The following is a 72089-nucleotide window of genomic DNA, read 5'->3' on the forward strand; positions in this document are numbered from 1 at the left end:
TCCTCTGATTCTAATAATCTTTCTGCCCCTCTTCCATGATGATCCCTGAGCCTTACATGCTGGAAACCCTTAAGATTTTTAAACATCAAATTATCCCATATATGTAAACAACTTTGTAATATCCTACATTATATTTCCCTTGGTATCCCTAAAACTATAGTCACCAATTTAATATTCTAAAAAATGTTCATTTAAATTTTATGTATTTTTATGTGTGAATGTTTGTGTGTGTATATATATATATATATATATATATATATATATATATATATATATATATATATATATGGGTCACATGTGTATGTGGTGCCTGATACTCTATAATAGGTACTTTAGACAGTATGAGCCACTATTTAAGTACTGGAAACCAAACCTAGATTCTCGACAAGAGTAGCAAGTGCTATGAACCACTGAACCATCTTTTCAGCCCCTAATAATTATTTTTGAAATCAGCTTGTAGTATTTTCTAACACCCATCTCTGTCATATGAAATTGTTTTATGCTAACATATCCAATTGTCAGTCTGGAGATTCAGCTTAATGATTAAGGACACTTACTGCTGTTGCAAAGAACCTGAGTTTAATTCCCAGCATCTACATGGTGGCTCACAATAATTGACACTCCAATTCTAGAGGATCTGATTCCCTCTGCTGTCTTCCATGTGCACAAAGTGTGCACATGATATACATAAACACAGGCAAAACACTCAGACTCATAAAACAAATAACATTTAAAATATTCCATCACTGTCTATATCTCAATTCATTTCCCATAATGCTTTTTAGAGTTATTTGTTTTTATATTTTTCTGTCAAGTACTTGTTGAATACAGCATAGTACTAGCTCATGTTTTCCTTACATGTATAAGAGTACCAGCAGAATTTGTAGTCTAGTGCTGAAACTATTTATTCATGAGCAATGTGAAGCCCAACAAGAAAATGAGGTTTCAGCAGAGCATCCTCTCAACACTAAAGTGTAGTGGCCTTTGCTCACACACATTCTTGAAGACAGTTGTGGGTCTCAAGATTTATAACTGATTTCTAGTGGTAACACTATATTGTTAAACCCAGATCTGTCTTAAGCATTGGAATCTGGCTTGACCAACACCTACTCTAACTTTTATCTTTACCACATGCCCCTAAATTGTGTTTTATGACTAATTGGGAAAAAAAACCTACAGCTTTGAGATAAAGGGCAGTGTGAGTTTCATTAAGTGCTCACTCTTTACATTTGCATTCCTAGTTCCTGCATTATAAACATGTGCCTGTACTATACTCTATTTCTACATATTCCTATTCATACTTTCTTCAAAATTATGAAGTCAATTAGAGCCAACAATTGAATATAACTAAAATAACTCAAAAGTAAAATTCTTCATATTCTCCAAACAAACTAAAGTTTCCCATATATTTTAGTAATTCCTAGTTGCAGTAGTGAGGAGTCTAACTTATTTCTAATTAACCCATTTTAAAGAGGAACACATGGTTTGTCATACTTACAGTTCAACAGTGAGAGGAGGAGCAGAAGAGAAATCCAAGTTGCCTCTTTTCTATTCCTCTTAATTGATCATTCAGTGGTACAGCACAGAATAATCTATTTTTATAGGCTACTGATACATTTATTCATTTAAAATATTGCATGGAGGAAAGCCAATATATTTCTTATCCCATATTTGAGAACACACTTATCATCAGTGAAATTTCATGTCATCATTGGTTTTAAATTTCCTGTGTAAAGTTTGTACATGTATATAGATACTAATTGAGATGAAATACAATGATAGGAATCAGCATCATTCTCTGACCAGGAAGTTGTTCCAGGAGTGTTTTGTATAGATGTAGAAATGTATGTGAATGTGCTGATTTTGTTCTCCATCATAAGAAAAATAAGTGACAGCTTGTTCAGGTACAAAATGAAAAGCACTGAGTGTATTGCTTTGGTGTGGTTCAGTCTTTTCATCAATGGTGAATAGAGATACGATTATCCTTGGTTTGGAACATTTTATCCTTTATAAGTGAAAATGTATTTTTGAGCAATGCAGCCATTGAATGAGCAAATAAGATCCGAGGACTTCTTACTAGTCTAAACTTATTTTCTAAATTATCTGCATATCCTTCAGATAGGGCCAGATTTCCAGAAAACTTCTTTGGAAACAAATCATAATTCTCAGCTGTTTTTCTTTTCTAATATAGTTTTTTTCTTCTTTACCAGGACTGCCCTGAAATCATCTCACTAATTTAAACTCTATTCACCTCCTTCTGACATTCTAAGCATGGCTCAAGTTGCTCTCTTCTTAGGTGCTTGTAACTAACTTCCTGTGTCCACTCATTACTTAATCTATTAAAATTTAATTTTTATTTTACCCTACATTTTCAGAACTAAGAGAATGTCTACCCTTAGTTGATGTTGATTTTTTTTAAGTATTGTTTCTTATATGAAGAACTATAAGGAACCTGAGTTAATTCACCTCATAGATCAACTAAATAGGGTGGCTTAATTTTCACACATACAAATGAGTTTATTCTCTCAGATGATCAGCATATCATCTCTCAAATTGCTTATTAATCCCTGTGTTATTTTATATTCATAAAATACAAGGTGCATGCACAATATTTTTTATTTATTTTTAGGATGATAGTTACATTATTTCTCCTTCCCCTTTTATTCCTAGAAGTCTTACACATACATTTCCTTGTTCTTTTTTAGATTCGCAGACTTCAATTTCACTAATTGGTACTGCATGCATATAGTACATATGTATATATATCATATATATATGATACATATATACATATTCATTCCTAAATTAAATCTGATTAGTCTGTGTAATGTTACTTGTATGCTTATTTTCAAGGCTGATCATTTGGTACAGAATAACTACTTGTGCTCTTCACCATGAAAGATTGTTTTCCCACTCTCAGCATTCTTTAGCAGCCTATAATTCTTTATGTAGGGTTGAGCCACGTGGTCTTTCCTCCATCTACTTTGGTATGTATATTGTTGTCCTTGTTCACTTCATCATATAGTAAAAAAGCTCAAAGTCAAGGAATACTTCTTTTACTTTCACTAAGTTGTTAAAATGATGTGTTATATAATGAAGTAGTTCTGAATATCTCATTGGTCACATGAATGGAGCAATGACTGACTTAAGATAGTAAAAAGCCACTGCATAGAAATTCCAAATTAGACAATATTAACAATTAACTTTTGGAATATTATTTAGCACAAATACAATTTTAGAATGTTATGACTTGTGTCCATATTCTATCATGTTTCACTTTAATATGCTATCTTATTTTACCTTAGTCTATTTTTATTTTATAATATTTTCTGTCAAACTACTAAAGTCTCTGCAGTAGAATATAGAAGTCTTACGGTCTCCAAAATGATGAATTTAGATTATAAATTCTGAATGTTATTGTCAGTCTAACTCTGAAACACTTCTGATTTTAGAACAGTTACTCATGTGTATATCTGATAAAAATGCATTAGGAAGAAAGCACTCCAAGTAATCATATTCATTTTTGCAACATAATATAGTAAGAACTGATCTCATTTCTCAAGTAAACACCAGATGTTGTACTTATATTAAAAAGATATAATCCCGATCCATCTTTCTATATAATGTATTAGTATATACATTCAGTGAACTATAATTCAGCAGAAGAATAAAAGTCTCTTGGTTGTAAAATAACTGCTATCTTTCTTGGTGGTTTGATTCAACACAGTGCCTACCAATGTTTCCCCTACTTAGCTCATTCAGTGATTAATATAAAGCATATCTGATTGTTCAAATGTCTTTTTTTCAGCCGCTCTTTCATAATAAATTAAGTCCAGGATATTCATTAGTGAGAAGTAGATATACCTTTAGAGTAGTTTTTCTTAATATTTTATTTCACAATATTTCATGAATAGAGCATGATGGTGGGAAATACCAAGATAGGAATATGATAAGAACATATCTAATATAAAGATAATGTCAGAGGAAAATATTTATAGGTAGAAGGACTTGCTATTCCTGATGGAAGGACAAACTTCTAGGGAAATGATTTGGGGTATTTTAGCCATTTATCCCAAAGGCAAAAAAATATGTGATGCCATAAATCACAAAATGAATGAAAGGATGGTTAGGTGAGCTCTTAAGGGAAGTTATTTTTTACATGAAATGGGAACATTTCTGTGTGTCTTTTTCTTTAAGTAACCTAAGTGTGTTCCTTTCTTTAGAATCTATATTTGATGATGCTTCCAAATGAAGTATCTCTGACATCAGATCTCCTAGGATCACTTTCTCATTTTCTTCATATCTCTGTGAAAATCATCTACCCCAAGCAAAAGGCACAGCAGTGACATTGTATTCCTCATAATTTGTTTTATCGTGACTGAGCATGGCACAGGTTTATTGGTAAAGATCTCTCTCTTCCTCTTTTCCTCTCTCTCTCTCTCTCTCTCTCTCTCTCTCTCTCTCTCTCTCTCTCTCGTGTGTGTGTGTGTGTGTGTGTGTGTGTGTGTGTGTGTACTTACTTGTGTGTGGTGGTGATGGTGTACACCATTTTTGCACATGTGTTTTGAGGCCAGATGTTGATACCAGGTTACTTTCTCAGTGGCTATGAAACTTACTTCTTTGACACAGAGACTCTTACTGAAGCTATGACTCACTAATTTGGCTAGACTGTCTAATCAATGAGTTCCAGAGATCCTCCTCCTCTGCCTTCTAGTCCCAATGTCATGGGCAGAGGCCACTATACTTCAGTTTAGTGTGGGTGCTGGAGATCTGAAATCATAAGTTGTAGCTAGAGTTTTCCTGCCTGGCCCACAATCAGGACAAATCTCTGTCACCTGCCAGTCCACAGCCACTCAGACCCAACTAAGTAAACACAGAGACTTATATTACTTATAGACTGTATGGCCATGGCAGGCTTCTTGCTAACTGTTCTTATAGCTTAAATTAATCCATTTCTATAAATCTATGCCTTGCCATGTGGCTTGTGGCTTACCGGCATCTTCACATGCTGCTTGTTAGTGTTTCCCTCCGCCTTCCTGTTTTCTCTGTTTTCTTCTCTGTTAGTCCTGCCTATACTTCCTGCCTGGCCACTGGCCAATCAGTGTTTTATTTATTGACCAATCAAAGCAATTTGACATAAAGACCATCCCACAGCAATAACTTATCAATTTTACCAACTGAGCAGCTACCCAGTCACAGAACAGTAATCTTTTTATATGGTGAGACAATGTTATGTTATAGTTACATTGAGTACCTAGAACCACTGGTATATTGCCAGCAGATACTCAATAAATATTTATACAAGATCATATAGTGTGTGTATGTCTGCAGCAATATTCACCTGTCAAATATGGGAAGCAAGCATATCAGATTCTTCAGAATAGCAGAAAGAGTTTGAATGGAAAAATTCTGAGACAATCCAAAAACAGTATGGTCAGATTTATCAGTTCTCAAAAAGACTTGGACTCACCAGAAATATATTAATGTTGTGGGAATATCAACTTAATATTTCATAATCCACTGACTTCTTTATATGGTCATTATTGTTTGATCTGATTATAAGAAATCCAGAAATAGAATATATTATGTAAATTACAAATATTGGATATGTTATATTTCAAATAAAAGAAAAAAGTTATGTCATTGATTACTATGATGTGTAGTGTTCATAAATTCTACGGTGCTAAATAAAATCATAAATTTTAGATCAAAGAGAGAAACATTGATATTCCAGAACTAAAAATCAAATGTAAAGAAATTACCTTTCAATCAACAATTTGCCATAATAAGAATTTTATTTTCTTTAAATTGTTGGTATCAGGAAGACACAGGTGCTAATATCTTACATGCTACATAACTGCAGAATCCATAGCTTTCCACTTAGCTTTAGCACATAAACACTTTCGTACACTGGGTAGATCGTAAAATAAGTTAAAGCCTTTTAACAAAGTCAAGATAATTATATATACTACAAAATTATTTCAAATTATGAAAATAATTATAATGCATAAAATATGAATATTTGTATTATTGTAAAACTTTATATGCCTAAGTAATTGAAATTTTCATATAGAATCTTTCACATAAACAAAACAAAACTCTCAAAGGACACCTACTAGCCCACCTAGGGTCACCTGTTCTTGCAGTAGGAGAAACCATGGGCCTACCCAGTGGCTCAGCACTGAGCAGTCTACTACCATCATGGAGGAAATATATGATAGGGTGTGGGAGAGAGAGGGGCAGAATGTTTCATGTCTTGTGGAGAGAGGCAGATCTGAAGAAACAAAGGCTGATTTGGGATGCTTATCACCGGGGGCCATGGTATTATCTGGGCTTGGTTTGCTGCCAGGGGCCATGTCTGGGTCTATGGCCCTGCTGCAACTGTGGTCTGTGTTGATGTCTGTGGGTCCTGTTGCCACCAAGGGCCTTGAGGATGCTTGGGGTCTAGGCCAAAACATGTGCCCATGTTGGAGCCTGAGGACCACTCTGCAGTTGGGACAATGCTGATCTGAGTGTCCTGTGCTGTACATGGTGACATCCAGGCCTAAGCCGTTTCTGATGGCCATGTGTGGGTCAGGAGTCTGTGTTGATGTCTGTTGCCTGTGTTACCACAGGGGCCCATGAGAACCATATGTTGGAGTATGAGGACCGTGCTGAGCTGACACCACTCCTTATGAAATTTTTAAAAACAATCATAATTTTGGTCACACTTCAATACCTTTTAGTACTAACATAATATAAATAAAATTACTGCAAAACTCAGTAATGATAGATGAAGTTTCCATTTGTCCCCAGTGAGAAAAAGTAAAATATGTTCAGGTTTGAAGGAGGGAACTTATAAAAGAAAGGCTGGAGAATGAACACTTAACATAGTAACAGATATATCATACTTGATTTCCTGAATTTTTATGAATAACTGAGCAATGAACATAAAAATAAGGAACTGGAGTTTGAGTTACTAACATTAAGCCTATTACATGAAAAACACATGTAATTGTCCTTCCCCTTCCATGTCTTCATTTGGTAGAGAGAAAACAGAACTGACAGCTTCTGGAATCACCTCTGCTGTGTGTGTGACCCTTCTATGTTAGTACTAAGAATATTGCAAATGTGTGGTCCAGAGTCCATTAACCTTTTAGCTTTCACTTTCTTTCAGCTATTCTAAGACTTGACTGCATGCATCAAGAAATGAACTGAATTGACAAAATACTGATTATGAGTGATATCTCCCAAAGAATAATTTCATTTGAGGAACAGTTTCCCAAAAGGAGTTCAAATCAAATTTTCTAATGTCTTGGAGAATAAATACTTTCTTGCACACAAAAGTTTAAAGGCATATACATTCATTATCATAAATTGTTTTTAAAATTAATGTGAAGGCATTGTTTATATGATGGCTATGTAATCTGATTTTTGTCCTCAAGCCCACATTATATATCAGAATCTCCATTTCCCATAAAATATTATATCTCACATTGTAAGTTCTGTGCCAACCTATAATGAGTCCACTTCTGGATGATTATTTTAATCATATATATAAACAAGTTTGCTTAATTATAATCACAAATCATTCCATTTCCATATAAATGGTACATGATTCAGGTGTCTAAGTTTGAAAAATATTTGCCCAGTACTGAATGTTGTAACATGAATCTTAAAGAGTCTTTATTAATAAAACAAACCTGGAGCCAGGTATTGGGGTGAACACTGGATGATCAGAGAAACAGAATAAGCACCTGGCCAACTTCTCAGCTGATTCTGTTTCCTCAGACTGGAAGCCTCTGTTCCTCATATCCGAATGGCTCTCAGCTGAACTGTGCTGCTCAAAACATAAAAGCTTAACTAGCCAAAATCTTAACCAGCCAAATGCTTCTAGTTCCTGGTCCTCACGCCTTATATATCTTTCTGCCTTCTACCATCACTCCCTGGGATTAAAGGCTCGCTTTCTAGGATTAAAGGCATGAGTTATCATGCTTGGCTGTATCCTTGAACACATGGATTTCTGCCTAACTCTGCCTCCCAAGTGCTGGGATTAAAGGCGTGTGCTACCATTGCCTATCCTCTGTGTTTAATGTTGTGGCTGTTCTGTCTCTGACCCCAGATAAGTTTATTAGGGTGCACAATATTTCAGGGAACACAATACCACCACAGAATGTATTTTTAGTAACTATATTTAAATACAGTTCACCAGTTCATTTTACTTTTAGAACCCATGAGTTTGGCTAAACAAGAACTCCCCAGTCAGGAAAATCTCAACAACTTGACAATCAAAATGTAGTTTCAACACACTTAAAATAACCAGAAATATCTGGTCTGATTATGAATATTGATTGTCAACTTTACAAGTTGTAGAAATCATCTAAATGAAAAGCCTCTGAGCATATCTATGAAGGATTTTTCTAGATTCTATTATTTAAAATACAAAGACCAACCATAATTGTGGACCAAACTATCCCTTGGTCTAAAGGAGATAGATCATTGAGTACAGGCACCCATTAATCTCTGAATGTAGGTGCAATAAGCTCAGCTGGCTCATGCTCCTGATCCATGATTGACTATAACATCAAACTTAGGAGTTGGGAAACTGCATTCTCAAATGTTCTGTTTGATATATTTCTCCAGAAGTTGAATATTTTATAATTATATTCACAGCATATGCACAAATGTGTTTGTATGTAGTAAGTATTTAAAATTTATTCATGTATGTTCCAAGTGTTTGATGTAGATGAATACATGTCCTGGGTGACAGTTAAAGAACACTTTCTATAGGCATTCTTCAGCATGTGAATAAATATATATATATATATATGTATATATATATATATATGAGAATATTTGTATACATAAATGTAGAAAAGGATTCAAACACACATAACACTTATATCAGGATGATTGGTGGTTTTGTCTATATGGTTTACTTGCATTCAAATATATTGCAATTTTATTTTACTAAAATTTAAAGATATAAAAATATCTATGGAGAAATTACACAATTCTGGCCAGCTAAGTTACTTATAAATAATTAAGAGTACACAGAAAATAAATTATATTGAAAAAGAACAAAATAAAAATGATGCATGAGGTGCTTGAGAAGTAAAATAAAGAAATAATAAAGTGACCATTTAGAAAAACCTGTATTTACAAATGCCTTCTCCCCATAGTGGTCACATCTAAGGTCAACTGTTTTTAAAACCTTTACACCACATAACAAAAACTAGTATCAGCAGAAAGTGATCATATTACAATGTAAAAATTAAAAAGAACAATTTTGCATAACCTTACATAGGAGCAGTGTGTATATTTACTCTTCTAGGAATAAATGAAGACAAATTACTTTCCCAATGCTGTATGAGACAGTTTTTTCAACAATGTTCATGACAAACACCTTAAGGTAACATTGCAACATCATGCTTCAGTAACCAATACTATTAAAACACTTCCACCTATTATCTATTGGAAATCAACAAACTATAAAACACCTTACCAAACAGCAAAAGAAAACCAGGGCAAAAGAAAATTAACATTCACAGATGTCTTTGATAATTTTGAAATTAAAATTACAATTAATAAAATAATTTCACATATTGAAGGGAGGGGTGAAGAAATATAAACTTGTTTTTAAAGTTTTGATTTGCTCATGAAAAGAAAATTATATGCTTTGCATTTTGCCCTTTGTTAAGTTAACCAGTTTTAAATTAAGATGAATTATAAGACATACATCCAGTGCCAGTGGTTGCTCAGTAATTGCTGTGTACGTTTTTAAATAAAAATAGAAGTAATTTCTTTACATCTCCCCATAGTATATTAAAGAAAAAGGTGATTATAATGAATCATATATTCATTCAATCCCTATAAACAAGTGAATGTTCCTGGCCGGGGAGGAGGTATGCTAGATTGAGCCTCACTCTCCCTCTTTTTCTGTTATGTGTGTCTCAGAAGGTGGTCATATTGATAGGTGGGTGGGTGGTGGTGAGAACTACAAATTCTTTAACATATGTTTCACTACATTTAATTACTTATAGTAATAATAATCCTTATAATCCTAAAAAGAGTGCCACAATAGCCATTTATAAAAGAATGAGTCTTTTCTTTTTCATTAAGACTTACATTATGCTTGCTCTCCAATAGAACAGATAGTATTCAATTACAAAGAACACTTAATAATATTATAGTGCTATCAGAAAGTCATAACTCATGAAGTATAAAGGCTCTTACAGTTGATAAACTAGTGAATTCGTAAGTATTTTGGATTTGTAGATAATTGAGATATCTTTAACACAAATTGAAATATAACTCTTACTTTCTAATGCTATGTCCACACATCCATTCTGTTCCTATGCAGTTCACTCCACTGTGGCTATGTATTTATTATTTTACAAAGTAGTACATGAGCTATTTGAGTGTGGGCTCAAGTTTAGTGGAGGTATTTGTTTGTTTGACAAGAATCAGGACAGTTGACAATCATTATCCTTGTCTTCAGGAGCTCATGGATCAGAAAAGGGGGACAGGGAGAAGGTACAAATAACATCTTAATAGTAAAATGACACACCAAATACCAGAAAAACAAAATTTTACATCTGTGACTCATGTCACTGAACATAAAATACTATCAAGTTTATTTCATTGGATTTTGAGAAAAAAATAAACAATTCCTTGGTATTCTAAATTGACAATAACATTGAATTTTAATGATAATCCTATATAAAACTCTGAGAAGCTGGCTCTCAGTAAGGTTTCCCCCTTCAATCTAAACATATTTGTGCTAAGTGTCTTCCAAAGCCCATCCTTTGGAGACTGATTGGTTGGTTCCCTTAACTGTAAGAGGGAAGGAAGAGAACAGAAAAACAGCCTGAGTAAAAATACTGTGTCCTTAAGAATGGCTGGGAAGATCTTATGGCATGAAAAAGCCTTAGTGGGGAAGAGAAGTTAGAAGTTCTGCCATGAAAAGTCTCATTTAGGAGAAGGTGCTCTTCCTTGGAACACTGTGGTCAGTCAGAGGCTCCAGCTAGCTTCTTTGGATCAAGGCACTATTGACTGTTTTCTGCTGGATGGTGGGTCTGATCTGATGCTCTACATTTCTGCTGCCACTGTTTTATTATTTTACTCATACTTGCTGTATACTTAATAAACTCAGGCATTTAAACCAAAGCCTAGCTAGCAATCATGGATAGTTCTCCATGTGTGATTTGTTAACACTAACAGAACTTCTTAATATCAAACTGGCATCTGCTAGTTTCCAAGCACTGTCACTAACACTAAAAAGAAACCTTGTTGTATTGTACATCAGTGCAAGAAATACAATACAGTTCAGGTGAAAGCTGCATCTAACAGACGTGTTTTATCTAACACATATATTTAAAACTATTATTTCATACAATGACTATTATACAAAAACATTTGAAATAATGAATTTAGACTTATTTTTATCATATATTCAAAAGCATGTACTCAAACTTTGAGGCCAGATTTTCAGTAAATAACACAAACTCTAAATCAATAGATAAAGCAGGATGTTATCACTCAGTAGTCAAATGAATCTTAACTAGTACCCAAAAATAAGAATCCTTTGAATTTCTGGGTTCCTTGCCTCTTTCTTCTTACTACAATAGTTATAATCAGATTACCTTATTTTCCTTATCTCTAATACCTATTTTAAAAGTTAGATGTGAGGCTGGAAAGATACCCCAGTAGTTAAAAGCACTTGCTGTTCTTGCAGAGGCCCTGGTTTTGGCTCCAAGCACCACAGGGAAGCTCAGAATCTGTAACTCCATCACCATCTCTATCTCCAGTTCCAGGTAATTTGATGACCCCTTCTAGCCTCTAAGGGCATCTGTGTGCATGTGATAAACACACACACACACACACACACACACACACACACACACACACACACACACACACACATCAATAAATCTTGAAAAAAAAAGTTAGTGCTTCTTTACTCCTTTAGAGGTAGGAGAGACATCTCAGTGGATAAGAGCAAGAATTGCTCTTGTTAAGGACAAGGATTTCACCCCAGCACTTATCTTGGGCAGTTAACAACTACCTGTGAGCTCAGTTCCAAGGTATTTCCAAACATCTTCTGAACTCTGTAAGCACCTGTGCTCTCATGTGCACATAACTACACACAACCATTCTCATAAATAAAAAGAAATACTAAACATTTAAAGACAAATTGTCATATGCTCCCTAAGGTTAGGCTATTTTACAAAGACTATTTTTGATGTATGGCGGCGGGGCGGGGGAGGGTTGGAGAAGGAGCTAGAGATGAAGACGACTATGTTGAGTGCTGAGGTTTCATACATAGACAAATGCTTCCTCATTCCATTAAAATTTCAAAATAATTTGATTATATATTACATTATTATAAAGCTCTCTGGTAAAAAAAATAGCTCACTTTCTTAATAAGTTCTCTCTAATCTATTTCAATCACTAATACTTTGAGCTGAGGCTCAGTCTTAGAAATAACACTGTTCAGCACAAAAATGAACTGTTTTCTGAAAAAGCAACTTCATTGAATACTGTACTTTTTTTAAAAATACATAGATTATAAAAATTGCCCTAAAACTGCATTCTATACCAATATTGATTCTAGAATTTTAAATTTTTTTTAAAAATGACTAGATGGTCAGTATTACAAAGTTCATTGCCCTAAAACTGCATTCTATACATTGATTCTAGAATTTTACATTTTTTAAAAAGTGACTATTTAGATGGTCACTATTACAAAGTTCAGGGTTCTCCCAGTGTAAATTACTGGTTTACTCATAAAACTAAATTTTAGATACTCAAATGAAATAATGCTTTATTCTCTCATTTTCAAAAACAAAGAAAAAATTTAACATAATTGTAAATGTGATCACTCTTAATGAGGATTCATTAGCTTGTATTTTACAAGATTCATACTTAAATTTTCCAGAAACAAAATTTATACATAATCAAATACTTAGGAAGCATTTCATGTAATGGACCATGAAATAACACTGACTTCATAACATGATTTTCCCTATTTGCAATGGGAGTCACTGATGTACAGAACTAATCTGTGTCTATAAATGGAGTGATCTGTGGGATATTGTTGGTGCTTCTAAAATTAGAATGAAAGAGAAAACAGATCCATATGTTTTCTGCTTTATTTGCTATATTTTAGAAATCAAAATTATTCACAATAAGCATTTCTAAGCTATTAATTCTTCATCTTGATTTAAAAAATATTTTTGTGTGTATTCGTGTGTGTGTGTGTGTGTGTGTGTGTGTGTGTGTGTGTGTGTATTAAGTGTGTATGGGTGCCTATGAGACCAGAAAATTGTACCAGATTTCTGGTGCTGGAGTTATCAGTTAATTGAAGTAAAGAACATTGGTTTATTTTTGCGTGCTAAAAACTGAAGTTGTACCATATGCAAGATCAGGAAGTGATCTTAACCACACAGATATCTCTCCAGTCCCCCCAGACATTCTTGATAATAATTGTTTAATAAGTATCTGTTGAATGAAGCTTAAAGTCTAAAAGAAATTTAAATCTAGGCACAAAAAATTCACAATCATATGGTAAAATGTTTATTACACTATTTACTAAAAGATAGCAAAGAAAAGTCATTGTTCTAGTTCTATTTATTACTACCTGGCTTCTAATTACTGAATAGCTCATACATTTCATATTAGTGTACAAAATTATTTCCTCCTAATTCAGATGTAAATTTTTCTTAAGTTTATACCCAGTTCAGAACTAAATCTGTTTTCACAGTTGAAAACATTGAGTGTCCTTAGCAACCTGCAATGGAAGTATTAATTTAAAGGTGTCTTATTTCAGTTTTCTAATAGCTTTTAGGCTAATGAGCTAGAAGGCTATTGCTAGGACTTGGAGGAGTTGTGGACATGTCACCCCTGGTTTCCCAAGTTGAGGGTATAGTCCCAAACCTAATGGCATAAGAGGTGGTGTATCTCTTTAAAAGGTGGAGCTTGACGGGAGGTGGTTAGATCTTGAGCACTAGCTTTATAAGGGTGTGGAGTGGCTGCCCACCAACCCCACAGTTCCCCAGAGTTTTCTTGAGTAAAAGCAGCAGGAAATATTAGATAGAAGGATTTAGAGTGTGGAGATAAACAGATAGAAAATACAAGATAGCCATGAGAGAGCCTGGAACCTATTCCAACAAGCCCTGACTGTCTTTGCCCTAAAGTGTTTATAGAAACACCAAAGGGTGGAGCAAAAGAACTCCGCCCCCCCCCCAGCAGGGCCAAGTGCAGACCATCTCAGACACCTGCACTCAAGCCCGTGGTCCTAGTCATCCTCTAGCCACTAGGAATCTGAAAATGGGCTCCCACATAAGGGCTTCAAATACTTTTCACAAGACCAGATGCATTTTCGCAAAATCAACCTGTCATAGTGTGGAAATGTCCTGTGAATACCATCTCTCATCTCTGGATTTTCCCTTGTGCTTCTCCACCACTTTCATGCTGTCAGATCCCTTGAAAAACTAGTTATCAAAATCACCAGCCAAATAAATCATATTTTATTATAAAATATTTAGCCTTGGATATCTTTATAAAGATATAAAATAATAGATATAATTTTAAAGGAAAATATGCAAAGCATTTAGCTGAAGATGTTATCATTGAAAATCTTAGTTTATATGTACGTATATGGGTACATGTGTGTTCATCTGTGTTTGGTTATCCATTTATGTGTACGTAAGTGCAGAAGATAGGAAAATCTAAGGTGTTATCATTCCCTTACTGACCACTTTTTGCCTTAAAAATAAAGAGGGTCCCTGACTATCCTGAAACTAACCAGGTAGGCTTGACTGGCCAGGTGGTCCCTAGGAAAACTCCCATCTCCACATTACCAGTACTGAGGTATGAGGGAATTCCATTCTGTGCTTCATTCCTCATATAGGTTAAGTGGTCAAATGCAGGTTCTCATGATTTCTAGATAACACTATTGAACTCTCTCAGCCACCCTAAAGTATTTTTTAAAATGTATCTTTACTTTTTTAAGATTTTATTTATTTTTATTTTATACATGCTTTGCCTGCATGTATGTATCAGTACCAAGCAGATGCCTGGGTGTGCAAAGAGTGACTAAGAGGATTTCAGATCCCCTGGAACTATAGTTACCAATGACTGTGAGCATTACAAGGATGCCAGGAACCAAATATGGGTTCTCTACAGAGGCAGAAATTGCTTTTAACTTCCAAACCATCTTTCTGGTCCCATTATTCATTTATTTCCTTGATTAGTTTTTGTTGTTTTGAAAGAGTGTCTTGCTATGTAGTATGGGATGTTTTCAAACTCATAACCCTCCTGCATCAAGAATCCATGTATATGCTTACCTGTGTGTGCCAACATCACCAGCTTTTTGTTGTGCTTTTTCTTAAAATGAGAAAGCCTATTGGTTTTCAAAAGAAATGAAGACATTTCAATTTTAAGCTATTTCCTGAATTACAAAGGAATAAGGCAGTTCCCACTGGAGTTTACTAACAAATCTCTAAATATTATTTAATACTTACTACTTAACAAGTCACTAAATTACTTCCTACTACACAAAAAATTGAATCCTTAGATATTTGTCTTTAAATTGAAATGCCTGTAGAATTCAGGGGTCTAGTAAGGACCATGGGGGCAGAATTTCAAGAGAGCAGAGAAAGAATGCAGGTGGTATGAGGGGAAAGGGAAATTTGGGCCAGGAAGCCTAAAATGAGGTGATAGTGGGAGGGCAGTGAAAAGCGTAAAAATGTAGATAACATTAATACAAAAGGAAAATGTGATATGGAGACCTACTACTGCAGAAGCTTGCTAAAGCATGCATATACACATATGTATATACACCCATACAAAAAAGGAGATCAAATAAAATTACCCTTAAACTTTGGTTGGAACAGTGTGTCCCCCAGACATTAAATGCTATCTAATAAAAAGCCAAGATCCACAAATGATGTGCTTCTTTCCAAGCTGTTGATCAGTGGATACCTAACCATAAATACCCAAATATTATAGGCTATTATTATTGCTCTTGGTTGCCCTTCAAAACTTGATGCTAATAATCTGTTGTTGCAGACATCATATTCTTGAGTCAAGGGCATGAATAAATCAAGCTGGTACCAAACTAGATGTTTAATCATTACTGGTTGGCTTTCATAGACCCGGAAAGTTCTGTGAATACTACCAAGGGAGAAAAAAATCAATAGTCTTATTCACCTATGAACCTTACTATCTATAGTAAAGATTGGCCTTGCAAAATATACCCGCTAGTACCATCATGTCATCAGTGTTATAGAAGTAACTAACCACTTTCTGATTTTATTTAAATCCTGCACAATAAGGGCAGAATTAATGTCTGGTACCATTTTTTTAGGTATTATAGCTACAATAGCTATTTATTTAGAATATATGTTGTTTATTTCTATGTCATGTATTTTGCAAACTCAAGTAACTTTACTTTTTAAAAAATTTTTATTCATTTTACATACCAATCATAGATTCCCCTCTCATCCTTTCTCCTGCGCCCCCCACCTTTCCCCCTCCAATCCACCCCTCATTTACTCCTCCAAAAGGGTATGTTCTCCCATTAATGTGCCAAAAATCCACAGATGGCTAGATTATAATCTCTAGAGAAGTTAATATTGCTATTGTGCTAAAGAGGCACATTAATGCCTCTAAGATTTACCTTTATACCCATAGATGAGATCATCTCTCAGCCCTCATCAGGAAGTTTCTCCTCATATCAGATGACAATTAGTTCAAAGATCCACAACTGTTCAACATATGGTGAACTCTTATTACTGTGCTGTGATTGCCTCTTCATGGAAACACTGATAGTATACAATACTCCCTTCTTTCAAGGCTCACAGATAATTATGAAAAAGGGGCAGAAGAAAAATGGTAAGAACCAAAGGTAGTAGATATCTGCAGCAAGGTATTATTAGCCAGACATGACAGGATCACTGCACACAGGAGAACAAAACCTCACAGCATCAAGCCAGCCAAAACCCAGGCACAGGTGGGTGAGGGATTTACAAAATTCCACCCCTAGCTGAGGAGCTACTGGGAATTGATTGCTGTTGGGAGAAGAGAGTCTGTTTACTTCAGAAATGTGGCCTCTGGGTGGGTACCCATAATCCAGTCAATGGCCCTCCTCCCATGAACATACAGGCAGACTATGAATACTTTAGGCAAAACAAAAAGGAACACATGAAGTTATGGTGAAAAAAATGATTAGAGTAGTAATGGTGGAATTAAAGTGAAGGAATGGTGGAAGTGGTTTGATCAAAATGTATTATTTGCATATAAATTTTCAAGCAAGAAAAATAGTGGGTTTTTTTTTGAAGGAGGCGAGCACAATCAGTGTCAGATGCTTTGGTGACATCACTTTTCATTTGCACAATTTGGAGCTGATATATATGAAATAAAGTCTGACTCTACAATGTAGCATTAAATATTCAAACTGACATTTACTTCAAGTATTTCATTATAAAATAAACTTGAGCTGGCTAAAGAGGTTATGTAAAAAATCAGTATTTATAATCCAAAAGTCTTAAATTAAAAACAAGAGTTCAAAATAAGTGTATCTACTTAATGTTCAGCATCAACTTGTAAACAAATTAGCTCAAAGAATACACCCTTTGTCAAATGCTTATTTTAACTTTCTGTGGGAAGTAAGTTAAAACTGCAGTGAAGTGTCTTTTGTATCAGACTAGCCTGGTTCTACTCTGTGAATAGAAAATTTGATTCTTCTCTACACCAGTTTTATCCTTTTAAAAGTGAAAACTAAAATAATCTCTTTTTGTATCTGTGTGTGTGTGTGTGTGTGTGTGTGTGTGTGTGTGAGAGAGAGAGAGAGAGAGAGAGAGAGAGAGAGAGAGAGAGAGAGAGAGAGAGAATATACTACAGCTATGATATTAAATATGCAGACAAGGGGAATTGTTGTTGTTTAACCAATATTGGAAGAAAAAACAATTGTTAAAATAAATGTACACCACATTTTCAATAGTAAATACTGAATGAAGAGTAATGCCAGGTCACTATTAAGACCAAGAGGTTCCCAGATGCATAGTGGCAGTAAACTTATATTACTCCTTAAGATTGGAAAATATGTTTAGAGAGAGAAATATTTCCACGTTCGTCGTCAGTAAAAGAGACAGATCGCAGAGGTGGGAACAGGAAGCTTCTTCTTGTTTTCTGAAGCAAATGAAATATAGACTAGCCCAATGATCAGTATGTACAGAGGAAAGAGCTTCTGTCAATGCATCTCGCCTCTCACAAACAGTGTATTTTTTTCTTTTCTATTTTTCCAAGTTTTATTGCATCAAATCTAATCCCCAAATATATACTTTTGACAGGGTAAATGGATAAAACCCTAGGACTTGCTTCACAAGACTGTTATATAAAATGGATTAAAGCAGGAATTAATTCCAACCCAAAGATCATACTAATGGCGATAGTGAAACATGTTTTTGGTTATTTTGAGATTTTATTTTAAATACAACATTTTTCATTTCCCTTTCTTCCCTCCAAACCCTTTTATATACCCCTCCACACTCTTATTCAAATTCATGGCCTCTTTTTTTTTCAGAAATTGTTATTGAATGCATATGTGTATTTGCATACACATATTTATTCCTAAATACAACCTGTTGAGCTCCTATAGTGTTATTTTTATGTATGCTTTCAGGGCTGATTAGTTGACACTGTGTGCCAAAACATACAGCCTATTTTTGTTGCCCTTGGTTACTCCCCAGGCATGGAAGGGCAATCCCTATTGCTAAAGACACCATCCACTTCTGCAAAGAGGGCTCAGAGGCCTCTGAGCTGGATCTAACCTGAAAGCCCATCCCTGAGGACCAGCTTTCATGGTACCAGAAAATCCCACTCAAATTTCCAAAGGAGGATGGTGACCAACAGTCCAGCCCAGCTCTGATACCTATGACACAAAGTTGATTTTTAAGGCAGTCTAATTGAATGTTGGTGTCCTGTTGAGGAAGGATTAAGAGGTGTGGTTTGTTGGAGGAGATATGTCACAAGGGATGGGCTTTGAGATTTGAAGATGACTTCAACTTTCAGATTAGATGTGAGCTCTCAGCTAATGCTCCAGTGCCATGCTTTTGTGGGGCCATACTCCCCACCACAATGATCATGGAACAAACCCTCTGAAAGTGTAAGCAAGTCTCTAACTAAATACTTTCTTCTATGAGCTGACTTGGTCATGGTGCCTCTTCACAACAATAGAATAGTAACTAGGATACTTGGCCACTTTTATACCTTCTCTGATCTGCCTTTTCATGCACCTTTTGTTTAGTTCTCCTTATTTATAAAATTTTAACACCAAGTATACACTGAATACAGTATCTGATCATATTTGTAGGACCAAAAACTGTAGTGATATCTAAAATTTGGTTTACTCAGCTTCCTTAAAAATCAAAAGGGCTGATGAAATAACTTGGTAGGTAAGTGTTCTTGACATCAAGACAACCTGAGGTTGATTTCTAAGACTCACAAAGTGGAAAGAGAGAACTGACTTTTACAAATTGTCCATTTAGGTACACTTGGCATGTGTACACTCCCAAACAGAGAGAGAGAGAGAGAGAGAGAGAGAGAGAGAGAGAGAGAGAGAGAGAGAGAGAGAGAGAGAGAGGAGAGACAAGAGGGGACACAAATAATTTATAAATGCAAAAATAGTTGAAATTTTAAAAAAATGCAACTTGTTTTCTTGCATGATATGACATACACTGAAAATCCACATCCTGGGATGTCATCCAGAAATGAGTGCAAGCTTCCTGGGTATATTCCTGGGTATAACTATGTGAACACAGTATAAATTGAATTTAGTGAGTCAATACATATTCTGAATCCAATATTTTATAGCATGTTAGCCCATCCGAGGTAACGGAGATGACTTAAAGAATACTTAAATAAAGTGTAGTAAGTGCTGTGCCTACTTAGACTAGAGGATCCAACAATCAGCTAAAATCAATAGCAAATGGTAAAATCTCATTACAAACCACCCCCTCAATCAAATAAGGAATTATTTATCCAGACAATGATTTACAGTTGACATTTGCCTTGAAAAACATCTAACCACAACATCATCATATTGTAAGTATATCTGCCCTATCACAAAACTCTCCAAGGAAAAAATAATGGTTAGGTCAGAGGCAGATGTATATGTAATACAATGCTTAAATACTTCCTTACTTTCCATAACTTTCATTAGCTTAATGTTCTTAGAGCTGTGTTTATGTCAAACTCTTCAGCCTTCCATAGTACACCCAAAGACAATCTACCTCTTACATCAATAACACATTGATCATTCTAAAAATATCACATTGTCCGTGTGTGTGTGTGTGTGTGTGTGTGTGTGTGTGTGTGTGTGTGTGTGTGTGATCTGTAGTGATCTGTAGCATGAATATTAACAGGTCTTATTAATAAAAACAAACCTGAGGCCAGGTATTGGGTGAATGCTGGAAGATCAGAGAAGCTGAACAAGCCACAGCTACTTCACCTTGCCAGTTCCTTAGCTGATCCTCTTTTCTTAGACTGGAAGCCTCTGAGTCCTCATCCAGAATGAATCTCAGCTTAACTGCTGCTCCAAAGCCTAGAAGCTTAACCAGCTAAAAGCTTCTAGTTTCTGGTCTTCACGCCTTATATACCTTTTTGCTTTCTGCCATCACCCCCTGGGATTAAAGGCTCACTTTCTGGGATTAAAGGCGTGAGTCACCATGCTTGGCTGTACCCTTGAACACACAGAGATCCAGGTAGATCTCTGCCTCTGGAATGCTAGGATTAAAGATGTGTGCTACCACTGCCTAACATCTATGTTTAGTATTGTGGCTGTTCTATTCTCTGACCCCAGATAAATTTATTAGGATGCACAATATATTGGGGAACACAATAACACCACAGTGATCCTAACATATATGTATGAATTTATATTGTTTATTTCATTTAGTAGCCAAATTCTTCAATACAGGTATTTTCTGTTTGGTCTAACAAAGATACCTCATGAACTTTACCAAGTGTCGCAAAAAAAAAAAAATCTCTAAGAAACCTTTTGAAATTGTTGAGATGTCTACTGTTTGAAAATCTGAAAAGAAAGTAAGATACTGAAGTGGCAGAACACATTAGCTGCAAGGAATTTTTAAGGAAGATGGAAATGAGAAGACTAAAGCTCTAAATTAAATTCTCTGCCTTAACCCTCAGCCCCCCGCCCCTCTTGCTCTCACATGTCTACATTCATCCCAATCCTGAGAGGAACTCAGCAGAACTACCCTAAGATCTATCTTCTCCCACAGCAAAAACAATGTGCATGCTATGGTGGGGGTGGGGGTGGGGTGGGATGCTTTGTCAATTGACAACCCACAGTAAGGACAAAATTTTTCCATTTCCAATGGAAATCTCTTAAGACTTTCTTCATCTATTTATCAAAATTGGATTTTTAGTCTTCTGAGACACTGGAAGATGAAACTGAGGCTTTACTAGCTTTGATGAACTCCTGTGTAAAATTTCAAAGAAGCTTTTGTTGAACAACTTTTTTTTTCTTTCTTTGTTTCTTTTATTTGCTCAAATTATTAAAAACGTCTGCTTTGATCTAAACATTTGCAATGAGGTTTCAACATAATAATATTATGGCCTACTCAGGTGCAAAAGCACACATGCTAATTAATATTTGGTTGAGTGATTTACAAAATCACTCAATTTACAAAATATCAACAGCTCAGTGTATAAATCTCTAATGTTTTACTGCTGTCCACCACTGCTGTTTAAATATTACCTGTATGTACATTTGTTGCTCCTTTTAATTACTATACTAACTGCCATCCCATGTACTTATAAATTTCTCCACCACTGCCTTATTATTTTTCCTGGTTAATTTTAATGTTAACTTGACACACTTGAGAAGAAGGATCCTTCATTGAAGAATTACTTTGATTTGATTGGCCTGTGGAAATATATGTTGGATATTTCTTGGTTCTCTTGTTGGATATTGAAGGTCTCTGCTTCAATTTTGCTTGACTTCCCTCAATGATAGACGGCTGTGGAAGTCTAAGCCAAATAAACCTTCTCTTTCCTTGAGTTGGTTTTGGTAAGTGTTTTATCATATCAATAGAAAGAAACTAGAACATTATTGGGATTAGATACAGGCATCTACTTTTTCTCACCTATTGTCCAACATCACTTCTTTTTATTCTTGCTCTACCCTCAATAACAATCTTTCACCATGTCACCAAAGATTCTGAAATCCACACATAATTTAGACAATGCTTCTGATCCCCAGATCTGTATAATAGAACAGAAGGGTAATAAATGTAATGTTTGGAGCCCTTACTGTGTGTCTGTCTTGAAGATAATCACTCATACTTGTGGGATAATCTTTTGTTATACTGTAAAGGTGTTTCCCTACCTAAAGCACCTTCTGACTGGTTTAATAAAGAACTGAATAGCCAATAGCTAAGCAGGAGAGAATAAACAGGACTTTGATGCAGAGAGAGGGACTTGAAATTTATCTAGACATGTGAGAGGCTCCAGCAAGACACTAACGAAGTCAGACATATGGTACAGAGGAGAGGTAACTGAGCCACACGACAGAACATAGATTAATAGAAACAGGTTAATTTAAATTTTAAGAGTTAGTTGGGAAGAAGCCTAAGCTAAGGTCAAGTTTTCATAATTAAAAACAAGTCTCTGTGTCATTATTTGTGAACTGGTGGCCCAAAGGAAAGTCTGACTACTACTAAATTATCTCAGTTAATCCTCTTGGAGGCTCTATTATTACCACTTTACAGATACCATAGAACACATGGAAGGTGGAGAACTCAATCCAAATCACCCAAATGAATTTTTAAGTATCATCTGAATTCCCACTTGTCTCCTGAAAATTAGGTGCTTGTATTCTTCAAATCTGTAACATATGTTATATATCATACATACAAAATAAAATACATAATTTTTAAAAGTAAAAAGATATGCAGTAAAAACATTAGGCCTTCTCCATCCTTTGATGCCAGTCTCACAGGTCCCTTCCCACTAGCATCCTGGGCTACTACTTTCTTGTATATCTCTCTAAAATTATCTGAATACTTATAGACCTATGTATGCACATGTGCTTGCAGGGTATACATACATATACATACATAGGTGGTAGTAAACAATATATTTTATTCCACCATTTACTTTGATGTTATCTTTTACATCAAGCCTACCTGGAGGTGATACAGAAAACCCTACTAGTCTTTCTCAATATACATATTCTTTCTAAAAAAAATTATTGCCTTGTCAGTGGCCACATTCTTGATTATTTCTATAAGAAACTCCACTTCCATCCAGTTGTACACCCAAATCTTCCCTTTTCTGAGTACTGCCAGTCATTCCACAATCTGTAGTATTGTGACACTCCTCTTCTTCCAGCTCATTTGCATTTGCTTCTTAATCACAATGACAGCCTCATAGGCAGAGAAAGTATTAGCGGTTATAGACAAATTTCTAAATGGTCTTATTAAATAAAAAAAAATGGAGCCAGATATAGGAGTAAAAACCTGAAAGGTCAGGGAAATAGGAATAGCCACAGCTAACCTTAACTCACCAACTCCACAGCTTCCAAAGCAGGGTGCTTCCTGTCTACCCATGCCTATACACCTTGCTGTTCTGCCACCTGATTTGCTCTCTCTGTCCAGCTACATCACTTCTGCTTCCTACTCAGCTCTGTCACTTTCTGTCTGTCTGTACAGACCTCCAGACCTCCAATGGTTAACTACTGTTGGAGTTTAAGGCATGTTCTGCCATGCCTGATTCTGTTCCCAGTGTTGCCTTAAACTCACAGAGATTCAGACAGATTCCTGCCTCCCAAGTTTTATGATTAAAGGCATGTGCTACCATTGTCTTCGATATAGTGGCTGGCTTTTTCCTCTGATCTCCAGGCAAATTTGATTGGGAGACAGTACATTGTGGGACACAATACATCACCAAAGGTGCTATTTAACTTTTTTCCTTTTTTATTTTATTTTATTTTATTTTATTTTATTTTATTTTACAATACAATTAAGTTATACATATCAGTCACGGATTCACTTGTTCTCCCCACTCACGCCCCTCTCCCCTTACCCCCAGCCCACTCCCCATTCCCACCTCCTCCAGGGCAAAGCCTCCCCAGAAGACTGAGATCAACCTGGTAGACTCAGTCCAGGCAGGTCCAGTCTCCTCCTCCTAGGCCGAGGCAAGTGACCCTGCATAAGCCCCAGGTTTCAAACAGCCAACTCATGCAATGAGCACAGGACCTGGGCCCACTGCCTGGATACCTCCCAAACAGATCAAGCCAATCAACTGTCTCACCCATTCAAGAGGACCCCTCAGCCATTGGTTCATAGTTCATGTGTTTACATTCATTTGGCTATTTGTCCCTGTGCTTTATCCAACCTTGGTCTCAACAATTCTCACTCATATAAACCCTCCTCTTTCTCACTAATTAGACTCCTGGAGCTCCACCCGGGGCCTAGCCGAGGATCTCTGCATCCAGTTCCCTCAGTCTTTGTATGGGGTTTCTAGCATGACAATTAGGGTGTTTGGCCATCCCATCACCAGAGTAGGTCAGTTCACGCTGTCTCTCAACCATTGCCAGTAGTCTATTGTGGGGGTATCCTTGTGGATTTCTGTGGGCCTCTCTAGCACTTTGCTTCTTCCTATTCTCATGTGGTCTTCATTTACCATGGTCTCCTATTCATTGTTCTCCCTCTCTGTTCTTGATCCAGCTGGGATCTCCCACTCCCCCAAGCTCTCTTTTCCTCGACCCTTGCCCTTCATTACCCCCACTCATGTCCAGGCTGTTCATGTAGATCTCATCCATTTCTCTGTCATTGGGCAATGCCCATGTCTTTCTTGGGGTCCTGTTTTCCAGGTAGCCTCCCTGGTGATGTGAATAGCAGTCCAGTCATCCTTGTTCCACATCTAGTATCCTCCTATGAGTGAGTAAATGCCATATTTGTCTTTCTGAGTCTGGGTTACCTCACTCAGGATGATTTTTTCTAGATCCATCCATTTGCCTACAAACCTCATGATGTCATTGTTTTTCTCTACTGAGTAGTATTCCATTGTGTATATGTACCACATTTTATTTATCCATTCTTCAGTTGAAGGGCATCTAGGTTGTTTCCAGGTTTTGGCTATTACAAACAATGCTGATATGAACATAGCTGAGCAAGTGCTCTTGTGGTATGATTGAGCATTCCTTGGATATATGCCCAAGAGTGGTATAGCTGGATCTTGGGGGAGATCAATTCCCAATTTTCCAAGAAAGCACCATATTGATTTCCAAAGTGGTTGTACAAGCTTGCATTCCCACCAGCAGTGGAGGAGAGTTCCCCTAGCTCCACATCCTCTCCATCATAAGGTGTCTTCAGTGTTTTTGATCTTAGCCATTCTGACAGACATAAGGTGGTATCTCAGAGTTGTTTTGATTTGCATTTACCTGATGATTAGGGATGTTGAGCAATTCCTTAAATGTCTTTCAGCCATTTGAGTTTCCTCTGTTGAGAATTCTCTGTTGAGTTCTATAGCCCATTTCTTAATTGGACTGTTGGGCATTTTGATTCATAATTTCTTGAGTTCTTTATATATTCTGGATATCAGTCCTCTGTCAGATATAGGGTTGGTGAAGACCTTTTCCCATTCTGTAGGCTGTTGCTTTGCCTTGTTGACTGTATCCTTTGCTATACAAAAGCTTCTCAGTTTCAAGAGGTCACATTGATTGATTGTTTCTCTCAGTATCTGTGCTACTGGTGTTGTATTTATGAAGTGATCTCCTATGCCAATGCATTCAAGATTACTTCCTATTTTCTCTTTTAGCAGGTTCAGAGTGGCTGGATTTATGTTGAGGTCTTTGATGCACTTGGACTTAAGTTTTGTGCACGGTGACAGATATGGATCTATTTTCAGCCTTCTACACATTAATATCCAGTTATGCCAGCACCATTTGTTGAAGATGCTTTCATTTTTCCATTGTACAATTTTGGCTTCTTTGTCAAAAATTATATGTTCATAGGTGTGCAGATTAATGTCAGGGCCTTTAATTTGGTTCCATTGGTCCACATGTCAGTTTTTATGCCAATACCAAGCTGTTTTTATTACTGTAGCTCTATAGTAGAGCTTGAAGTCAGGGATCGTGATGCCTCCAGAGGTTGTTTTATTGTACAGGATTCTTTTGGCTATCCTGGGTTTTTTGTTTTTCCATATGAAGTTGAGTATTATTCTTTCCAGGTCTGTGAAGAATTGTGTTGGTATTTTGATGAGGATTGCATTGAATCTGTAAATTGCTTTTGGTAAAATTGCCATTTTTACTGTTAGTCCTGCCTATCCATGAACATGGAAGATCTTTCCATTTTCTGACATCATCTTCAGGTTCTTTTTTCAGGGACTTAAAGTTCTTGTCATATAGGTCCTTCACTTGCTTGGTTAGTGTTACACCAAGGTATTTTATGTCATTTGTGGCTATTGTAAAGGATGATGTATCTCTGATTTCCTTCTCAGACTTTTGTCAATTGTATATAGGAGGGCTACTGATTTTTTTAGTTGATCTTGTATCCTGCTACGTTGCTGAAGGTGTTTATAAGCTGTATCAGTTCCTTGGTGTAATCTTTGGGGTCACTCAAGTATACTATCATGTCATCTGCAAGTAGGGAAAGCTTGAATTCTTCCTTTCCAATTTGTATCCCCTTAATCTCCTTATGTTGTCTTATTGCTCTGCCTAGAGCTTCAAGAACTATATTGAATAAGTTTGGGGAGAGCGGACAGCCTTGCCTCGTTCCTGATTTTAGTGGAATTGCTTTGAGTTTCTCTCCATTTAATTTGATGTTGGCTGTTGGCTTGCTGTAAATTGCCTTTATTATGTTTAGGTATGTTTCCTGTATTCCTGATAAGACCTTTATCATGAAGGGGTGTTGGATTTTGTCAAATGCTTTTTCTGCATCTAGTGAGATGATCATGTTTTTTTTTTCTTTGAGTTTGTTTATATGGTGTATTACATTGAAGGACTTTTGTATGTTGAACCACCCTTGCATCCCTGGGATGAAGCCTACTTGATCATGGTGGATAATTGTTTTGATGTGTTCTTGGAGTCTGTTTGCCAGTATTTTATTGAGTATTTTTGCATCAGTGTTCATGAGGGAGATTGGTCTGTAGTTCTCTTTCTTTGTTGTATCCTTGTTTGGTTTAGGAATCAAGGTAACTGTAGCCTCATAGAAGAAGTTTGGTAATGTTCCTTCTGTTTCTATTGTGTGGAACAATTTAGAGAGTATTGGTATTAACTCTTCTTTGAAGATCTGGTAGAATTCTGTGCTGAAATCATCTGGTCCTGGGCTTTTTTTGCTTGGGAGACTTTTAATGACTGTTTCTATTTCCTTAGGGGTTATTGGACTATTTAAATAGCTTATCTGGTCTTGATTTAACTTAGGTATGTGGTACATATCCAGAAAATTATCCATTTCTTTTACATTTTCCAGTTTTGTGGAGTAGAGGTTTTTGAAGTATGACCTGATGATTCTCTGGATTCCTCAATGTCTGTTGTTATGTCCCCCTTTTCATTTCTGATTTTGTTGATTTGGATTCTCTCTCTGTGTCTTTTGGTTAGTTTGGATAAGGACTTGTCTATCTTGTTGATTTTCTCAAAGAATCAACTCTTTGTTCTATTAATTTTTTGTATTCTCTTTGTTTCTATTTTATTGATTTCAGCTCTCACTTTGATAATTTCCTGGTGTCTATTCTTCCTGGGAGACTTTACTTCTTTTTGTTCTAGAGCTTTCAGGTGTACTGTTAAGTCACTAGTGTGAGATTTCTCCAACTTATTTATGTGGGCATTTAGTGCAATGAATTTCCCTCTTAGCACTGCTTTCATAGTGTCCCATAAGTTTGGGTATGTGGTGTCTTCATTTTCATTGATCTCTAGGAAGTCTTTAATTTCTTTCTTTATTTCTTCCTTAACCCATTGGTGATTCAGTTGAGCATTATTCAGTTTCCATGAGATTGTAGGTTTTCTGTAGTTTTTGTTGTTGTTGAAATCTAACTTTAGACCATGGTGGTCTGATAGAACACAGGAGATTATTCCAGTTGTTTTGTATCTGTTGAGATTTGCTTTGTGGCCAAGTATGTGGTCGATTTTAGAGAAGGTTTATTGGGGTGCTGAGAAGAAGGTATATTCTTTTTTTGTTAGTATGAGGTGTTCTGTAGATATCTCTTAAGTCCATTTGAGTCATGACATCAGTTAAGTCCTTTATTTCTCTGATAAGTTTCTATTTGGGGTATCTGTCCAGTGGTGAAAGTGGGGTTTTGAGGTCTCCCACTATTAATGTGTGGGGTTTTATATGTGGTTTAAACTTTAGTAATGTTTCTTTTACATATGTGGGTGCCCTTGTTTTTGGCATATAAATGATGGGAGCTCTCTTGTTCAAATGGCAACTCCAGAGCAGGATGGGAGCTCTTGTCCAGAAGGGAAGTCCTGGGCAGGATGGGAGCTGGAGGCTGGTCTATAAGTCTCAGAAAATGGCTGGGGTCTCGGGCGGATGAGCGTGGGGGCAGGGCGTGGAGATTGCAGGGTCTGCTGGGGGTCTTGGAGAAGGTGAGCCTTCCCAGTAAGGCTAGAAGGGAACCTGTCTAGTGGCCAGAACCTAGGGTCAAGTTGGGCAGGTTTCCCTGTAGTGGCTGGTGCCCAGGGATGGGGTCTAGGCTGAACCCGGACACTTACCTCTGGTCTACAAGGGAAGTCCTGGGCCCTATTTAACTTTTAAAATGTCCCAGTACTAGTCCCAAAGGTAGTTCTATGTGTTATGTTTACCATGTTTAACAATTGCAATTAAAAACTTCTCAATGTTACTTCTAAAAATTATTGAGCTACTTCTCATTTAGAAAATTTCCACCTAACTCAATATCATATATTGAATAATGGAATAATTAAAGTGAGACGGGATAGTGGTGGTGCTGAGAGAGAGAGAGAGAGAGAGAGAGAGAGAGAGAGAGAGAGAGAGAGAGAGCACATTTGATTTAAACTCTCTTGGACAGAAAGTGTGTTGATCTTATTAACAAGGCATAGTTTGTGCCCACCAGAGTGTCCTCATGTTACAGCTGATCATAGAACATTTGATGAATAAATTCTACAATAATTCAATCAAACACAACTTTTATTGACGTTATATGCAAATCATCTTACTATACTTTCACAGTGTTCTTATAAAGAATTTCAATCAGAAATCTGATATTGATGTGTTTTTCAAAAAGTTTGTGAAACAAATGTGCCTTTATAAAGATTATTCTCTTGCTGCACCTCATCCCATTCCATTGTACTGGCTAATTTCATTTTTCCTAGAATGCAATTTTTAAAAGATGTTTTAATTAGGCAAAAGTACAAATAAACTCAAAATATTGACTCATCACTGAATGAGCTCTATATAAGACATTATTGAAATGATATCAAATGACTTTGATCTTAAAATTAAGGCACAATTAGCCAAATGTGTGGCTAACATCTATAATCCAAATACTTAAAAGGCTGAGATGAAAGGACTGCAATAAGTACAAGGCTGGCCTGGGTAACAATCTGAGCTACATTGTGAGAACCTGTGTCATTTACTTCCCTAAGAAAAAGAGAGAATAAGATAAAGCTTTCATAAGTCATTTCCAATTTTTCAGCAACTTCTGCTCATCTAGTCATTTTTAAATTTTACATAAAATAAATGTTGCCACTGTATTTTATTGTATAAACATATTTCATAACTAAAAATATTAATATAAATTTGAGGAAACCTATAATGAAAATCACTTCATATTCATGTAATGGAGTACAATAATAAACATGGAAGTAATGGCAAGAATAGCCACTTCTGAAATATTTAAACACTATTAATGTTATTCTTCAGTTTTACTGTTTATGAAACAATACTGAGGCATATCTTAACTTCACAATTGGACCAATATCTATTAGGGTTGTCTCTAAAGTAATGTTCACATTCTACTTAGTTCCTATCTCCTTCTGATGAGATTATTTTTAAAAGAAGATGGTTAAAATAAGACAAAAAAAGAGAGTTTAATAGACATTTTTAATGCTTCTCCAATTGATGTTTTATAAATTTTTAACACTGTTATGGTACAAATGTAAGAAACATTTTAATAGGTAAAGCATGGTTAACATAAAACTATAGCTATTGATGCATTTGATTGAATAGTTTAGAACATTTAAAAACTAATTTCTATTTATCCTAATTGTCATTGCAGTTTAAATTCTGAACAATTTATGTTCTATTCATAATATTTAAGGAAGGATTACAAAATATTTCTCTGATAGCTTTTCCATTCAGTTAAAAAATAATTTCAGGCTGAAGAGATGGCTCCACGGTTCAGCACTTGCCACACAAATTATAGGACCAGACTTTGGATGCTCAGAATCCATGTCAGTTCTGAGTGGGCATGGTGGCCTGTGTCAGGCATTCCTGTCTTTGAAGCAGTTTTTGGTACAAGCTGACTAACAAGACTAGCCACATTGGCAAGTTCTGGCTTTGACTGAGAGACTTTGTCTCAATGAATAAGGTAGAAGCAAGCAGTAGAAAATTGTTCCAACACCAGCCTCAGACTTCGACATCCATGCACACATTCTCACCCTCACACACATGTGCCTTCCCACATACACAACACACATGTACTCATACACCAAATTCACATGAAAATGGGGAAAATGTTATCAGTCTTACATCCCACACCTCATCCAATTTCATACTTTTGCAATTTCACAATATTTGTTACTTTATGACAACTAATTAATTCATGGAATTAATTTATAGAATTTTGAGGAAATTCTACAATGAATATTTAAATTTGTATTTAGTTGTGTGTGTGTGTGTGTGTGTGTGTGTGTGTGTGTGTGTGGTTACATGTCTATATGTGTACTGTGTGAATACAGGTGCCAATTTAGGTCAGAAGACAGTGTCAGATTTCCTGGATATGGAGTTAAAAGCAATTCTGTGCCACCTAGTGTGAGTCTGGGAACTGAAACTGGGTCCTCTGTTGTAGTTACAAGCATCTTCTTGTAACCACTGATCCATCTCTCTTAGCCCCTACAATTAAGTTTATATGTAATTTAGGTGAGCATATTTTTCCATTGAATAATATGAATATATAAAGAAAAGAAGTATCTGGGTGAGGGGCCCATACCTTTAACCCGAGCACTTGGGAGTCAGAAGCAGGTTGATCTCTGTGAGCTCCAGGCCACCCTGGTCAACATTGTGAATTCCAGGACAACCGGTGCTATGTAGAGAGAGACCTAGTTTCAAAAATCTAAAACAAAGAACAAAAATAAACAAATAAAACCCAGTGTCAAAGAAAAAATTGGTGGTTCCTTATTAATCTTTTATTTTAATTGTTCAACCAATAAAATAAAAACTATCAAAGAAGAATCTAATTCATTAGAATAGGTCTGCATCTATTGTAACAGTATTCCTGATTTAATACTCATGAGTGAGCATCCTTGTCTTAGAATATCCAGACAAGTGTACTTGTGAACCAACAGGATTTCTTCCCTGAAAGATACTGTTTCAGAGTATTATTTTTCTTTCCATTATTATTTTTTATTATTTTTGTTGTTATTATGTGTAGATGTAACCATCTTGTTAAATAAGAAACACAGAGCCAAATACAGAGTTAAAAGTCAAGAGGTGAGAGCAATAGCTAAGAGCTGAGATTAAAAACCTTACCCTTCACTCCCGCTGCTGTCCTACCTCTCTGCAAGAGACCTACTCCCTGTGTGTTTGTCCTTTTTTTTGACTTTCTATTCTGCCTTCTCATTGGTTGTAAACCTAACCACATGACCTCCTCGTCACTGCCCATCTATACAGACCTCCAGGTCTTCTATGGTTGGTATTGAGATTAAAGGCGTATGTCTCCATGCTGGTGGTATCCTTGAACACAAAGAGATCTGCCTGTCATGTGGTCAGGATTAAGGGTGTGTGCTACCACTGCCAGACTTCTGCTATCGCTTGCTATTAGCTCTGACCTCCAGGCAACTTTATTTATTAACATACAGATAAAATCACATTTCAGTACAAATAAAATATCACCATAATTATGTTTTTGTTTTGTATATGGTTGTTTTATATGTCTTTTCACCACATGTGTTCCTGGCACCTACAGAGACCAGACAAGGGTATGGGAGTCTCTAGAACTTAATTTAATAGGTATTTGTGAGCTGCCAGGCAGATGGTAGGAACCAAACACAAATCTCTTGAAGAGCAACCAGTTCTCTTACCATTTAGCAATCTCTCCAGCCTCCTTCTAGATTTTTAAATTTTAATTTTTGTCTGTTTTTGTAATCATACTTGCTACTGTAAACTTGGCCATGTTTCCCAGAGACAGCAAGATTATGTGTGGGAACCAAAGACCTGTACTTAATAAGCCCTCTGGGCTCTGGGAACTCTCTAAAACTTGAACACCATGGGCATTACTAAGATATTGGGTAATGGGCTCAAATAGAGTAATTCACTTTTCTGGTTATTAGCCAAAACTTTCTAGTGAAGATTGGCTTGTGTTATAATGTAAATGGATGTGGAACCATGTAAGTAAACCAGGGAGAGGAATCATGGGTAAGAGCTGATGTACATTTCACATGTCTACATGAAGATTTCCTTTACAGTTTAAAAGCTGTGTGTCCCAAGTGTCTTTATTTTTATTGTTTTAATTTTTAATTAAAACATAATTACATTGTTTTACTCCTTCACTTTCCTCATCCACCCTCTCCCAAGTCTCCTCCCTCCAATTTCTTCCACATTCCCCATCTCACTCTCAAATTGATAGCCTCTTCATCCCTGATTTTTATTGTTACAAATATGTGTAAATATATAAACAAATATATAAATACAACCTACCAAGTATGTTTTTGTTATTTGCATGTAAATGGTTTCAGGACTGACCTCTCTGTATTGGATGATCAGTAAGGAGGCTCATCCCTGAGTAAAGCTAACTCTTCATCTCTCATCAGTCATCAGTTGCCCATTCCAGGGGTATAACCTCATGAGATTTTCCCCATTTTGTATTAGCATGTCTAATGATATGGGCATTGTTTATATCTTACTTATGCAGCCATTTTTATGAGAACCAGCAGACTTCCTGATGTTCTGGCTCTTAGATTCTTCCCAGACCTTCTTCTGCACCAAGCCCCTGTTTCATGACAGTCCCTGAGCCATAGATGTAGGAACTGTGATGTATGTAGCAAGTCTTTCTCTGTACCATCAGTTTTCAAAAATAATGACATGAAGATTTATTATTAATTATGAAAGCTTGGCCTTAACTTAGGCTTGTCCCACTAGTTCCTATAACTTAAATTAACCCATTCGTTTTAATCTATGGTCTGTCACATCACTTGTTACTTCATCTCTCATGCTCATACTGCTCATGCTGCTTTCTCTGCATCTGGCTGGAGACCCTACCTTTATTCTTCTCCTTGTCCTCTCTGCCCCTCCAAAGTCCTGTCTATCCTCTTCCTGCCTAATTATTGGCCATCCAGCTCTTTATTAAACCAATAACATATCTTCACAAGTATAAAGGAATAATCTGCAACAGATGTAGATGTACCCATTTGGGCTGGGACACCCACAATCTGTTGATTTCTGTATTTTGTCCAATGTGGTTTTCTGTGATGGTCTCACTTTACTGCAAAGAGAAACTTCTTTGATGGGCTACACTTATCTTTGGGTATAAGGATAAGACTTAGAATGTAGTAAGGAATTGGTCTAGCAAAGTGGTGGTAATAGATTCTCTTCTAAGAGTCTAGATTCATTAAAATATTTTAATTAGGGAAATTGTGCAGTGTGCTAAGGAAGGCGGAAGTTGTACTCTGTGCTATGCCTTTGGCTCCGCTGTAGGAAGCTGTGGGAAGAGCTCTGGGGAGTCCAGCAGCTGTACCATGAATGCAGTGACCTATGATGATGTGCATGTCGACTTCACTCAAGAAGAGTGGGCTTTGCTGGATCCCTCCCAAAAGAATCTCTACAAAGATGTGATGATAGAGACCTACAGGAACCTCACTACTATAGGCTACAGTTGGGAAGACAACAATATTGAAGAACATTGTCAAAGTTCTAGAAGACATGGAAGGCATGAAAGAAATCATACTGGAGTGAAATCCTGTGGATATACTCAAAGTGGTAAAGCCTTTGCATATGACAGTCATCTTCAAAGTCATGAAATAATTCCTACTGGAGAGAAACGCAATCAATGTAGTCAGTGTGGTAAAGCTTTTGCACATCATAGTTATCTCCGAATACATAAAAGAACACACACTGGAGAGAAGCCCTGTGAATGTAAGCAATGTGGTAAAACCTTTGCACATCTCAGTAGCCTCCAAAGGCATAAAATAACACATACTGGAGAGAAACCCTACAGATGTAATCAATGTGATAAAGCCTTTTCACAACCCACTACTCTCCAAATACATATAAGAACACATACTGGAGAGAAACCCTATGTATGTTATCAATGTGGTAAAGCCTTTTCACAACACAATAGTCTCCGAGTACATAAAAGAACACATACGGGAGAGAAACCCTACAAATGTAATGAATGTGGTGAAGGCTTTGCACGTCATAGTCATCTTCAAAGGCATGAAAGAATTCATCCTGGAGAAAAACCCTATGAATGTCTTCAATATGATGAAGCCTGTGCACATTTCTATGGTCATCAGCATCAAGAAAGAATTCATCCTGGAGAGAAACCCTATGAATGCACTCAATGTGGTAAAACCTTTGCCCATAACAGGCATCTACGAATGCATAAAAGAACACATTCTGCAGAGAAAACCTGCAAATGCAATCAATGTGGTAAAGCCTTTGCACATAACAGTTATCTCCAAATACATAGAAGAACACATACTGGAGAGAAACCCTATGAATGTACTGAATGTGGTAAAGCCTTTGCATGGCACACTAGTCTTCAAATACATAAAAAAACACATACTGGAGAGAAACCATATACATGTAATCAATGTGATAAAGCCTTTGCACATCACAATTATCTCCGGATACATGAAAGAACACATACTGGAGAGAAACCCTATGAATGTACTCAATGTAGTAAAGCCTTTGCACATCACAGTAGCCTTCAAATACATAAAAGAACACATACTGGAGGAAATCCTATGAATGCAAGCAATGTGGTTAAGACTTTGCACGTAACAGTAGTCTTTGAAGTCATGAGAAAAAATCATACTGGAGAAAATCCCTAAACATGTAGTCAGTGTGGTAAAGTCTTGGCACTTCATGGTAGACTTCTTACAAGAGGAAAACCTTTAATGTATAATCAGTCTGTTAAAGCCTTTGAATATCATATTAGTCTTTGAGAATCTGAAAGAATTCATACCAAAGCAGATCTGACTATAAAGGATTTGGTAAGATCTTTAGCCAACATACTTATGTTCAGTTACACAAGATAATTTATTCTGGAGAAAAAAAATCTGACAAGTGTCAACAGTCTGTTCAAGCATTATGTTTGCGCCTGTAAGCTCTGGACAGAAGCCCTATGAATTTAAACAATAAGGTAACCCTTTTAGATTTTATACTTCCCTTCAATAACAAGAAATGCCTCATGTGGGTGTAAAACTTCATGGGTATGGTTGGTCTGTGCTTTCCAAGTCTTCCGCTCTTTCCTTTTTTTTTTTTTTTTTTGACAACTACATGTAGCTGTCAGTGACAGCACCTTGCAGGCTCCCACTTGATGGTTTTCACATGGACCTTAAAGCTCTTCAGTCCCCACCCTGTCATTCCGGGAACTTGCCTACCTGATGGGAATAAGAATATTCTAAAGAGACATTTACATCTTTCCCGTTGGCTAACAACTAGTGAAACAGGGGACCCCATGAAATTTTAATTTCCCCAGGAATCTCATTCTGGGAAGAGACTGAGTCCTCCAGAAGAAAACTTTCCTGTTGAAGAAACATTTAGTCCTTATCTGAATACCTTGCACTAGAGAAAGCTGAGAATTGGGGATGGATTTAGGGATGGGAAAATTTTATTATATGGCTTGGTTAGATTACTTAGTTGTGCATATCTCTTGCCTTCTAAGGATGAATTGATTACCTTATATCTTCATAATTGTTCTAAATTGTGCATAGTGAATAAATATCATGTTTTAATTTTTAAAAAAATATTTTAATTAATTCTTTGAGAATTTCTTTTTTATTATTTTTTTTTAATTTTATAGTTTAATTTAATTTTACATATCAGCCACGGATTCCCTGTCCTCCCTCCTCCCAATCTATCCCCTATTCCCACCTCCTCCAGGGCAAGGACTCCCCTGGGGATTCAGCTCAGCCTCATAGATTCAGTCCAGGCGGGTCCAGCCTCCTCCTTCCTTCACCCAGACTGAGCAAAGTATCCCAGCATAGGCCTCAGGATCCAAAAAGCCAGCTCATGCATGAAGGATAGGTCCCGGTCCCACTGCCTGGGGGCCTCCCAAACAGTTCAAGCTAATCAACTGTCTCACTTATCCAGAGGGCCTGATCCAGTTGGGGGCTCCTCAGCTATTGGTTCATAGTTCATGTGTTTCCACTAGTTTGACTATTTGTCCCTGTGCTTTTCCAATCATGATCTCAACATCTCTCACCCATACAATCCCTCCTCTTTCTCACTGATTGGACTCCTGGAGCTCCACCAGGGGCATGGCCATGGATCTCTGCATCTGCTTCCATCAGTCATTGGATGAGAATTCTAGCACGACAGTTAGGGTGTTTGGCCATCTGATCACCAGAGTAGGTCAGTTCTGGCACTCTCTTGACCATTGTCAGTAGTCTATTGTGGAGATATCTTTTTGTATTCCTAGGGACCTCTCTAGCACTTTGCTTTATCCTATTCCCATGGGGTCTTCATTTATCATGGTCTCTCTTTTCTTGTTCTCCCTCTCTGTTCTTGATCCAGCTGGGATCTCCCGCACCTCTAAGCTCTCTTTCCCATGACCCTTGCCTTTCATTACTCCCCCTCATGTCCAGTTTGCTCATATAGATCTCATCCATTTCTCTGTCATTGGACAATCCCTGTGTCTTTCTTAGGGTCCTCTTTACTAGGTAGCCTCCCTGGAGTTGTGAGTATCAGTCTAGTCATCCTTTGTTTTAAATCTAGTATCCACCTATGAGTGAGTACATACCATGTTTGTCTTTCTGGGTTACCTCACTCAGGATGATTTTTTCTAGATCCACCCATTTGCCTGCAAACCTCATGATGTCATTGTTTTTTCTCTGCTGAGTAGTACTCCATTGTGTATATGTACCAAATTTTATTTATCTATTCTTCAGTTGAAGCATTCTTTAACCCCTCACCCAGCTCTTTTCACATTCCATCTACTTCCTTACCCACTCAAGTTTATGTTTTCATTTTTCCTATAATCCCACCAAATCAACCCCTAGAAGTGGATCCTCCTCTGTAGCATGGTAAATCTATTAGGATCCACACCCTTAAAAGAACTGAGTCTCTCTTCCCCTAAAGCTATCAATTGCACTACTTCATTAGACAAGTGTAGGACTGTATGTCCACCTCCCTTTCCCATGATGGTATTTTTTTTCACTTGATCTTGCTCAAATTTTGGTGCATGCTATCACAATTCTTGTGAGATCATATATGCAACTTCCCTGTTGTATCTGGAAAACCTTCTATTTAGTCATCAGCCTCCTATGGTTCTTACAGTCTTCCCATCTCTTTACTCATGAAGATCCCTGAGTCTTGGGAGGCCTGGAAGCCCATGTAGGGCTGAGCATGCTACCATCTCTTGTTCTTTGTACATGGGCCAATTATAATCTCTTTAATCACCTTCCACATCAAAAAGCAGCTTTTCTGACAAGAGTTGAGAGATGTAAGAATCTATGGATATAGTGATAAGCAACCAAGTGTCCATTTAATACTGTATCTATTTAATAAAATAATAGTATTAAGTTATCATCTAGGACCTTAATGCTGAGCTCACATTCATATCTACAACCAGATCTGAATATATTTTATATACAAGAGAAAGTAAGTAATGTAATAATAGGAAAGGAAGGGTTTTAAATTGTGTTGGAAGAAAAGAGAAAGAGTGGTAAAAAGAGAAGTAGAGCAGCTGAGCTTGCAGACCCCAACTGGGAAGGTAGGGGCCTCCGCCAAGGGAGGTCCTGCAGCGGCTCCTCCACAGCCCGAGCGGGCTGGCTGGCCTCCCTTCGCCTCTCCTCCTCGCTGGAGGGGTCCAGTGGGGTGACGGGAACCAATAAAGAATCTCTTCCTAAAAAGATCCGATTGAGCGAAACAGACTTAAAAGTTTTGGCACGGGATGAGTTGATTCTAAGATGGAAACAATAGGAAGCATACATTCAAGCACTGGAGAAAAGTACACAGACCTTAATTCAAACGATGTGACTGGCTTGAGGGAATCTGAAGAAAAACTAAAGCAGCAACAGCAGGAGCCTGCATGCAGAGAAAACATTCTTGTCATACGGTTAGCAACCAAGGAACAGGAGATGCAAGAGTGTACTACTCAAATCCAGTACTCAAGCAAGTCCAGCAGCCGAGTGTTGTCCAACTGTGATCAACAATGGTAGACCCAGCGATCAACTTGTTTTTCCTAAAAATGAAAGGTAAACTGGAACAGACTAAAGACAAACTGGAGCAAGCCCAAAATGAACTGAGTGTCTGGAAGTGATACTCCCCAGTCAAGACTTGCCTGACAGTCCCACCTCGAGAAAACTGTGGTGGGACAGCCAAGTACTCGTTTCCACACCAAGACTCAGACTTTTTGAGCCAAAAAAGCCACATTCTTATACTGTCAAGCTTGTAATGGTTAATGTAAAACTTACCAGATGAACCTTGTGTTTCAGCTTTTCTCTTCCCCTTCCCCTCACTTCAGAGGCCTGATGCCGACGGACTATTCCAAAGAAGAGGCCACCTCCAAAAAAATTCCCCTTCTAGAACATGAAGACACTTGAGAAGTGTTTCTGTTTGAAGAAAAATAGAGGGGAAAACAGAAGTCAAGTCTGTGGTACACTGTGTCTCCAGACAGTTTGGAGGATTGAAAACCTAGAGGTTTAAAATCATGTAAAATTACAGTAAAGTGGAATATGCATCGCTCTTAACCTTGAGCATAGTGATTTAGAGACACTGTACATCAGTTATGCCAATAAGACTATGGACTTCATGATCATTGTACTACTGGGTCAAAACTCAAATGAGGAGAATTTTGCCTTTAAAGGGCTTACATGCTAAGAACCAATTTCTAAAAAGCTGTGAGACAATGAAGTCATAACTACCAGTACAGGTAGTGCATACATTTATCCATTAGCTCTGAGCTCTATATTACATAATGAAGCCTTAAATCTATGTGGTTTCTGTCAATGGTTTGTTCTTTGAATGGTCGTGGAAACTATAAATAACCTTAATGGGAGACTGTAAAAACATGAAGGTGTGGTCTCACACTTCAGGTTTAAAGTGTTTGAAACATTCTGAGTATTCATTTCACAACTAGATTGTATAAGGTATTGGCCGTGAAGAGACTCCCTTTATTCAGTAACCCCTCATCTCACTCAGCAGTCACATGTTGAACAGTATTGTTGTTGGTGTTAAATGAGGGAATGTGTTCCTTCATTGTATTTGGGCCTTTTGTATCTAATTCTTGATATTAAATTAAATGTACCTTGAAAAAAAAGAGAGAAGTAGAAATGATGCTATAGAAACAGGAAATTTTGGTAAAATAGGTATTACACTAACATTAATCTTAAGAGAGTCTCTTGGTTGGAAATGATGCCAACCACAGCAATGAACATAGAATATAATGATCAAGCAATTCATGAAAGCATCCTTGAGACAATCTGCAAGTTTTGCTGATGATGGTTGCAGATCCCTGACATATTTAGTAAATTAAAGTCATTCCCTGAGGAGCCATAGATTCATTATCATGAATCTAGCCTATGAAAACACAGGCTGTCTAGAGTGCAATAGCCTGTTTGGTGACTACTCATGTGTGATAATTGTTTTCTAGGTGATGTAAGGACAGAAAGCCTAGTGCAATTCTGCTTCCAAGGTTGTCTCTATTGTTTTAATCTCTGGTTCACAGAAAAGAAATGAGATTCAAATAATGCTTTCTTTCCTATGCAGTGCCAGCCATGTTTGAATGCAATCTCCTTTACTCAGAATTGATATTACAACTTGGAAGTTTTCAGATTTCTCATCTGTAGGATTATGAAAGCAAAATACCATAAACCATTCGTGTACTGTACCTAATTTAAAAAACTCTGTATATTATAAGTTCCAAATTGGTTGGAGATAAGATAATTTATAAATTAATGAAAAATTATATAATTACACTGTGTGTAGCTTTATCCTGTCTTAAAAACTTCCCTCCTGGGTGGATGAGAGAAGCTGAGGAGAATCACTAGAATGTCAGGAAACTCAAAAGACTCACAAAGACCCCCCCTAAGATTACATAAGCAAGAAACAAATATCAGAGGAAAGGGGGCTATGGTCATACAACTGCTGCTTTTTGGACAGGAACTTTCACTGATACACCTCTATTAGTCCTCACTCATGCTTTGGTAAGCTTTTTGGTAAGGCAACTGCTCTTGAATCACCTAAACTTCTGTAGGCAGCTGTATCAATCACCCTGTATATAATACCTATAACATTGTTTCACCATGCTGGACTTGGATGGAATCAATTCTTTTTACTTTGTTCTCTCTATCTGTAGAGAATGGAGATAAACTCTCCTGGAAAAAAATATGCCTTAGCACCATAAAACTTCATAAAAGTACTTTTATGAAGTGATATTTAGATGTATACAAATCATTTTATATACTAATTTCTATATTCTAAAGTATGCTTCCTATGTCATTTTTATAAATAATAGTCACTTTTTCTTTTTGCACAGGAGATAAAATTCAAAGCTTTGTTCATGTTAATTTGAGCCTGTATTCTACCAATGAGCTATCCCCAGTCATAAGCACTTAATTTTATATCTTAAACACTATTTCAGGAGTTTATTCAGTTACTAATGATTTTCTAAGTTTTTCTCATGGAGTCTATTGTCTATGTGCATCTGTACTTATGTTTTAGGTTAACAAAGTCTCCATTATTCTTTTTAGGGGAGACTTAAAACAGCATGTTATGAGATGGGACATAAGATACTAGACCACCTTTGACTCACTCAATTTAATGTGTGGAGTGTTTCTTCACTGCCAGCCATCTGTTTTGAAAGACAGATGTTGAAAGACTAATGGTGCTAGACTTAAGACAGCCATTTAACCTTTCATAGTTTTCAGCTTCTGTTTGTAAAATTTTAATTTTGGAGAAACAGATGATAGATAGATGACAGAGTATGTAGATAAATGCAAACTCACAAAAAACAGTATAATGGAGAAACATATCTGGTTCTCAGCAAATATCTTCCTTCCAATGGGAATCTTATTTTCATTTCAGCTATATGCTCCTTGATTCATGAGACAAAAAGTCTAAATGGAAACAAAGGATGAGTTTTAATGCATGGCCAGTCTGGTCATGAGGAAATACCCTTCAAGTGTGGCATCATCAATACCTGCAAGTAAACACTTGAGATTTGAGGGGTGCAAAAGGACAAAAGAATATTATTATTCAGCTATAGTCTTGGAAAACAATTGCTCATATACCAAAAATTTCTCTATCTTGGTCCCACAGAAGAGAAAATTCCATGTAGATATGGATGTACCCGCAAACTGAGTCACCAGTCTCAGGACAAGGCTAAATACACATGTATGGTTAAAACATAAACAAAAAAAATGAACGTTGATTTCTTAGAATCCTGGAATGGTACACTTCCCTTTCCTAAACAGAAATGGAACAGCAGTGGATTGGGGGGTGGAAATGGGTAGGAGTTGGGGGCAAGGACTGGGAGGAAAGGAGGAAGGGGAAACTGTTGTGGAGTATTATTTTAACTAGGCAAAGATGTTATGCATTTGATTATGTTGCAGAATATTACTTTGTGTAAAAGTGTGTTACATTTGTTTCTGCTACCTTGGTTAACAATTTAAGATGTGTTAAATTTGTTTATTCTGTATTTGTTGTAAGGATGTGTTGCTGTTTTACCTTGCCTGCCTAAGGCACTTGATAGTCTAATAAAAAGCTGACAGCCAATAGCTAGGCAGAGGAGAAATAGGCAGGGCTGGCAGGCAAAGAGAATAAGTAGGGGGAGAAATCTAGGCTCAAGAGAGAAGAAGGAGAAGAGAATGAGAGTGAAAGAGATGGACATGCCCAGAGCTGGAAGCCTGCAGCCACCAGCCAGCCAGCCATGTAGATAGCAGGAAAGTAAGACATACAGAAAATAAGAAAGGTAAAAAAGTCCCAAACAAAACATAATGAAGAGAAACAGAATAAGTAATAAGAGCTAGCAAGAAATGAGTCTAAGCTAAGGCCAAGAATTCAAAACTAATAACAAGTATTTGTGTCATGATTTGGGAGCTGGTTGGTGGCCCTAAAAGAAAAAGCCTGCTACAGGGAACTGCCATTGGGATGTAAATATATCCTGGAAGCCAAAAGTTTGGCATGAATCCCATTTGAAGAGAACTGTATTTTATTTTTCCCCATAGCCTCAAAAGTTGTTCACTTTCTTGATAATCCAGGTTGGTCACAGAAATTATCCCCTTGTGCTTGTAGGACTAAAGTCCAAATTGTCTTCCTGATTATGGTAAGCTATGGTTACTTCACCTTCTATTCTGGTTTCCTATGATACTAGAGAGCTAGATTGTTTTACTATGCATTTTATAGATAGAGCTCCTGAAATAAGTTCTTAGCTAGATAAAAGATGTAATAAAGCAAGGTATAACTTTTAGACTGACTTAAATGGGAAGAAAAGCAGCGCAGAATCATAGGCCTATATGTGTCCCATGCACATCCTACATCAGGTAGCAGATAGAACATGGAATCCTGACCCCATGTTTTCTTGATGTTTGCTTTTATTTAAGCTTTTTCTGTGATATTCTACTGGGATTCAGGTTAGTATCCCCAATGAAGGAATGTCTTCCCAAACTCTTCCATGAGCAATTTTCTGTTATATATCTATGTTCTGTTACACACAGACTCTTGATGCTACAACATAAAATACCTTTTTATTTTATAATTTTTGCTAGTTATATATTTTGTTAAAATTCATTTAGATAGTATGTAAAATGTAAAATTTACACATATGAATAAAGTAGTATATGATACCTTAATACATGTTAAATTATGTAATGGTTAAATGATGTCACATACATACATATCATCAAATATTTTGTGGTAGACACATTCAAAAGTACTGAAAATGTTTTAACTTCAGTTTGAAGAAACAAAATCTCCTCATATACTTCTATCACAATCATAATAACTGAAAACTAACTCTTAAATGACTTGCATGTTATCCGGTAAAAGATGGGTAACTGAGATTGAATAGTGAAAAAAATTAGGCATAAGACTAATAAGTAGTGATTCACTGAAATAAAAAGAGATATTAGAGCACAAATGTAGGACATGTTAAAACACATTAAAAGGACATGTTAAAAATTTCAATTTGTATTTATTTTTTACATTTTTACCTCCATTCTTTTATAAAACAACAAAACATAGCAATTAAAATATAATAAGATAAAATAAAAATGATCAAGTCAAAGTTGGACAAAGTAAACCAATAGAAGAAAAAGAACCCCAAGAGAAGATACAAGAATCAGAGAACCACTCATTCACACATTCGTAAGTCCCATAAGAATACTAAACTGAAAATTATAATATATATGCAGAGCATCTGGTGCAGACTTGTGTAGACCTTGTGACTGCAACTTCAGTCTCTATGAGTTCATATGAGCTTTGTTTAAGTGATTTAGAGGACCTTGTTATGCTGATATCCTCCATCCTCTCTGATACCTACACCCATCTGACTCCTCTTCCTAGAGATTCTCTGAGCTCTAAAGGGAGAGATTTCATGGAAATAGACCATTTAGAGCTGTAGTTCCAAGCTCTCTCTCTCTCTCTCTCTCTCTCTCTCTCTCTCTCTCTCTCTCTCTCTCTCTCTCTCTCTCTCCAAAATGTTTGGCTGTGGATCTCTACATTTGTTCCCTACTGCAGCAGGAGGAAACTTCTCTGATAGCTGCAAAATGCTCAAATCTATGAATATAGCAGAATATAATTATGGGTTATTTTATTGTTATTACTTTTATAGATTAGTAGTATTTGGTTTTACCCTAGGTCTCTGGAATATCTAGTCATTGATTATTTGTCATCCAGCAGTGTTGAGTATGGATTTCACCTCTTGGAGTGGGTCTTAAGTCAAACCAGACAATGAATGGTTATTCCCACCAGCTTTGTGCCACAATTGTCCTAGCATATTTTACAGGCAAGGGTGGTAGGTATGGATCTACTTTTATTCTTCTAACACAGTAGGAGGTCTCACCATTTTTGGTCTCAAGTTATACTTTAAAGCTATAATGATAAAAAAAAAACCCAACATGATATTAGCATAAAATAGGCTGAACAATGGAATCAAACCCCACATGTCTATGGACAACTTATTTTTGTTAAAGCAGCCAAAAATATACACTGGAAAAAATAGTGTCATCAGTAAATGGTGTTGGTCAAATTGTATGGCTGCATGTAGAAAAATGCAAGAAGATCCAATATGCCAATTTCTTATGTTGTCAATATGGTTACCTTTCTCTTCTGCTCTTTTATAGAACCCTATTTAGTACCAATGTATAACAGAGAAACTATATCACATTTCACTTATCCATTCTTCTGTTGAGGGAAATGTAGGATATTTCCAATTTCTGGATTTTATGGAGAGAGCAGCAATGAACATGGATTAACAAGTGTCCTGGTGGTAGGATGAAACATCCTTTTTCTATTTGCCCAAGAATGATATCACTGGATCTTGAGGTAGATTGATTCCCAACTTGCTAAGAAATCATACTGATTCTCATAGTAGCTGAACAAGTTAGGACTACCATCAGCAACAGGGGGAAGTTTCCCTTGCTCCACATTCTCACCAGCATGAATTATTACTTGTATTATTTATCTTAGCCATTCTGACATGTATAAGATGGAATCTTTATTATTTGCATCTCCATGATGGCTAAGGATGTTGAACATTTTTTTAAACAAAAACACCTGAATTTTAATTCTTTTTTTTTACTTAATTTTATTTTACTTTACAATGTAATTTAGTTCTATCTACATATTGGCCATGGATTCCCTTGTTCTCCCCCCTCCTGGCCCCCTCCCCTTCCCCCCAGCCCACTCCCCATTCCCACCTCCTCCAGGGCAAAGCCTCCCCAGAAGACTGAGATCAACCTGCTAGACTCAGTCCAGGCAGGTCCAGTCCCCTACTCCCAGGCTGAGCCAAGCATCCCTGCATAAGCCCCAGGTTTCAAACAGCCAACTCAGGCACTAAGCACAGGACCCAGTCCCACTGCCAGGATGTTGAAATTTTTTTATTAAGTGTCTCTCAGCCATTTGAGTTTCCTTTATTGAGAATTCTATGTTTATATCTGTACCCCATTTTTAATTGGTTTGTTTGGTTTTTTGATGCCTGGTTTCTTGAGTTCTTCCTATGTTTTGTGTACTATTTCTCTATCAGATATAGAGTAGGTACAAAAATTCTTTTCCCATTCTGTAGACTTGTGCCTTGTCCTAATGACAGTGTCCTTTACTTTACAAAAATTTTTCAGCTTCAGGAGGTCTGATTTATTAACTTTTGATATTAGTGCTTGTGCTAATAATGTTCAGGAAGTCTTTTCCTGTGTCAACAAGTTCAAGACTGTTCCCTTTTTCTATTCTAACTGGTTCACTGTATCTGGTTTTATGTTGACTTTTTTTTTTATCAATTTGAACTTGAGTTTTGTGCAGAGTAATCAGTATGGATCTGTGTGTATTATTCTCCATGCAGCCATCCAGTTTGATCAGTGCCACTTGTTGAAGATGTTTTCTTTTTCCTAGTGTGCATTTCTGGCTTCTTTATTTAAAAGAATCAGGTGTCCATAGGTAAATGAATTTATACTTAGGCCTTCAATTTGATGGCATTTATCAATCTGTCTGTATTTATATCAATACCATAATGTTTTTATTACTATAGTTCTGTATTACAACTAGAAATTGGGAATAGTGAGACCTCCAGCAGTTCTTTTATTGTACATGGTTATTTAAACTGTCCTGGGATTTTTGTTTTTCCATATGAAATTTAGAATTTTCTTTCAAGATCTGTGAAGAATGTGTTGGAATGTCATGGGGATTGCAGTGAATCTGTAGGTTGCTTTTGACCACTTTTACTATGCCAAGCCTACCAATCTATGAGCATGGGAGATTCTTACATCTTCTAATATCTTTTTCAATTTCTTTCCTCAAAGAGTTGACATTTTTATTATATATGTCTTTAACTTGCTTGATTAGAGTTACCCCAAAATATTTGAGGCTATTGTGAAAGCTGTTGTTTGCTAATAAAGATACTTTGATTTCTTCCTTTCCAATTTGTATCCCCTTGTTCTCCTTCGTCTTATTATGCTAGCTAAGACTTCATGTACTAAACTGAATAGCTATGTAGAAAGTGGACAGCCTTGTGTTGTTCCTCATTTAAGTGAAATTTTATTGAATTTCTCTCCACTAAATTTGATATTGGCTATAGGTATAGTGTAAATTTTCTCTATTATGGTTATGTGTGACCTTTATATCATTAATTTTTTCAGAACTTTTATCATGAAAAAGTGTTAGATTTTGTCAAAATCTGCCTGTAATGAGATGATCATGTTTTCTTTTTCCTTTCAGTTTGTTTATATGATGGATTATATTCATTGGTTTTTGCATCTCTGGGATGAAGCATACATGAGCATGGTGGGTGACCTTTTTGTGTATTCATGGATTTAGTTTGCAAGTATTTTATTGAGTGTTTTGGGGCTTATATTTATAAAGGAAATTGGTGTGAAATTCTCTTTTGTTGTTGAGTATTTATGTGGTTTGGGTATCAGGGTAATTGTAGCCTCATAAAATGAACTGGACAATGTTACTTCTGTTCCTGTTTTGTGGAATGATTTAAGGAGTAGTGGCATTAATTTTCTTTGAAATGTGATAGAATTCTGGGCTAAAACCATCTGGTCCTCGCTTTTTTGGTTGGGAAACTTTTAATGACTGATTCTATTTTACATGGAATTATAGGTCTGTTTAATTGCTTATTTGATCTTGATTTAATTTTGTTAAGTGGTATCCATTTCTTTTATATTTTAGAATTTGGTGGAGTACAAATTTTTAAAATATATCTTTCTGATATTCTTTGGATTTCTTGGTGTCTCTTGTTATGCCACCTCCTTTTTATTTCTGAGTTTGATGATTTGGATATTCTCTCTGCCTTTTAGTTAATTTGGATAAGGGTTTGTCATCTTTTTGATTTTCTGAAAAAAAAGAAAGAAAGAAAATTTCTCTATGATTTTGTTGAAAATATTTTCTGGGACTTTGAGTTGGAATTCTTCACTTTCTTTTATTCCATTATTCTTAGTTTCGGTCTTTTCATAGTGTCTCAGTTTTCCTGGTTGTTTTATGTCAGAAGTGTTTTAGATTTAACATTTTCTTTGACCAATATATCCATTTATTCTATAATATCTTCAATGTCTGAGATTCTCTCTTGTGGGGTACCAGCCTCCACAATTATTTACCCCAGGAACTCTTGAGGAATGAAGCATAAGAGACTTAGTTAGAAACAAAGAGGGGGTAGAAAAAAGAAAGAAAACACAAGATAGACTTAGGTGGGCCTGGATCCTTATCCACAGGCCCAGAGCATTATTCCAAAGGTCTATTTATAACAATGCCAAGAGGTGGAGCAAAAGTCCTCCCCCTTGCTAGTTACAAAATGCCTGCACTCAGGCCTGTGGTCCAATCATCCTCTCCATGCAGACCTGCTGGGTAAAGCCACTAGGAAACCAGAAAATGGGCTACAACACTCTCTTCCATCTCTTGTATTCTGTTGTTGAAGCTTGACTCTGTAGCTCCCCTTCAAATTCTTAAATTTTTTCATTTCCAGAATTCCCACAGTTTGTGTATTCTATTTCTATTTTCAGGTCTTGAACAGTTTTGTTCATATCCTACTGTTTATTTGTTTTTTCATGTGTTTCTTTGAGGGATTTATTAATTTCCTCTTTAAGGATCTCTATCTTCATATAGACTGTTTTAAGGTTTTACCCCTTTGGGCTTCAACTATGTTGAGATTTTCAAAGCCTGCTGTGGCAGAGTTGCTGGACTCCAGTGGAAACATATTTTCCTAGCTGTTATTGATTGCAGTTTTACACTGGCATCTAAGCATTTGAGATTGGCATGATTAAAGGTCTTTCATTTTGTGTCAATTGGGTGAGTGTTTTGCTCCTTGGTTTCTGCTTCCTCCCTGGATTTTAGGAAAGTGTGAGGGTTGTGTGCTGTCTGGTATGAAATTTTCTGAGGACCTGTTTCTCTGGCCTGTTTAGCTGGTGTCTCCAAGGGTATGCCTGCTGGTGTTGTAAGCTGGTATAATGTGATGAGTTGGAGGAAGGAAGGTTGGAGAGGAAAATCTTGTGATCTATTGGGGATTAGGTCAGAAAGGAAAGGGAGAACACAGTAGGTATTCTGCTACAGAACTGGTTATGCAACTGGGAGTATTGGGTCTGGTGGGACAGAAAGAAAAGTAAAGACAAGCAGTCAGACTACCTGCCTCCCAGGGAGGAGTGGCCCTAAGTTAGCAAGAGGTTAGCTGGTTTTGAGGGCTGGTACAAATCGAGAAGTGTCAGCAGGGAGGTTGGAAAGGAAAAGTCTGTGGGATCCACAGGATATGGGGGTAGGGGACAGAGAAGGCTGCCACAAGTGTTCTGCTTCAATGATGAGAATGAGACTCAGGGCGAGTTGGAAGTAGAAAACAGAAGGTAAGATGAAGATCTGCAATCAGGCTACCTGGTTCTAATTCAAAGTTTTTAAATTCAAATTTCATTAAATCTGTATTATAAATATAGCCAAAGGACAGGCAACATATGAACTGATGGTTATTTCTGGTAAGAAAACCACACTCCACATATATTTATTCTAAATTTTTCCAAACAAACCGTTTTAGGGGTTATTTCTATGTGGCATAAGGCAAATAATTAATTAAGAGGCTTTAGGTAGCATTAATTTGTTCTACAGACTCAGTGAGGTAATTATTTGCCCATATGCTTCTGATTCCCACACCTGTCTCACCTTGGCATGGCAGTCTTCTCACATTCTCCTGATCTTTCTAGACTTTACCAAGGACAGAACCACCATCAGGTACTGCCAAGCTTCCTGCAAAGAAAGGGGGTCCAGAACTTCAATTATGGAATTAGGAAATACATTTTGTATGTAATACCTGTTTAAATACAATCTTAAGATATATAGCACATTCTTGAAAATAATTCATTTAAAATTACTTCTAACAAAAGATATCCCCTACAGTATGCACACACACATAAACACACACACACACACACACACACACACACACACACACACACTCAAGAATTATAAAGCAGAAATAACCTCAAGTAATTTACATTTTTCACAAAGCCTATTGCAATGTATTTAGAGAAAAAAGGAATTGATTTGTGTGTTCTCTATCATTTATTATATATAAAAATTACCTAGGTATTTAAAAATACATATATTATTAGGTTCCAAATTAAATACCTACTAATTCTAAATTTATGAAATATTGTTACAGTACTACAGGACAAGCCTCATAAAACTCACTGCCTTTATATATAGTTTGGTCTTCACTCTGTAAAGTCTATTGGACCTCTATACAGTAATATAATCTTAAAATGATGGAAAAGGAACTGATTGTAGAATTTGAGTATGATCTAAAATTACTCCTTCTTTAACATCATTGACTTCCTATTCACTTCATTAAAGTAAAACTATCCTCACCAAATTGAAAAGAAAAAAAAACTATGAAATGGAAAATTAAATCCAAATCAGTTAAAAGGAAAGAAATGTTTTTTACTAGTTACAGATATATTGATACTTTCTCTTCTCTGTTTTGTATAATTTAGAGGAATAGAGAGGCTGCCAAATGCTGGAGAGATTTAAATACCGTTAAATAAGCCTAATAAAATGATAGAAAAACAGAAACGGATGGCCATAACAGAGAAATATGAAATGAAATATCTCTCAATTATGTCAACAAGCATATTAAATTTAACTGTGTGGGTTAAAAAGAAATAAAATCCAGCATGGGGAAAGAGAACACTCAGCTATATCAGAAGCCAACAGTCAGTTTGGTAAAAAGCTGAAATTCCAAGGAAATAGCCCACTGTCTTCATGAACCAATTTAATGTCATTTACTTAAACTCAGTAGCTAAATTTGGAAAGTGTAATAAGATCATGAGACTTGACAGTGGAAAGTCTCTCAGGAATTTATTTTAAACTCTTCATTAAAAATTATGAGAGTTTGATACACTGTGAAGAATATAAACCATGATTCCAGAAACAGAATGCTAAAATGGTTCATCTTTATTGGCAACTTGATCAGAATTAGAACGACCATGGTAAAGATCATTTCAGCATGCCTGTGAAGGAGCTTCTAAAGTGGGTTTACTGTGGTGGGATGATCCACCTTCAGTGTGGACAGAATCATCCCCTAGACTAGGGTCTTATGAAAATATGGAAAAGATCTGAGCCTCAGCATTCAAGTCGGTCTGCTTTGTAATTTTGTATACAATGTGATGAGCAACCTTTCCCTCCTACTGGTATGACTGTCCCACCATGGTGGCCTGTACGGGCAATCTGTGAGCAAAACAATCTCTTTTATCCTTAAGTTTCCATTGTCAAGTATTTTGTCACAACAACAGAATTAGTTACTAATTCAAACTCCCATTCTTCAATTTTATAATATGTGCAACTTTCTACTGCATATGAATTGAATCACAAGTTAATTGGTCACCATGTTCATTGTGTAATATAATAAAACAATAGTAGAGTAAGTTATAAATACCAGCTAAGGCCCCATGACAACATGCAGAAATGTGGCTCATAATAGACATAAATGCATCTGTCCTATTTTGCTAAGAATGCATATATATGTATATATATATGTATATATATATTAATATTTATGTTTTTAAATTTTTCATCATGTAATATAACATCAACTGAAAAATATCCATAGTTTATCATAGTTAATTTATAAGACACTAAATACTAAGCATTCCCCAAAGTATGTTACCATCTATTCTGAAATATATAATACTTTTGCAGTTGTATGTGGGACAGTTATATCATGTTAGGTTGGATTATGACTTGATTACTGTTTTCATTTGGAAACTAAGCATGACATAAGGAGATGTAATTGTGTGTCAACTTGACAAGGTATGGATTTGTAATGGCTAATAATCTTGGTTGTCAGCTTAACTGTATCTGGAATCATCTAAAACCTAAGAAGTATGCCTGTGTGGGATTTTCTTGATTATATAATTTCATTTGGGAAGATCTACCCTAAATTTGTATCATTTGAGTTTGGAAGACCCACTCTAAATCTTGGCCCCATCTTCTGGTGGCAGTCCACATCAAAAGATATAAAAGAAGAAAGCTTTTTTTTTGCCTCCTTACCCTCACTCTCATTGGCAAGTTCATCTATCCTGTTTCTGAAGCATTAATTTGCTGGTATTAGAACCCATTCTTCTGGAATCCCAACATAGACTGAAGACCAACTGAGACACTAAGCTTTTCAGTCAGAGAACAGCTATTGTTTGACTAGATGGAACTCAGCCTGTAAGCCAGTATAATAAATCCTCTTTGAATGTATCTCTGTTTGATCTATTAGTTCTGTTCTTTAGCGAACCCTTGTAAGCACCCATGCTTACTTACTGGGTCAAAGTCACCTGATATAGCACAAGAAATTAAATCAGGCTCAGGTTGGAGGGGCCACAGCATAACTGAGACTGTGACAATTTTTTTTTTTTTGGTTTTTCGAGACAGGGTTTCTCTGTGTAGCTTTGTGCCTTTCCTGGAACTCACTTGTTAGCCCAGGTTGGCCTCGAACTCACAGAGATCCGCCTGGCTCTGCCTCCCGAGTGCTGGGATTAAAGGCGTGCGCCACCACCTCCCGGCAACAATTTTTATATTTTTATCAGAAACAGAATATAATGGCAATTGCCAAGATCAACACAGATGTAGTTGCCAGGACACAATGAAGTTTGCAAGCCATACAGAGAACATAAGATTAATGCCTAAGACCAATTGTCCCGTCAAGTTTCCATGCTTGCTTGACTACTGTGGAAACATACAGAGAAACACAAAGTGGCCTGAACACTTTGCTGTCCAAGGAAGTGCATCAGTCTCTCAGGAACTGGAAGGCACATTGTGTCACAGGAGCCATGGACTCTAAACTTAAAAGCCTATGACACATGCCTCTCACAGTAGGTAGGCCAGGCCAACTCCATGGTTCCCTGGAAACCATGACTACTAGGCCCTCTGCATAGGCAAGACAGTTGTGTAGCTTCATCTGCTTAAGGGGTCCCCTAACAGTGGGATTAGGATCCGTCCCTGGTGCATGAACTGGCTTTTTGGAGCCCACTGCCTATAGTGGGACACCTTACACAGCCTTGGAGCAGGGGGAGGGGCTTGGACCTGCCTCAGCTGAGTATATCAGGCTCTGCTGACTCCCCATGGGAGGCCTTGCCTTGGAGGAGGTGGGAATAGGGAGAGGCTGGGAGGGGGAGGAGGGAGGGGAGGGGGATCTATGGTTGGTATATAAAATGAATAGAAAATTCTTAATAATAATAAAAAGAATATGGCAACAAATCAATAAGTTGGATGTGAATATGAGGATTGCATTAGTTTCACCTGAAGGGCTTCTCAAACATATTTCTGGTCCCATGCCTAGTGTTTCTCATTTAGCAGGTCTGGGATGGAGGTTTTTCTGCAGCACTCGGAGAATCACTGTGCTAGACTGTGAGTGTAAATGTTTCTATGTATGTTTTCCTTCATATTTAACTGTTCAAACCAATATTTAGAGTGTAGTGTTTAGCAATTATTAAAATTATTTTTATTTTTTGTTTATGTGTGTTTTTAAATTTTTAAAATTTATTTATCTTACATCCCCACCACAGTTCCCCCTCCCTCCTCTCTTCCCAGTTTCTCCCCCAACTCCCTTCTGCCCCTCTACCCCACATTCACACCTCCTCCTCCATTTCTATTTAGAAAAGAGAAAGCCTCTAATGGATATTAACAAAACATGGCGTATCAGGTTGCAGGAGGACTAAGAACTTTGCCTTATATTAAGTCTGGGCAAGGCAACCAAGTATGAGGAATAGGGTCCCAAAAGCCAGCAAAAAAAGTCAGAGACAGCCATTGCTTCCACTGTTAGGAGTCCCACAAGAAGAACAAGCTACACAATTGTCTCATATATGAAGAAGGCCTAGGTCAGTCCCTTGCAGGCTCCTTGGTTGTTGATTCAGTCTCTGTGAGCCCCTATGAGCCCAAGACAGTGATCCTGTGGGTTTCCTTGTGATGTCCTTGACCCTTCTGGCTCCTACAACCATTCCTCCATCTCTTCAGCAGGATTTTCTGAATTCAGTCTAATGTTTGGCTGTGGGTCTCAGCATTCTACCAGTTGCTGAATGAAGTCTCTCTGATGACTATTGAGTTAGGCACCAATCTGTGAGTATAGCAGAGTATCATTAGGCATCATTACATTGACATTTTTCTCCAGTCCTGTTTGGTTCTATCCTATGACTCTAGACCATTCAGCCTCTGGGTTCTGATATTCCAGGCAGTGTCAGGGTGGGCTCCCTCTGTGGCCTAGGTCTCAGGCTGGACCAGTCATTGATTACCCACTCCCACAATCTCTGTGTCACCCTTATCCCAGCACCCATAAGCCCAAAGACTGAAGGTTATGTGACTGTGTTGTTGTTGCAATCCCTCCACTAGAAGTCTTGCCTGGTCACAGAAGATGGCCAATTCCGGCTATGAATTCTTATTGCTAGGAGTCTTACTTGGGTAATCCTTCTAGATTTCAGGGAATTTTTCTTGCACTGGGATTCTACCAAACCCTGAAATAACCCACTTTCCAGTTGGTTCTTTTAGTATTCCCCCCTCCCCATCCAACCGTACCTCATGATCCCATCCTAATCCATCTCTAATTCACTGCTTTTATTTCCCCCCTTCCATGGGGATCCAAGTATCCCCCTTGAGCCCTCCTTATAATCTAGTCTCTCTGGGAATGTGGATTGCAGCATGTTTATCCTTTATAGCTAATATCCACTTTTTTGCAGCTAAACTTTATTTTTATTTTTAATTGGATTCTTTTTTATTGTTGTTTCTCCTGTTTTTATTCTCTTTTATTCATTTTACATACCAACCACAGTTCTCCCTCCCTTCCCTCCTCCCACTCCCTACCAACTCCTCCAACCCACCTCCATCCACTCCTTAGAAAGGGTAAGGCCTCCCATGTGGAATCAACAAGGCCTGGCACCTTTTAGTTGAGGCAGGACCAACCTCCCAGCCCCATGCATCAAGGCTAAGCAAGGCATCCTAACAGATGGAATGGGCTTCAAAAAGCCAGCTCATGCACCAGGGACAGATCCTGCTCCCACTGCCAGGGGTCCTACAAACATACTGGGCTATAAAACAAGCAGAGGTCCTAGTTCAGTACCATGCAGCCTCATCAGCTGTCAGTCTAGTGTCCGTTTGCTCCCACAAGTTTGGGTCATCTGCCTCTTTGGGCTTCCCCATCATGATCTTGACCCTCCTAGCTCCTATGATCCCTCCTCCCTCTATTCTATTAGACTCCTGTAGCTCAGACTTGTGCTTGGATGTTGGTCTCTGTATATGCTTCTATCAGTTACTAGATGAAAGTTCTATGATTATAGTTAGGGTATTCACCAATCTGATGGCAGGAGAAGGCCAGTTCAGGCACCCTCTCCACTATTGCTAGGGGTATTAGTTGGGGTCATCCTTGTGTATTCCTAAGAATTTCCCTAGCATCGAATTTCTCCCTCAACTCTTAATGGATTCCTCTATCAAGATATCTCTTTCATTGCTCTCCCACTCCAGCCCTCCCCCAACTCAACCATTCCAATCTCTCATGTTTTTATCCCCCTCTCCTCCTCTTACTGTCCCCCACTCCCAGTTTTCCCTGAAGATATCATCTTTTTCCCCTTCCCAGAGCAATCCATGTATCCCTCTTAAGGTCTTCCTTGTTATCTAGCTTCTCTGGAGCAGTAGGTTGTGATCTTGTTACACTTTGCTTTACTTCTAGTATCCACTTATGAGTGAGCACATACCATGCTTGTCTTTCTGGGTCTGGGTTACCTCACTCAGGTTGATTTTTCTAGTTTCATCCATTTGTCTGCAAATTTTATGATGTCATTGTTTTTTACAGCAGAGTAATACTCCATTGTGTATATGTACCACATTTTTTATTCATTCTTCAGTTGGGGGTATCTAGGTTGTTTCCAGCTTCTGGCTGTTATGAATGCTGCTATGAACATAGTTGAGCAAGTATCCTTGTGGGTAGACTGATTCCCAATTTTCTAAGAAGTTGCCATATTCATTTCCAAAGTGGCTGCACAACTTTGCACTCCCACCTGTAACTGGAAGTTTTCCTGTGTCCTACGCAGTCCACAGCCATTCAGACCCAAGTAAACACACAGAGGCTTATATTAATTAAAACTGCTCAGCCATTAGCTCAGGCTTCCTACTGACTAGCTCTTACACTTAAACTCAGCCCATTTTTGTTAATCTGTATGTTGCCATGTTTTCTGTGGCTTTACCTGTGTGCCATTACATGCTGCTCCCTGATGGCAGGCTGGCATCACCTCACTCAGCCTTCCTCTTCCCAGAATTTTCTTTGTCTGCTTATTCTGCCTATACTTCCTGTCTGGCTACTGGCCAATCAGCATTTTATTAAACCAGTGTACAAAAGCATTATCCCACAGCATTTTTTTTCAGTTTGTTTGTGTGGTGGATTATATTGACAGATTTTTGTATTTTGAACCATCCCAGCATCTCTGGGATAAAGCCTACTTATTCGTGGTAGATGACCTTTTTGACATGTTCTTGGATTCACATGCTAGCATTTTATTAAGTATTTTTGCACCAATGTTCATGTGGGAGATTGGTCTATAATTCTCTTTCTTTGTTTGGTTTGGAGATCAGGGTAAATGTGGCCTCATAAAATGAATTTGGCAATGATCTGTGGTGGTATTGTATTCACCAAAATATTGTACACCCTAATAAATTTATCTGGGGTCAGAGATCAGATAGCTACTAGATACAGAGGCTAGAAAATGGTGGCACTCATGCCTTTAATCCTAGCACTCCAGAGGCAGAAGTCCATCTGTTCAAGGATACAGCCAGTCATGGTGACTCACGCCTTTAATCCCAGGGAATGATGGCAGAAAGAGAAAGATATATAAGGCGTGAAGACCAGAAACTAGATTTGGCTGGTTAAGCTTTCAGGCTTCTAGTAGCAGTTCAGCTGAGATTCATTCTGGATGAGGACTCAGAGGCTTCCAGTCTGAGGAAAGAGGACTATCTGGGGAACTGGCAAGGTGAGGTAGCTGTGGCTTGTTCTGCTTCTCTGATCTTCCAGTGTACACCCCAATAACTGGCCTTAGGTTTGATTTTATAAATAAGAACTTTTAAGATTCATGCTGCAATGATCTTTCTGTTTTTATTTTGTGGAATAATTTGAGGAGTATTGGTAACAGGTCTTCTTTGAAAGTCATATTGAATCCTATACTAAAATCATCTGGTCCTGGGCTTTTAGGTTTTCAGAGATGAGGGGGAGACTTAATGACTACTTCTATTTTCTTGGGAGTTATAGGTTTATTTAAATTGTTTTCTGATTTTGATTTAACTTTAGTAAGTGGTATCTATCAAGAAAATTGTCCATTTCTTTTAGATTTTCCAATTTTGTGGAGTACAATTTTTTGAAGTATGACACCTATAGCTTGTATAGAAAATGATTCTAGAGAGATATGCCCCAAATATAAATAATGCCATCACATAGACTGGGACCCAGAGTAAATAAAAGGGGGACAGAAGGAAGAAAGCTGAACATCAGCATTCATTAAGACCTGCAACCACATTGCAGAGACAATGTGACAAGCTTTCTCATGCTTATTGTGTTGACATTGTGGCCATAGTTGTATCTCCTTCTAAACTTGGAGCCAAAACAAGCCTTTCCTTCCTTAAGTTTCTTCCTTCAAGTATGTTTTCACAATATTTTAAAGTAACTAATACCAAAAGTTGATGTCAGGATTGGGGTAATTGCTTTGATAAACATTAGTCAATGATCTGTAGGTCTTTGAAATGGGTTTGTTGGAGGAATATGAAAGAGACTTTAGATGTTGGATAAATAAGCTCTCAAATTCTGTAAACAGAACTTAATGGATTGTTCTTGTGGGAGTTTGGATGATCAGAGTGCTGACAGTAATGAAGATAGTACCAGGCTCATAAAATTTCAGAGATGATTAGGAACTTTATCAGGAATTAGGATAGAGACCAATTATGTTTCATTCTGGCAAAGAATCTGGTTTCATTCTGCCTTGTCATGAAAATGTGAGTGAATCTGGATTCAAAATTAATAGACTCAAAATTAATTCTTCTTTTTGTCAGAGGAAATTTTAAGATAGAATAACATCCCAGCTGTCACAGGTTTACTCTTCACTGCTCTTAGGCACATCTGTAGTGAGAAGGAAAGGAGTGCAACTTGAAATTTGTGTTGTTTTCTGGGGAAAAGAGTATGAAGGAATTTTAAAGGGGCAGACAAGGCAGAAAGTAGCTTCAATTGTCAAAAAGAATAATATTATAATGTGAAAACTGATTCTGCACACTGAGTTGTGAGGATGGTATCCTGAGAACAAGAACACTATCTTCAAATAATCTAACTTGTGAAAATACAAATTCATTTGAAAAGAAAGAGCCTGAAATTGGTAAGCTCCTAGATATGCTCCTGCTCTCAAACAACAACCTCTGAAAAAATCTTCCCTGTGTAGCTGCCAAGGTACCCAGAGACTACTATAGCTATAGCACAGGAGTCAGACTATCTTGAACAAGCAGTAGAACTTGAGAGTGTCATATATGTGATTTCACAGTAATGCAAAATGTGAACACTATGGGACCATTGAAGCTTGCACCAATGTTCCATTAAAGCAATTGAAACAGAATCAGATTCCATATAAGGAGATCCTGAAAGACCATGTGTGAAGCTGTGAAAATGGGGCCTAATTTGCAATGAGACCATAGGATATTCAATAAGACAGGACAGTAAAATATGAAAACTGCTGAAAAGAGTTAATTGCACCATTTTAACCTGACTCAGAAGAGAGCTTGAAAGTACATCAGAAAGCCGAACTGGAGGGGCAGGACTACTCACATTTGTTGGAACCCAGATGGAGCCATTATAATCCCCAGGGTCCAGGATTGACTAGAACTGTATAGTTTTTTTTTTTTTTTCCGTTTCTACATTTGGATTTGTTCTATTGTTGTTTGTTTGTTTTGGTCTTTCTCTGGTTCTCATTTCCATACTATCCTTCATTCCTCCTTTTTAGGATGGCAATGTCCCTTCTGTGCTATTGTGTAACATTTTAATTATTTCATTGGAATTCACAGTTCATATATTTCCATGAGTCTCAGAAGAGACTTTGGACTTTGAACAATGTTGACAGAATTAAAACTTTGGGGTCAATAACAGATGAAATGAATTGTACATTGAGGGATCCCCGTGATCTTGGGAGGATTGAAGACTGGGGATAGGTTTTTATGGTAAAGAAAAAAATCATATGTTTGAGTGTCAATTTGAAGAGAATGTCTTTTATGATTATTAATTGTTTATCTGGACTTGAAAATCATCTAGGTGACACATTTCTGTCCATGAAGAGAAAACCTGCCATGAATGGTAGCAGCACAATTTCATAGACTATAGTTTTACAGGCTGAATCCCAATAGCATTCTCCTCTCCTTTTCTCTTCTTTTCTCTTCCCTCCCCCTTTCATCTCATCCACTCCTCTCATCCTCTCTCTCTCATTCTCTTTCTCTGCTTTTTGACTGCATATATAATTTAGCCAGATGTCTCATATTTCTATCATCATGTTTTTCCATGATCAAATGTATCTTACTTTTTAATGAAATGCCAAATAAACTCTTATTTCTTTAAGTTATTTCTGTAAGGTATTTTGTTCCAACATGAATAACTAATACTAGTAACACAAAAATGGGACAAAACAGCATTTTAACATTAGTCATTATAAATATTCTGGTTTAAGCAATCATATTTACCAATCATTATTTCATATTTGGTGAGATCTAACCAAAGAAGAATAGTCATAGTATGAAATTTACTCCTTCTGCTTAGAATTAAAATAGAAATATAAGACCAGTTTCACTGTTAAAATAATTAAGTAAACCTCTTGATATGAATTATATATGTGTGTTCAAAATATGAATATAAATCCATATTAATTTTTTCAATTACTGTATCATTCTTTGGAAAAGCAAATTAGATTATTTTAATTTAATAAGGATAAAAATCAGTATCACTCTGGTTTCTATAAGTAATAACTTGTTATTACTAAAGGATATTATATACTTTAGAAATCAGAGGAATTATGTAAAAATGCAATGACATTTAACTAAATTTTCAATTACAATACACACTTTTGAAATGACAAAATAAACAGAATCCACACAGAGGCTTTAGTAATATTTAGCCAGTATATCCTAATACCTATAATAAGTGTCACATAATACAATAAAAATACATTTAAGGGGTACAAGTGTGTATCTCTCAACAGAAATCGTGAAAATTTAAGAGAAAACCATCAAGAAATAAAGTTTGACAGAACCAATCACTGAATGAAGAAAAAGTTGGCAAATTGAATTTTACAAGAAATTACTGTGGCATTTCAGTTTGTCCATTAATACCCAGCTTTACCCTAGACCAAAGCCAGACAAAATAATCTAAGAAAATTGCAGACCTTTATCTGCCATGAATACACACAAATACATGAGTACAGATATAAATACCCCCAAATAGTACAAGCTAAACATATCTAGCCACATGTTAAAATAATTGTACATTGTGAGCACTAGAATTTATTATAATATACCAGGATCACTCAAAATGTAAATGTATAATATAATGAAGGTGGCAATTGAGTATAACATTATAGCTCAGTGATGGATGTATACTTGTTTGGTATACAAAAGACCCATAAAGATCCCAGTGTCATTTCATAGGAAGTAGCAAAGCTTATTCTAAAATTCATGTGGAACTTCAACAAGTCCTGCTTATCCAACATGATGTGAAATAAAAAGAAAAGAAGACAGAGTTGCAACACTCACATATCCTAATTCCAAATATTTGAACGAGTGAAAAGCAGTAAAATATATGAGTGCATGTCTGTATCCGTGTGTGTGTGTGTGTGTGTGTGTGTGTGTGTATACAATGGGATAGAAATGAAATTCAAGAAATAAATAAGCACCATCATCTATGGACAACTGGCATTTATCCACAAGTGTGCAAAGATTTTGCAGTTCCAGAAGAAATGGTATCTTCATAAAATGCTGCTGAACTGTACAGACACAGAAAAAATTAATGAACTCAACTTGACCCTTTTCATATTCTCTGCATGAAAATTAACTAAAATTTATATACAAATGTGATTGAAGAAACTGCAGACATCTTAGGGAAAGAAAAAAGATGGATCTCAGATTTAGCAATGGATTATTAAATATGAAGCCAAAAGCACATTAAAAATACTGTAATTTATCAAAATTTCAAACAACCATGAGTCATAAAACACTCAAGGATATTAAAATATAACATAAAATATTCAAAAATCATATATAAACTTTTGGTGAGTAGATTTTATTAAGAATTATTCAAGTTCAATAATTAAAAAAAGAAAAAGTTCCAATTAATAATAAGAAAATGGTTTAAATATATATTTCTACAAAAAAGATACACAAATGGCCAGTAAACATCTTCAAAGCTTTTTTTATCAGTCATCATGGTTTCCAAGCATCTTAGACAGGGCATGAGGAATTGTGCAGATCTCTCTGAGTTTCCTTTGGAGGTAAAGAAAATATTTATATTTGATAGAGGTTATGAATGCACATTACAAGTGTCATAAATGTTACAGTTTTTTCATTTAAAATGATTTTTGTAATATGACAATTTAATGGAAATAAAATATGTCATAATTCATTAATTTCTAATCACAATATAAATGTTTTATTTTTATGTTGATCAAAAATTCTTGTGGTTATGTTTTATGTCATTTTAAATAATAATATAATAATATTAGAAGTAATTTTTCTCATGTTTTCTTTAAATTAATCTAATACAAACTAACTAACTGGTACAGGAGATGCTGAACAGAATGTAGTAAGTGGATTATTAGTATCATGGTAGTTATATCAGACAAGATAAAATTTCACACCTGAATGTCATATTCCATACTATATAATTTTATGAAATAGGAGCATCTGCAGAAATACATACATTTTATATACTTTAAGGCAATATGATAGACATTGCAACATGCGGTAAGATTTAATATATACAATTTTACTATGAGAAATAAATGCTGCTGAAGACAATAAGATTCAACAAAATAAATACAGTATCATGCTTTGAATCAGATCATGGTCAATAATAAATCAATTAGGGTTGAATTTGATGGCCATTCAACTTTTAGATTAACTTGTCATTTTCTTTAGATATATAAATTAATATCCAGTCACATTAACTTTTGGAAGTGGCCCAATATGTGACCTGCATGAAGGAATCCAAAAATGATACAAGTAAAGATACTCCCAAACCACATCATGACAGGTGTATTAATGAGCTCATGGATCTTTCTGCAAAAAGAAGTGGCTTACTTCTTTTGGTAACTATTATTTATTAAATGAAATATTATTTCAATAAGAAAAAGAAGCCAACATACACACAGTAGAATTAAGACATAAATACAAGAATCTCTGCCCTACAATGAACAAAGCACATCAGAATTTGTCATCTATATCCTATGGAATACTGGCTGAGAATCACCTTTCTACTTCCTGCCTTTATAAGAAGCTTGGGATGTATATTGGTAAATTTTAGATTATATTTTTATCCCTCTCTTTGGTTATCATTTCTTGTTTTTGCAGGCCCAAATCTAGTTTCTTTTTTACTTCATCCAATTTGTCTTCTCATACATATCTCATTCTCTGTCCTGAAAAGTAGACAAAGTGGACAAATGAAGAAAAAGAGAGATAAAAATACAAAAAGAGTTTAGGAGAAAATATTAAAGCACCTCAAATTTCCTTTTTCTTTCCTTGTGCCCTGGGAAGGTGTTTTTACATTAAGTCCAAGATGACCTGTTTATTTTCTTGCAAGTCCCTCCTGTATGTTACCCTCATCTGCATTATCTATCTGTTCATGCTAACTTCCAGAATCCAGCCTGCTTTCTCAGTGCCTGTCTGAACAAGCCCCTCATGCTTCATCTTCTAACATTTAAATTCATGCATGCAAACTCTGCTTACCCTATTAACAGATTGCTAGATTATAGGACTCTATTAAACATTAAACTGAGTAACTAGAAATGTCAATGGAACAGTTAAAGTGTTCCAGCTATGTCTTCAAGTTTCAGAGCATAAAAGCATATTAAGAGCAAAAGCATCCAAACAAAAAGAAAATATTATACTTAGAAGCATCCAAGTTTTGCAGTGTGTCTAGTTGAGGATTGTTAAAAATTTGTGGCAAGTATGGTATGAATGGAAACTGGACATGCAGGCCAAAGCAAAAATATATGTAAAAGTTATGTGAGTGTCCTGGGAAAACAAATGTGATTATTTTTAAGGAAAATAATATTAGGTGATTTTAAAAAACATTCCTGTGAGCTGGGGAGATGGTTCAGCAGTTAGGAGCACTTGTTGCTCTTGCAAAACACTTGCCGCTCTTGCTCCTGGGTTTCATTTGCAGCACTCATATGGTGGCACATAACCATCTATATCTCCAGTTCCAAGGGATCTGATGCCCTCTTTTTACTTCTGTGAGCATCATACACCTTGCTACAAGTAAAACACACACAGGAAAAAAAAAAAAACTTGTACATATAAATAAAATAAATAAATACAAAAAATTGAAATAAATATTCCTCTATCTGCCTTCATCAGCTGCAATTTCCAGATATTGACAAACAGATCACCAAACACAATTGTTGTGGTAACGCCCGCGTTACCGATACCTGTTCACCATGTGCGAGCGAGGGGCTGCGGATTAGAAAATAAGAGACAAGAGACAGCAAGTTATTTGCCACAGCTGAATGCCAAATGCCAAATGCCATTTATTGAAAGAGGGAGGAAACCTTAAATATCGGCATACAACACAATGGAGGATCCCCAGAGGGCAGAAGTTTGCTACCGAATGTTCTACATTCTTGCATCTAAGTGGTTTACACCAAATGCAGGATACAGGAACAAAGAACCTCCGGTGATCTCTCAGGTGATCATTAGGTGAGAAGGAAACCGGCAGGGAATCTGAATAGGGAGGACATCTGGTCAAGGTTGGCAAGCAAGGTGGCAGCCACTCACAGTGGGGGGCTGGGGCCCACAGGTCCCCCCTTTTTACTAAAAAAATGAGCTTCTGACTTAGGTTGCATAGGATGTCAACAGGTCACCTTACGCATCATGGAGACACCTGCCCAGGCCACACAAGTGCTCTGTCTTAGGTTGATGACCACCCTCCAGACATTACCCGTCTCTGAATACTCATTATCATATAGACTCAACCACGTGAGCTATAGAGTAACTGCTGCCAAAGATTTCAAAGCGGCACTGGGCTTGCAATCTGTGTAACACAGAAAAGACCAACAGAAGTCCTAACCCATCCATAGCCAGGAGGCTAAATGCAATTGAACCATTCCCTTCTTAAATGAGCCTTACTGCAAATTGGAGTCCCATAAGCAAATGGAACTTGAGTTTAAATAATTTTTACAACTGTAAAAGTCAATTTTAATGTATAATAGTGGGATTAAATTTATTATGCCCAATAAGATAAAAAATTAACTAACTGTGGTAGCTACTTTTGCTGCCAGGGTCTCCATTATACTAGCTGTAGTAACCAATTATGAAATAGCAATCCCAGAAACAATAGCAGCAGTGGCCACCACCGCTATAACAGCAACAATGGCAACAGCAATGCCAGAGTCTCTTCTGGAGTGTGTGAGCCTCATCTGTATCTAACTGCCATCGTCCACTGGCATGGACGCAGCTCCAGGAACATGAACCACCAAGGCCCACTTTTCTTGATCCCATCACTACTTATGTTGGCAGCTCTGCAAAAGAACAACTAAGAACCATAAAGAAAACAAAAACAAAAACAGCAAACAAGGAGCAGAACTAATGGTCTCAATAATGACTACATTCAGGCTCACAAATTTAAAGGTATCTTCAAAAAGGCTAGATGAATTTCAGGAGGCCACTAAATGTTGCACAGAGCCATTCCTGAAAAGCAGGTACTACACCAACTTGAAGAGGGTTGCAAAATGTGAAAATTCTTAGCTCGAATGCTACTGTTAACAAATGAAGGTCATTGACCTTCAGAGTTATCCTTAATCTCCAAGGTGTGACACATTCTCAACATTTTTGAAAAAAGTTACCATACATTACCTTCTGAAGAATCCAACCACATGGCTACAGTTCCTAGGCTTACAATAATGTTTGCCAAGGCTGGCCATATTGGGCTCTCAATCCCCATTGGCATCAGAAGGGGAGAGTTTTTTACGAAGGCCCAATAGGTCTCTGCCATGTTGGGATTCAGCAGCAGCCACAGGGCGCACACAGCATTTAGGAACCCAAAGAGGAACTTCATTGTCCTGCGGAAAGACACAAACAGATCCCCAGGCCCACACCAACACCGGATCGGGTCCCCTCCAAGTGCCAGTAGAAAGATCCTTCCATCACACCAGAGGATGATTTGCAACAGGAGCCCTCCAGTGCTTATCTGCAGCAGATACTCCAGCAGAATCCACCGATAAAAAATTTAAAATATATAAAACAAGGGAAAGAATAGAATGTGGAGGAAGACAACAAAGGAAGGAAAATGGAGTTCTCTGCTAGCTCATTGCAGAATAGTCAGAGTTAGACAAGGCTGTGTGGGTCTTGAGTCAAACTGAACTGTCAAAAACACATGATATACCTAGAAACAAAGCCTTGACTTGAGTAAAAAATAGCCTGTTGTGATGGTTAGTACTGATTGTCAGCTAGACCAGATCTAGAATCATCTTAAAGGCAAACCTCTGGGTACATTTGTACAAGAGTTTCTAGACATAATTAACTGAGGTAGGAAGATCCACTATGAATCTGAGAGGTGCCATTCCAAGGCTGGATTCTAGAAATGAACAAAAAGGAGCAAGCAAGCTATTTATACACCAGCATTTATCTCTCTGATTCTTGACTTAAATGCAACATGACCAGTTGTCTCACACCTGTGCTTTTCTTCACCATAATGGACTGTACCTTCAAACTGTGAGAAAAAAATTAAAAATTTCCTTCCTCAAGTTTGTCAGGCATTTTGTCAAAGCAACAAGAAAAGTAATTAATGTGTGTACAAAGCAGTCTTATTGCCTGGTTCAGAATGAAGGAGCTAGAATTCTTTGTTCAATACACTCCCTGTAAGTAGGATAAATAAGGTACTTTCTCATTCCAGACATAGCTATTTCCTCCTATACACTTTGATGTTATAAATAACCATGGGCCTTGCAGGATCCCTAGAGATTCCAGTGGCTTTATCTTTCAGCCTTTAGTTCTATTAAACTTCTTTATTTAACCTAAAAGTCACTTAGATTCATGTTTTCTAGTGCACAAATAAATCAGTTACATAAAGAATATTTTTTAATGAATGTAGTAACAGAGGGCTACCTATGGTCAAAAGATATCATCCTCTTGGAATTTCATAGTTTAGAGCACAGATATTTCCTAAACCACAATCTTCCATCAAGCCTCTGAAGACAGAAACTGGGAAAAGATAAAGTCATTCTGCACACACATAAACTCACGGTGAACAAACACACTCTAACATGTATTTGGGTTCATACATAAGCAGAGCAATAAATGCTGAGCAACAGAGCATTCTCTGGCCACAGTGTGGGAACAATCAGTAAGAAGGGTACAAGGGAAAAAACACAGACAAGGTGAATGCCTTACAGGAAAATCCAAAGCGCTCCACAGTGGAGAATACTAAACATACTTGAGACCTGGAGTATCAGTGCCCAAGCAACTATAAGAACTGTGATGAAGGAGCTTTGAAAGCACAAGGGAAATTGATTCGCTGGCATCTGGATCATGCATTTCTATCTCTTATCACTCAAAAAAATGTCTTTTCAAAGCCACCTAGTCTACAGTGTTTTGTTATGGGAACTGAGCAAACTAATGGACCACTTTATCATGGACAGAAAAGGAAATTCAGCATCCAGACAGAGCCATTAAAGTAAGAAAACAAAGTAATAGTCAAAAATTTTCAGCTGCTGAAGCTACTTCTCACAGTATCTCTTTCAGCTACTGAAGCTACTTCTCATAGTATCTTCATATGACAGAGAAACACAATGTTGCTACATGCCAGCATAAACTGGATTAAGGCAGAAAAAATGACAAAATGAAGAAATCCAGATTGGATAAACATCAAGGAACAATTAAATTTTAAGTACAATATACAGATAATTCAAGTAGGTGTTGTACAGACACCCTGATGTAGTAGCCAATGGGTAAATTTTCAGAATAAAAGCAACCTCACAAATCAGGATTATTATAAGTAATAGTGTGGCACATATGTACTAATAAGTTATTGTATATTGTAAGAGAAAATAATAACTATTGCACCAACATCATTAGGAAACAAAGTTTATTATGAGAAAAATAGATGCATAAAAATGTAAAAAATATATGACATAAAATGACTTCATAATTTTCTGTAAACATTAGATTCATAGCTGCAGCATTAACTAAATTTTCAAATAAGATAGAAGTCCCACTACCATGATTAATAAAGGCATACACATAAAAATTATATATTTAATAACAGTGTTATGTATTATAGTGATAATCTACTAGAAAGATCATTGTTCTTGAACCAGGACAATGAGTAAATGAATGTGAGTATACTAATACAATCAGGTGCTAATCCCTTCTTCTAAAAATAAATTGACAGATGATTAATATGTAAAACAGATGCATGAGTCCAAAACCAATGTAATGAACAAATATCTTGCAGGATCAAGTCTTTATGGTATGGTTCCACATATAAGATATTTTGAAATGGAAAAAAAATCCCAGGTTTCTCTGAGGGAGGAAATCTTTGGAGAAAACTCATAAATAAACAACCCTTTAGGAAGAAGTACTCTGCATGTAACTTGTACATTCAGCAGGGGCTCATTTATCCAAAGATACACCATCAAGTGTTATTCAATATCTGGGCATTATTCTGTAGCAACTATATTATATTAAATGAGTTGAATAATTAATGATAAATCTAAATGCAAAGTTAGTAAGTTAAGTAAATAGTGAAGGCCTGCCTTCTTGCTCACAGGTGGCATTTTCTGCCTGAATTCTCATATGTTAGATGAACCCAGCTGGCACTCTGCCTCTCCTTTTGAAGGGCAATAATTTTGATCCATATTATAATCATTGTAGTACCCGAAATTAATTGATAGGCTCATAATATTATTTAAAAAGAAGACACATAAAGTAGTAGAACTACTTTTGGTGAGATATGTGAATGCTAGATAATGAATTAAAATTGATATGAAACAGAATTTTCCAACTATGGACTGCAATGATTACACTCAGCTCACATAAAGATCAACAAAAATGCTAACTCATTCATTACAGGATTTTAGAGAACACAGTTTTCAGGTGCTATAGATTTATCTCACAAATAATTTTTTTCTTTTTTGTGTAATATTCTACTGGGGGTAGCTGGTTACATATCTTAACCAAGTGATCACATTTTGACATCACCAATAGTGGGAAAATGTGACACCATGGTTCTCTTGATATGAAATGGTAAGAAAGCTTGAAATATCCTTCATTTTTCTCATTAATAATTTTCAACTAAGTGTAATGTATCACTGAGTGGCCCTCAGCTGTCTTTATTTTTTCCCAAAGAGATATTTAGTAAAATATGGAGGTTTGTTTGTAATCATATTTAAAGAGTGCATTTCTTTAAATGGGTAAAGAACAGAGTACTGCTAAATTGATGTATTCACAGAACACCTAAAGGTGAGGGTGGTATCTACACTTATCATCATATTTCCAGAAAATACTAAAGTATGACACATGAGTCATACTGTCAAAGTATGACACTTTGACAGGTTAGCATGTGGTGAAGATGCTGGTTTTATTATGTGGTTTCTCAATAATGACACTAAAAAGCAGTAATGGGAACAATATTTCCAGAAATCCAAGAAGTAAAGTGAAGAGAAAATTATCCTGGCATAAAGGTAGATAGAAAACACAGGGCTGGTGATCAATTAGCCACTTCTAGGGTCTTTAATAGAAGAAAACCGGGAGCCTAAGGAAAATGCTATCTTTTCAATGGTGTAGGTATGCACATGTAGTTCTTGACATGGGTGGATTTTTGATTCCCATGTCACATTTGCTGGAAATATTTCATAACCAAAGAGTGAAGAATATGAACAGAACAGATTATGCACTGACTGCTAGCGAGCCTTGTTCATACAAAAGCCAGAACTTAAATATTATATCATGTAGTTATCAGAGTTTCTGAGTTGAAGGTCATACCAGTGTCCAATGCTGTGGCTGTTCTTCAACAAAGCTAATCTAACTGCTCTGTTAAGTGGACTCATCTTTCACTATCAGAAAATAGTTTCCAAGTTCAAAACATCATCTTTTCATCATTTAGCTCTCTCTAGAATTATGTTATTCTAAATGTTAAGCTTGCCTTCTCTTTTCTTATCACAACTAGCACCATGATAGGATTGTCAAGTATATTATTTTTGCTGAAAATAGATTTTTTTTTCATACAATATAGTCTAATTATGGTTTCCCCTTCTTCAGCTCTTCCCAGATCCTTCCCACTTCCCCATTCAGTCAAATCCATACCTTTTCTTTTTCTCTCACTAAAAAATAATCAGACATCTAAAATAATAATAATAAATAATGAAGAAAGAAGGAGGAGGAGAAGTAGAAATAAAAAACAAACAAACCTAAAGGTTTTGTTTCAATGAGTACAGACACTCACAAAACATCATCTAAAGCCAGGACACATTTGAAATGAAGTAGAATACCAAGTATATTGTGAAGTGATGTGCCAGTCTTCCAAATATCACATTACATGTTACTGGCTAGCTTGATAGCATCAGAACTGTTTCTTTTTAAAAATTTGTATAGAGATTATTCATTGACAGTTTCATACATACATGTATAATGAACATTATGATCATTATCATCCCTTCTCTTTAATTTCTCACCTCTCTTGTTCCCCCTGCTCCCTACAAGTCTTCTTGTATAGTTATTGATGTTGTCATTGATTTCTTTAGTCCCACTGAGTTTAACCAAGATCATCTGTGAGACTATGAGTTTCAGACTATCCACTTGAGCCTGGTAGCCTCCAGGTTTTTCAAGTTTAGGGGAGAATATTCTTCAGGTGTATAGTTATGTATTTCTAATTCCAATATTTGCATCAGTCCAAAGTCAATAAAGGTATTGCCCCAGTATACTTGCTATATGTCCAGAAACCAGTTAGGAGGGCCCTTCTACTATTATCAGCATTCTGCTTGTAGAATTTTACTTATAGTCTTACTTAAATAAATCACATTACAAATAAAATATGCCACCCCACTATACACAATAATATTTTAATGATGTTGATGTGTTTAAAGTATTCAATGACTGGCATATTAGAATCTTGGAATGTTTGGCAAACATAGTGTTTTAATTTTGAAACAGTATTAAAGGTGTGGGGTCTTTCAAGTGAGGTTTGAATTTTCTCTGCTAGGAGAAAAATAATATTTCTCAGATGTGAGTCAGTTAAAAAGATTGATTAGTTAAATATATCAGTGAGCCAAAGTCCACCGTGAACATCTGTTCAAATTCAAAAACAAATGTCAATGTGCATGGATCGATTATGTAAGAATCTTCAACTCACCTGACCTTTCAGAGAAAAGTTCCTAGACATTTATGATAGAAGAAGGAATTCCCCCAAAAGATTTGATAAATGTCAAAGGATATGCTTGAGAGCTTTTATAAATTTAGTTTTCAATGATTATTTATGACCAGAATTTAAAAGAATTTGTAAGGAAAATCATAGACAGCACTCATCTAAAGTCAGTCAAAAGTCCTTTAAAGTCTGTACAGCATTTTTCTTTAATTCAGTTCCCTGCCTCCCTTATTTACCGCCATAGCTCCTCAATTCTACAGAGGAAAATAGAAGAGAAAAGTAACTCTTCCTTCACTCTTCCTCCCTGTCTTCAGAGGGGTACACCTTGTCAAATAAATAGAAATTTCAGAATGGCAACTAGGATTAGTGGCTACAGGAGGAAAACGTCTTTGTGGAAGCTGGGACATTTTACTCTAAAGAGATGAAGGGTAGAACAAAAGAACAAGTACAGAAAAATTAAAAGATTAAAAAGAAAAAAACAACAGAAAAGACTCTACTATAACTTCGTAAAAGTCAAAAGAACCAAATAATGATGATGATGATGATGATAATAGAATAACAAAAGGCTTGCCACTAAATGTCAGAAAAATAACTAGTCTTTGTGATCAAATATTAGATTATAAAACCAATTTTTTTTGGTTCCTGAAAGTTATAAATATATATATATGTGTGTGTGTGTGTGTGTATGTATATATATATATATATATATATATATATATATATATATATATATATATATATATATATATATATATTAGTAATATGAAGAGAAAAATAGAAAATGCATGACATTTAATGTGGCTACAACATAGTAAGAAGCAAGACAGGAATAATATTCCTTTGAGGTATGTAATGAGCTTCATGAAATCTCAGAAACAAGAATTTCTACAGACTCTGGAAAAGATAAGTTTGAGTGGGTTCATTTCATTAGAAAAACTAGAGCTGAATAGGTAAAGTGACTCACATATTCTAAAATGCAGTATCCCAATGGCTAAAAGTTATTTTCCTCTTCTTTATTTTCTTTCTTTTTTCTTTATTCCTTTTTTTTTGGTAAGTTTATACACAACCAGTCAAGGTACCACTTATGTTAAAGCTATTCTGCAAGGAGTAAAATTAATAATGGCTGTAGGAAAATAGGAAAAGGAAGAAAGATAAGAAAGGTGATTGGGTGCTCAGTCCCTCCAAGTAGTTACTTCCCATTAAGTAGTGAGGGCTCCCTGTGGTGTCCAGTGACCTAAGACTCCAAAGCACACATTTCAAAGTTCTGCTATGGGATGAGTTTTCCCTAGTAATCTGCTAAACAGGGATTATATGTTAATATGTAATTATATGTTAAGAAGTTTGATGACATTTTGTATTCTGATATTCTAGATGTGTTCATATTGTCTGCCTACCTGCTTTATTCTATGCTTCTGAATGGAATGGAATGCCACTATGCTAACTCATGGACTGTGAGTTTTCATCTGAAAACTAACAACTTTTATATGGGATTTCTTTGATTTTGTTTTTCTGATTCCCTCCCATTTAACTTATTCTTCTGTTTAAAATAACTTTTATTTAGACTAATTAAATAAATATTTTGAAGATTTTTTTTGAAGCTAGATGTAGTAATTCACACTTGTAATTTCAGCACTTGGAAGGTTAAACCAGAAGTACTATGAGTTAAGATCAGTGTGGTATCAATAGCAGGATGTTGTCTTAAACAAAATAAAATAATATTAAAATCAGTGTGATATCAGTAGGATGCTGTCTTAAATAAATTAAAACAATGTTAAGAATAGAGAAAATAAGGAATAAAATATCTCTTTTCTGTGGTTTTCTTTTTAGGAGATCTTACTTTCCACTTCAAATCATTATACATATAGTTAAACACATGTACATAAATGTAGCATTTTTATTTTCTAAGCAAATTTTTGTCATCTCTCTATTATATAGTTATACAACTT

General features: G+C 36.4%; 1 protein-coding gene and 1 pseudogene across 1 annotated transcript; both read left to right on the forward strand.

The window, feature by feature from the left end:
- The first annotated feature begins 33813 nt into the window (after nucleotides 1-33813).
- LOC143266780 (uncharacterized) lies at nucleotides 33814-35489 on the forward strand. Its single transcript, XM_076555669.1, has one exon. It carries the CDS (start codon nucleotides 33917-33919, stop codon nucleotides 35231-35233), a length of 1317 nt encoding a protein of 438 aa, XP_076411784.1. The 5' UTR covers nucleotides 33814-33916; the 3' UTR covers nucleotides 35234-35489.
- A 121-nt stretch (nucleotides 35490-35610) lies between these two features.
- Nucleotides 35611-38802, forward strand: LOC102911847 (pre-mRNA-splicing regulator WTAP pseudogene; annotated as a pseudogene).
- The last annotated feature ends 33287 nt before the right edge of the window (nucleotides 38803-72089 follow it).

This window comes from Peromyscus maniculatus, chromosome 19 (genome assembly GCF_049852395.1).
Source record: "Peromyscus maniculatus bairdii isolate BWxNUB_F1_BW_parent chromosome 19, HU_Pman_BW_mat_3.1, whole genome shotgun sequence".
NCBI classification, from domain to species: Eukaryota; Metazoa; Chordata; class Mammalia; order Rodentia; family Cricetidae; genus Peromyscus; species Peromyscus maniculatus.

Excerpts from the sequence above, each read along its gene's own strand:
- LOC143266780 (XM_076555669.1), top strand. The coding sequence starts at position 33,917 with ATGAATGCAGTGACCTATGATGATGTGCATGTCGACTTCACTCAAGAA.